Genomic DNA, 72,089 nt, shown 5'->3' on the forward strand with positions numbered 1-72,089 from the left:
CATCTCTCTCTCGTCCTCACTGTCTCCCTCTCTCGCGCTCACTGTCTCTCCCTCACATCTCTCTCTCGTGCTCACTGTCTCCCCGCCTCTCCCCGCCACTGCCTCCACGATGCCTCTCCGCCTCTCGACCCAAACCCTATCTCCCCGCCTCTCCGTAATTTGGTTTTTTGGTGCTTCCCCTGTGCAATTGAAGGGAAATAGAGAGACACAGCGCCTTCAATTTCATGCTTCCTGACTCGCAATCCGTGGTACTTTTCTCAAATTCATCTCTGATTCGTTTGATTTTTGTACTTTAGTTTTTGTTCTCTATTGTTTTGAACCTTTTTTCTAGAACGAACGAAAAACACAGTAGGTATTACCACCTGTATAATTAAAATCTCAGTAATTTGGTTGAAAGTTTTGAAACTTTTTTTTTCCAAATTGATTAATTTAACTACGTTCTTTCATGGGTAGTTTGGTTTTAGGGTTTTAAATTTCAGTTTAGTTAGTTTTGGTTAGTAGAGTTCACTTTTGTAGAACAAAGGTTTCTCTATTGCTTACATTGTGGACATTAAAGTGGGATCTGTTTAGGCATAATCTATGGTTTTTGAAAATAAGCCCTAATTTTGTGTCCCTAATGTGAAGTGTGATTTCTTCAGGCATAATCAGTGTTTTATGAAAATCCATGATTTGTAAAGGGTTTGCGATTTGCTTCTCTGGTGCTCGGAGGTGCTATTTTCTGTGGTATGCTGGCTGAATTTTCTAATGGCCGGAGATGATCGAGGCGAGCACCTTGGTGCCAGCCGACTCTTGCTGCCATTTTTGCATTAGGAGCCTTTCTCGGGTAATTTCAAGCATCTCCCTTTTTCTTGATTGATTGTTGCTCGAGATGTGATAAATTGTGAGTGTTGTGATGAATTGGGTTATTGATCGATTGAGTGCGGGTTGTTGATTTTCCCGGTTGATTATGGGACGAATTTGGAAATTTCAAGAATGTGCATTTGATTGTCATGGTGCAAGGCACCTTTGCTGTTTTTCCCTTCTGTCTTCTTGCATAGAATAAAATCATGATATCAACAATTTCATTGATGCTTCTTATCTATGACAATATAATTTACTTGTTGTTGTACCAGATGTAGTTTTTTTTTTTTTTGTTTCTTTTCATCTTATTACCCTTTATTTTGAAACCCAAGTGACAGTATACTTGTTACTTGTTTTGTTATTATTATCCTTTGCTATATTTACTTACTTTCAAATTTATTTTGCAGCCCAACGAACTACTATCAACTTCTTGTGGTTCACCAAGCTATGTTGCATCAGAGGTTGTATACAATGACATTGTCAGAACTATTCTTTGTTTTCTTATATCTTTATTGCATTTTCAGCTTTTCTGTCGTTTGCAGCAGCTGCTTGGGAATCTTGTTAGTAAGAGACATTATAAAATTCCTTTCCCTAATTTCATATGATTTGAGTCTCTATCTACTTGAATTAGTTTTTTGTTTGTCTAATTCTTACACATGCATACATTGTTTCCCTATCTATATATATATATCACCTTGAATATATATATATTTTTTACTTGTTGATAATGTGCAGAGGTCTTCTTTAATTCTTGAGAAGGTAATTATTTTACTTGTCACTATAATATAATTTTGAAGTCCCTTTTTTGGTCTTTCACTTTAACTTCCTCACTTCTAAAATTTTGGGTTTTTAGACATTCGCAGGGGATGCAGAGGATGTATGTAACATTATACAATATAATTAAACCTTTTAATATGCATAGTACTCTGAGATAGCATACCATTGGTATTGTACCAGTACTGGATTTGTCCCATTATGGTATTAATGCTATCTTTAGAGGTTGTACTAATGATTATTTCTTTTCTTTTGTCAACTTTTAATAATTATGTCTTTGCTATTTTAGGAGAAGGTTGTATCTGACAAAGAAGATGAGGTTGTATCTGACAAAGAAGAGGTTGTTCCTGACAAGGAACAAGAGAATGAAGATTGATTGATAAGTTTTAGAGTGAGTCTATGGTACTATGCATATTACGATTTGGCACCGTGCTACGGCTCTATATTCGAGTTTTCAAATCCTAACGGTCGATCCGAACCGTTCATCTTGTTCTCCATATTAATATGTGTTTGGAGACCAAATTTTACATTTTTTGAAACTTTTTTACTATTTTTTTAGATTTATTGAAAATCACTGTTTTTGGATGGTTCAGAATTTTCAGATCAAGTGATTTTTTAAATATCTAAAAAAATAGTAAAAAAATTTCAAAAAATGTAAAATTTGGTCTCCAAACACATATTAATATGGAGAACAAGATGAACGGTTCGGATCGACCGTTATGATTTGAAAACTCGAATATAGAGCCGTAGCACGGTAACAACCCGTGATATGCATAGTACCATAGACTCACTCTAAGTTTTATTACTAACTAGGTGTTTTCTTGTTATAGTGATGATTGTCTTTCTACTTGTAATTGTGGTAGTTGTTAGGGTTGGTGGTATTTGGATTTAAACCCTTGTTTGTGTTTGAATTTAAACCCTACTTCAATTATATCTAGATTCACAAAAAAAAACCTGCTTCAATTATTTTCTTGTCATAGTTCAGCAGCAAAAAAAAAAAAAAAAAAAAAAGAGGAATCAAGATCGGTTGTTTTAAACAACTGATCCTGACAGGGTTCTGCAAATAAAAGCAAAAAAAAAAAAAAAAGGAATCAGGATCGGTTGTTTTAAACAACCGATCCTAATGTATATTTTAAAAAAAACTGAAAAAATAACTATTTAGATCGGTTCTTGTATACAGCCGATCCAGATTATATACTATCAAGATCGATTATTTATAAACAACCGATCCTGATACCACTATTTGGATCGGTTCTTTAACCGATCCAGATTATTGGGGTATTAGTATCGCCTTGATCAGGATCGGTTATATTCCGATACTAATATGATTATATAACCGATCCTGATTCTATTTTTTCCACTAGTGAGATGAATTAAAGGTGCATGAATGCATACTGACAGGGTGCGAATGTTATCCAAGCTTAGTTAAAGGTGCATGATAATAACAGATGCTTAATCAAAAGGTGCGCTAGCCATCCTATCCATCCTTTGACTCATGCGTTATTATCCATCCTGCCGCCTTTATCCATTATGTTCTGTTAAAAACAGAAGAGTAATAAGAAGAGAGAGAGATAAAGTGTTTCTTTATTATTGATTTTCCACCTCGATTACATGTACATAGGTGGCTTTATATAGCCTTAAGGAAAATGCTTAACTACCTATGCTGTTAATCTTTTCTAACAACTTTTCTTAATAGACTTAGTCTAACAGCTTTGCCTAACAGAATCACTAACAACCTTTGACTTTGGTCAAAGCTGTATTATCTTTATCACCCCCCCCTCAAGTCCTGTGTAGCTGAAAGGACACAGAGCTTGGTGCGCAAGCTGGTAAAACGAGAAGTACCCATTTTTTTTGTTAGAGCATCAGCAATTTGGTCTTGAGAAGATAAGAAACGCACAGAGAGGCGACGAGATGCCACTAAGTCCCGAATAAAGTGAATGTCAACCTCAATATGTTTAGTGCGGGCATGGTGAATTGGGTTGGCAGCAAGGAATGTTGCACCGAGGTTATCACACCATAGGACCGGTGGAGCAATATGATCAGGAATAAGTTCGGTGAGAAGAGATTGAAGCCAAACAACCTCGGCAGCAGCAGCAGCAAGTGCGCGGTATTCAGCCTCTGTGGAAGACCGAGCAACTGTGGGTTGCTTTTTGGAAGACCAAGAGACCAATGAGTTACCAAGAAACACACAGTAGCCAGTTGTTGATCGGGGATCATCAGGATTGCCCGCCCAAACTGAGTTGCTGCTCATGCAACCACTTCTTCAACACTTTACCCTAAATGATAATTTAGAGGACAAATTGATATGGAGATGGACTAATAACAACATCTTTTTGGTAAGTTATTTTTATAAATGGCTTCAATATGGATGTATTCTCAAGAAAGAATATATTACCATTTGGAAGTCTAAATTACCCTTTGAGATAAAGATCTTTCTTTGGCTGGTTGGAAGAAATAAAATCCATACAAAAGATAACCTTGCTAAGAAAGGTTAGCAAGGAGACCCCAAGTGTGTGTTTTGTTCTCATCCATAGAGTGTTGATCATTTATTTACTACATGTTCTTAATGGATTTTTTTTTTTCTTATACTACTTTCGAAGAATTGTGGTTTTTGGATGCTATAATTCCATTAAAAGATTCTCCTATTGGAATTAATCAGAGTAGCTATTCTTTGGGTAATATGGTTATAAAGAAATTGTGAATGTTTTAATGATACCAGACCTATCTCAGCTATGGCTTTGGGGACAAAAATCCTTTCTTAACATCTTTTTGGTGCCAATCAAGTAGTGATAACTCTTTTTTTAAATTATCACTTATTCTTTCCCTTGATGTCATGGGTCTACCAGATCAGATCCTGGCAAAGGAGGAGGAAGCCGTGTCCATGTTCCTGTCCATGGTGGCAATGGAGGAAGAGGGTCAGGCATTTGCTGCTGTCACACAGAAGCTTGCTGGGGGGGATGGCAATACAGGTCCAACGTCTGGAAGCGCCCTAAGCAGTGAAGATGCTCACTCTGCGGACTGGAGTGATTTAGATAACTAGTTTCTAAGTGTTTTGGTTATGCGCTTTTGTGGTTTGGATGATATATAGTTTATCTTGTGTTTTTGTTAATCTGGCTTTTTGTGTAGGTATTGTTGTAAGAAAAAAGATGTAAGAACGTGTACTTGTTTTTAGGTATCCTCTTTGGGTATCTTGGCAGGTACTGTCATAATTTCAGTAATGAAATCGGTGGAAAAATTCACTTTTCTTCAAAAAAAAAAAAAAAATTATCTAAAATTTGAGGGGCATTTATTAGATTTGAGGGATTTGAGGGGTTTTTATGCGAAGTTTTGGGTCCTAGGATAAATTTTGAGATTTCCTATGGCAGAATCGGTAACTTTTCCACGCTGCAAAGGGCTTGTTTGTGACTTCAGAAAACCGTCAGAGTATTTATTTTCAAGGACCTCCTTGGAACTTGAATTTTTTCTGAAGGTTCTCTGGGCTTGTAAGTCTTATGGGTTCTCTTGTTCTTTGGGTTTCATGAAGGATCCAGGCATATCCTGAGCCTAGTAAATGCTTCCTTGGGTTAAAAGAAGTTCCTTCTTCCATTCATGGGCTTCTTTTCATATTTCAGCTCGTTTTAGATACATGGTGGACCCCAGGGGTCAGTCTATCTTCCCTTCTGCTGATGTTGAAATTGCAAACCCCGTTAAAAGCTGTTCGGGATCTGTAAGATTGTGCCACGTTACTCTAGCTAACGGATTCAATTCTAACTGGTTCTATTTTCTATAAGGGTCCAGACCCAACAAGAACTGGACATGTTTGGTTTTCAACTGAAAGGGATTGTAGACAAATCTGAGCACATTTTTTATGGTACATTTTGGCAGTACGTCTGGTACCGATCCTTATTTACAGTACATGTGACAACACTTAAAATATCAAAGATGCATCATAGAACAATAACTCCGGAAAATTGGAGATATCAATGAACCATATATATCTACAAAGTGACAACTGAGGAAGTACAGAGAAAATAGAGAACAGTTATATTATTTGCTCAATTAAATTCTACACATATATAACTAAACAAAACAGAAAAATAAATTTTACATAATAATCCATCCATTTTTGGAAACAATAACCATATTTGAAATCTTATCATATCATAATATAGCACAATAAATTTATTACAATATGACATAACTCACATTACAGATAGCAATACATATTTTTTATGAATGCCAAATTTTATGCATATTAAAATAGAGATCCTTAGGTAGGAGATATGTAGGAGATAACACACATTACACACAGCAATACATATCTTATACATAATTTTTTTTTTTCCTTTTACCTTAGGCAGGAGATCCTTCTTTAGTATCTTTATTGCATTTGCAGGACAACAAGCATGCATGGTTAAATTGGAATGGCACGTAGAACGATAGTTTCTACTGTCATTCCTGGCCCAAACGCCAAAAGCACTCCCCACTCAAGCCCCTCTCCAGTTGTCGCATTTTGTGCCTTGGCAGACTGCTTCCTCATCTCATCTAGAACAATCATTGCTGTAGCACTCTGCACATTCCCATAGTTGGCCAACACATTCCTTGATGCTACTAGCTTTTGCTTGTTTAGCTTGATCTTAGCTTCAATTCTGTTTAATATAGCTACACCGCCCGGATGCACAACCCAAAAAATGGAATTCCAGTCTGAAATACCCAATGGTGTAAATGCTTGTTCAAGACAACTCTCCACAATTTCAGATGCGTATTTTGGTACATCGATGGATAAATGCACCATGAAACCTGCCTCATCCAGGTCCGAAACAATTGCATGATTGGTGTTAGGAACCAATGTTTGGTTTGCAGAGATGATCTCAAAGATGGGACGTTCTGCTACTGGGTCTGGGTTTGCACCGACAACCACGGCACTAGCGGCATCACCAAATATGGCCAACGACACGAGATTGTCGAGATGCTCCTCAGATGGGCTGTGAAAACCATGTAGACTTATTTCTACACAAACCGCAAGAACACGAGTACGGGGGTTGTTCTCAGCAAGATCCTTTGCCAAGCGGAGTGTAGTTCCTCCACCATGGCATCCTTGGTGATAAAACATGAAACGGTTTATCGTTGAGGGCAGATCGAGGAGGTGTGCTAGTTTACAGTCAAAACCAGGCATAGCAAAGCCGCTAGTAGTGCAAAAAATAAGATGGGTGAGTTTTGATACGGGTTGGCCCCACTCCTGGATGGCCCGTTCAGCCGCCAATTTTCCCAGCTTCGGCACCTCATCTATTAAAATGTTCTGGCGAGCACCGAGAGATGGTGCATTTGGTATCGCAATGCTTGGATTTTGATGCACAACTTCTTCCGTCAAAAACATGTGTCGTTTTTTAATCGCTGAAGCATTACCTATAGTTGGTTTCAGATTAATGTTAAGAAAGTTTGACTTCTAAAGGAATAAAATTGTACAATTTAGTACGAGGTAAAGAAGTTGTTTACTTTGGCTTTTATTTATAATTATGTACGAAATGGTTGAATTTAAGTTTTGTGATTAAGCAGCTAGAACAGTCACGGTAAGGCCTACGGGCATTCTATGAATAGAAAAGAAAAAAGGATGTTTACTGAAATGACTACTCCATTCTCATTTAATTCATACTGTTCATCCATTCTCTTTCTTCTCCCTTTTGTTTTTCCTCCTCTCTCTTCTCCCTTCAACGCACTCTTCACCCATTCTCTTTCTTATGACTCAGCTGCAGTCTTTCTTATGTTAATTAATTTTAAAAGGGTAAAAGTGAGCATCTGTCTATTCTTAAAATTCTGAAATTTTAATTTATATTAGACCTGAAATTTTGTAGACACCCTACATATATATTTGCTTACTCAGCAATAAAAAAAGAACTGAAATTTTGTAGACACCCTACACCCTACATAATTGACTGTTTTATTGTTTATTGTATATAAATGTCGGATATTGAGGGCCCATACACTCGAGCGAGCTGTCTGTTGGTTCCAAGCAAGAATGTGAGATGTTGCATTATTTTTACTTTCTTGCACAATATTTATTTTTAATAACATATTTTATCTTTTAGTGGATCATTTTGTCATTTCAAGAATCGGAGAACATCCATGTAGACTTCGACTCGTCTCACTAAAGAGAAATGGATTATTCAACAACTCAGGCCAAGTAAGACAAACAGATTGAACTCCACATGTGAGTAATCTCTGATTTTTTTTTCCCCCAGCTCTGAATTCAATGCATGACAATCTTGATCCATGGAAGTCTTAAAATGATAAATCGACCACCAAATGATAAAACATATTTTTTTTAAATTAAAACATGCAAGGTTGCAATTTTGAGGATGTAATAGTCTTCTATATGTTTTAGAATTGTCATGTAGCAGTGCCTGAAATGTCATGTGTCAAGTTTTAACGCGTACATGTCCCTCCAATGCGGTCCTTTGAAATATGTGGTTTACAAAAGGAATTAAGCAATAACTTGGGGACATGTATTTGTCAAAACACACCACAAGATCATTGGTACAATACCATATTACCATTCATACATTGTCAAGTGTTGTCTTTAGCTAATAATTGGGTTGTTGAATTATGTCTAATATTTTCTTGTACATGTGTATTTGTATGTTTAATATTGTATATATGTTTAATATATTTTGTGCAATATTGTATGTTTAATATTGTGTTCTGTATGTGTAATTTTGTATATTTAGTGACTTGCAAATATGGATTTTAGCCTATTAAAACTAGCAATAAATATATATATATAGAGAGAGAGAGAGAGAGAGCTAGGCTACGGTGAGTTGCGAAGTAAAGCGACTATTTTACTTCACGCTCATATTTTGTGATTTTCAAGTTCAAAACGTCGATCCGAACCGTTCATCTTGTTCTCCATATTGAAATGTGCTTGGAGACCAAATTTTATAATTTTCTGAATTTTTTTACTATTTATTAAGCCACTTGGAAAATCGCTAATCCAACGGTTTTACTGTTTTGTGCAGCCACCGTTGGATCAACAATTTTGTAAAATACTTAATAAATAGTAAAAAAATTCAGAAAAATGTAAAATTTGGTCTCCAAGCAGATATTAATATGGAGAATAAGATGAACGGCTCGGATCGACCGTTTGGATTTTGAAAACTCGAATATTGAGCCGTAGCATAGAGGCCACTATGCTATCCATAGCACCCCAGCCTAACTCCGTATACATATATATGTAGATATCTATACATACATACATATATATACATACATACATATATATACATACATACATATACATACATACATACATATATATATATATATATATATATAAATCACACGTTCTTTCACATGAGCCACGTACAAATATCATCATACATCGATTTCCTACAGAACCGTGTATGATTTCCACGAATTATACACTGTTCTTGTAGATAAACCGTGTAAATATCCAATATGTATACGTATACATATAGATGTATACGTATACATGTATACGTATACGTATACGTATATATATAAAAGACATGGTGTGCATTGGACCATAAATCACCGATTCAAAGTCCAAATGACCGATCCAAACCGTTCATCTTGTTCTCCATATTAATATGTGCTTGGAGACCAAATTTTATATTTTTTGGAATTTTTTTACTATTTATTAAGCCACTTTGAAAATCGCTGATCCAACGGTGGCTTCTGATTTTACTGTTCCAAACATTCACCGTTGGATCAGCGATTTTCAAAGTGGCTTAATAAATAGTAAAAAAATTCCAAAAAATATAAAATTTGGTCTCCAAGCACATATTAGTATGGAGAACAAGATGAACGGTTTGGATCGGTCATTTGGACTTTGAATCGGTGATTTATGGTCCAATGCACACCATGGCCTATGCATTGCAATGCACCATAGCCCATCTCTATATATATATATAGAGAGAGAGAGAGAGAGAGAGAGTAGAACTAGGGTGCTCTTAAGCTTACCAAAGTTTTGGTGAACTTAACTCTAAAACTCATCAAATCAATTTCAAATGACGAATCCGAATCGTTGAAACCCGTCTACTTTACGTGTGATGCATCTACATGTGAAATTTTTAAACATTCGAATTAATTTAGTATAAAGTCAAGCGGTCAAAATTAGAAGGTCAATAAATTAATTTTAGTGCATTCATTTTTGAACGTTTTTTGACCGCTTGACTTTATACTAAATTAATTCGAATGTTTAAAAATTTCACATGCAGATGCATCACACGTAAGGTAGGCGGGTTTCAACGGTTCGGATTCGTCATTTGAAATCGATTTGACAAGTTTTAGAGTTAAGCTTACCAAAACTTTGGTGAGCTTAAGAGCACCCTAGTTCTACTCATATATATATATATATATATATAAATCACACGTTCTTTCACATGAGCCACGTACAAATATCATCATACATCGATTTCCTACAGAACCGTGTATGATTTCCACGAATTATACACTGTTCTTGTAGATAAACAGTGTAAATATATCCGAAGAGAACATCACCTTTTTTTGGAGAACATTGTTCCATTAAAGTAACCGTGTATATAAGGGCTATCTAAACAGGGTTCTAAAACCGTGTACAATTTATCGATACTTTCAAACATTATGAGCTCATACACGGTTGCATAACCGTGTGTCATTAGTGTTTTAAACCATGGATAGTCGCCTATTATGTAGTAGTGAGAGAATGGACATGAGAAACAAAGATTTCTTACATATTCTGGTAAATTTCATTTTGAGCTCAGCCAGGTGATCCCTGTTAGTACCCTTGAAAACACGGTCAGGTACTTCTGCCTGAATGACAATGTCCGATGGGGCTGCGGTGCCGATTGCGAGCACGGTTGCAATGCCTTGAGGGCGATGTGTGCTCCTTGCATGCTCCATTTTTGTGGTAATTTTTTTGATTGTTTTGTTACTTTATCTGAAAAAAAATAGAATTTGACAAGTGCGGGCTGCCTTTGGAGCTGTACATTGAGTCGCACAATATAAAGTGATATTTATACTGCATGGTAGCTAGTTAATTTCCATGTAGGCTAACATGTGCATTGTAATTGACTTTTGACGATTCAATGACAAGGAAAGCTTCAAATGGATATATTGGATTACTTTATACATTCTTAATTACGGACAGTTGGGAATGCATAGCCACAACGGCCTGTTGAAATTAATACAACATATTACACAAGAAATATATATAATATTTATATAAGAAATCTTGGTCTTTTATCATTATTCATTTCTCATAATTTTATTTAGGATGATTATGGTATCCAAATTCTTTGAATAATAAATTCACTTGATAATTATAATATACTGACCAAATTAGAACAAAATAAATTTATTCAATTATTTACACAAGAACACCAACAAATTTGTATCAATCTAAAATTTGGTGGATTACAAAGTAGACACTTTTCGCGAGAGAAAAAAAGCATTTATGACGGAACTCCGTCGCGAATAGAAAAAACACGTTTATGACAGTACTCCGTCGTGAAAAATCACTTTTTATCCTCACGAAAAGTGCATATCTTTTGTAGATCTGCTTGCATCATTTTGTCATTAAGGAAGTGAAAAACACTTCCATATACAATTTATTTCTTTTGAATTTAAACAATATAAACCTTTCAAGATATAAAACTAAGGGGGAATTTCATGTATACCCCTCAAAAACTTCAATATTACATATTTCCTCCTCTAAATTTTGAAATTACGTATTTACCCCTCTAAACTTCAAAAACTCACATATTTGCCCATTTTATTGTCTTTTATATTAAAACTAATTATAAATTTATAAAATACATATTTTACCCTTCATTAAAAGTATGAAATGCCCCATTGAACTCAAATTTGAATCTGAAGTGTTCATATATATACTATTCAATCCGCACGCATGGCAATAAGATTATTGCGTGTTTGCTTCAAGATTCGTGCTAATCTAGTCTGCACAGATCTCAAAGCAATTTTGATCCACATGCATCACATTAAAATATGTGCACATTGCTTCAATATATGTGTGTTCTCTTCAAGATTTGTGTTGATCTAGCATGCACGGATCTTAAAGCAATTCAGACGGTAGAGGAACCTTCAGATTCAAATTGGAGTCAGATGGGCATGTTATGCATTTTAATAAAATGGTAAAATAGGTATTTTATAAATTTAGAATGTGTTTTAATATAAAATACAATAAAATAGGTAAATGTGTGAGTTTTTGGAGTTTAGAGGGGGGAATATGTAATTTCAAAATTTAGAGGGGGAAATACGTAATATTGAAGTTTTTGAAGGGTATACGTGAAATTCCCCCTAATACTAGGGATATGGTTAGATATACGCTAGAATTGCCTTTGAAGTTTGACCTAATATTTTTCTCGGGACCTTATGGCATTTAACATTTCTTACAATGATATGATCGGTGTGTCGATAGGCATCACGGTAACCAATAATCTGGAGAAGAGATGTCGGATGAGAATTTATTGGATTACTAATCTCGTAGGATATAATTGAATTTTGAGTTTTTTATTTGTTTAGTATTCATTTTGTTTGCAAATTAGCTTTTGATGTGGTACTATTTTTACTTGTATGCTTTTATGTCTGTTGATGTTGACCTGCTGTAAGACTTTTCATATTTGATTTTGGTATCTATTTTGAGTACCAAATCAAATATGCTTGATTTTTATAAAATCGGTGGAAATACCACTATTTTTCAAAAAAAAAATATATATTTGTTAACGGTGTGCGTTGGCAGGCATTGTTGCTCAACATTAGAACTAATCAGTTTTACACTGAACAAGACGACAGTGTGTTAGTTCTCCCCTGTGCGATCGTCATGACTCATGAACACCCCCAATGATCTCCCAAACTGATTGTTTCAAAAATAAATCAAAACCGTTGGCGCGCTGCATTAAATGGCCAACTAATTTAATCAGAGTCGTGCTCTGTTGATGGGACCACTGTGCGATCCACTTGCTTCTTTTAGTTTGACTACTGTGGATTACTTACCAACAATTAAATTTAGTGTTCTTCAAATAAAAAATTAACAATATTTTGAAAAAAAATAGTTATTCCATTTAAGCCCTTTAGTGCGCATTCAAATATATAATTTTTTTTTATTCACTACTAGAAAAACGTAATTATACATAGTATATCATACACAGATGCGGAAATGTTTTTCATTAAATCTGTGTGTAAAGTTAGAAAGCTTTCGTCCGAAAATGAGCTCCAACATTCATAGACGGTTAGTAAAATAGAGCCGTGTATAAATATTGTGCTTTAGCATTCATATACATTCGCTTATTAAGCGACCGTATACGATTTGAAACTATTCATCAATGTGTTTTAACCTATCCATGTATAAATGAGCTCCAAAAATTATACACAGTTTATTTATATCAATTGTATAATCATACGCTGTTTTGCTTTTTACCAACCATGTATGAATGTTTGGAAGAATTTTTCGAAACAATTCCTGCTTGTTTTAATTTCATGCGCAGTTTTATTGTATGATTCTTGATGAAAAAATACAAAAATTTTCACATTATTGATCTACGCCTTTCTGTTATAATGCATATCTATCTAACTTTCTAAGGCATCTTTATCATTCCAAAAGCACCTCTTCACTGTAAGACCTCTTTTAAACAAGTGATACTAGGGCGATGGGTATGGCAATCGAAGGTGATAGCTTCACAGAGAAAGTGACCGAAGGCGAAGAAACTCAAACGGGCGTAAGTTTTTGCTCGAGTGTTTGATTTCGGTGTATGACCCCAATTCGAAAAGCTCGTGATGAGATCAATAGGATTTTCTCAGGTTACTCAGAATTGTGTTTTCCATGGCCAACAAAGAAAGGAAGGACTTCAAAACTTGAGTTGAAGCTTCCAGTTATATTTTTTATTTTTTAGTTCTTTACCAAAAATTTTCATAGTCATTGTTAATGTAAATATATGTAAAGTCTGAGATCTAAGGCTTTTTGGTTATATTTTCATTTTTTATAGTTAGTAAAATTGTTGTAATGAGTTCATACTTTATTTTTGTAAGGTAATTGTGTATGTTGTTTATATTGGTAAATAAATGTAGTATTTTGTTGTATTTAAATTAATGGCATTTGTAAATTTAGTGTTGTGGTATCAATTCAGATGCAGGGTGACCTTATTTTAAGAAAAAACAAGCATTTATATACATTTTTATATTAAAACTGTGGTTGAAAAGTATTTTTCATCTACGGTTTTAAAAAATAAAAGTGTGCATAAATGTTTTGCCGAAAAAAATTGGTGCTATTATTGAAGAAACATATATACATAGTTCTACAACCAATGGCGGAACCAGAAATAATCGGTAGGAGGGGTCTAACTAGTTTTCTGTGCATAATCAAGAAACCCACGGCACAGAGAAAGACAGAGTCTGAGACGCCTGTCGCTTTGGTGTGGCGCAGAGAGAAAGACAGAGGTGCCAAGGGCCCATAAATAAAGAGCCAGGGCCCTAGCCATTCAGTTGCTATTATACCAATATATAAGACATTATGCAACAAGCTGTGCATGATATATTAACTATAGATAGCTCCAAGACAAGAAAGGTGCAAGATACAACTGAATCATGCTCGGCTAAATAAGTTCAATTTCACTTTTTTTATCTTTCCTTGTAATAGGACGGAAATGGCTACCAAGATGTTCATCCAAATGAAGAAAAACTTTTAATAGTGAAAAATAGTGGATGAGTGCAGAAGTACTAAATATAGATAATCCAGTAAGTACGTAGTACCAAATTTCGGACTATGTAAAACTGTACCTGAAAATTGCACATCCACATCAAGGCCTTGTTCCTGGTTATAGCCAAACCCGAGGAGTGATTGACCAGCTGAATGGCCAGGTGCCAAGGGCAACTCTCTGTATATTTTTCTGGGCTAAGGGGGCCAGGGCCCAGGCCTTGGTTCCGTCCTTGTCTACAACTGTGTATAATTTATTGTTGTATTGATTCCTTCAATTGTGCAGCCAGATCACATTAGTATAATTTAATTCCGACTCTGAATCCTCTGCTCTCCTGGGTGCAGGAATTTCCTGTCTACTCAGTCACTGCGTGTGGGGCCAGCCACTTTTAATTTTTGAACTGGGAGTCCACCTCGGACCCACATGCAGTGGCTCTGGGGGCAGAAAATTCCTTCCCTAGGGTGGCAGAGGATTCGATTCCTTTAGTTCCGTTTGAATATACTTTGAATTTGAATTCAGTAACCATGGTGGAAAATATGGAATCAGGATCGGTTATATACGCATATTAGTATCGGAATACAACCGATCCTGATGAAGGCGATACTGATACTACACTAATCTCGATCGATTTGAAACAAATGATCCTAATAACTATCAGGATCAGTTGTTTGCAACAACTGATCCTGATAGTTACTATCAAGATCGGTTGTTTCAAATAACAGATCCCGATGTTATATTGTATCTAAAAAAAATATTTTTTTTATTTGGCCAGCTTCCATATATATCTTTGCTGGCCAGCATAAATTTTTTTTTTATTTACCATTAATTTATTGGAGCTCAAAACCAATTAAGAACACAAAATAAAATTCATGAAATACAAAAAGAAGTACAATAGTTGAAGAAATTTGGTGCAATAGCAAAATAAAATTCAGCCACATGTATAGCACTCCCTCTTTTATCGTCTCCACCAGTGCAAACTTCAAAATCTGAACAAATATTTATATCTTTAATTGCTTGCTTGTGCATCTTCGATACATGTATTATTTAAATTGAAAGACAAGAAAAACCTAGCTAGCATACCTCAAAGTGTACCTCTTCACCGCCGATGGAATAATCTCAAAAAGTCTTGCTCAAATGAAAAAAAAAATTGAAACCATGAACTGTAATACTGCAATTTAGTATAAATTAAAAATACAAAAGATGCTCAAATATACATAAGAGATTTGAGGAAATAAACAGTATGTACCTTAAGTATAATTTAAGGGCATAAGCTGGGGCATCATCATTTATCTCATTCCATGAACTTGGAAGAGATGGATGGCACATCCTTGTCAATTTTTGTCTTCTTCGCCTTTTTTTGACATGATCAAGAAAGAGAGACGGATGAGTTGAGAGGCGGGTTTGATTTTTGCTAAATTGAAAATGAGAGGTGCGAAATGAAAATAAGAACCCTAGAAGAGGAAGAGACTGAAACAGAGACAGAGGAGTTGAGAGGCGGGTTTGATTTTTGCTAAGTTGAAAATAAGAGACGGGGAATGAAAATAAGAGCCCTAAGGAGTTATCAAGATCGGTTATTTCGAAATAACCGATCCTGATAGTAACTATCTGGATCGGTCCTAATAGTTATACTATCAGGATCAGTTGTTTCAAACAACCGATCCTGATAGTATCACACAAAACTTCAAACGAAAAAATACTCCTGCTTGATGCCAGTTTCAGCCAATAACCTTGCTTTAGCCCTTTGAAACTCCCTAACATATTCGTCTACATTCCCCTCTTGTTTGACCTTTTTAAATTGGATGACTGGATTGACATTGTTTATCAGTTTAAATCGTTCAAACATAGCCTCAACTAGCACTACCCAAGAGTGATCTGGGTTTTCTTCTCTAAAACACTCATACCATTCTTCAGCATCACCAGTGAAATTGAGTGATGCCAATCTGGTCTTATACTGTTCAGGGGTCTGGTTAACCTCAAAATATAGCTTACATCTTTCTAACCAGCTAGGAGCTTTGTTGCCATCAAAAGTGGAATAATGTCTACCCTTGGCATGTAGATATTTTGATTGTACTAATCATGAAACGGATGTGGCCAATGATCACTCCCTCCTCCCATGGACCCGTCAGATCTATGAGTGGTATGGCTACTCTAGCCTTTGTCACTTTGCTTCTCATGTAAACAAGCAGCTAGATCTCTCAGGAGTGTTTGAATGCCATCAACTGAAGTTCTCAGCATCTCAGACTGATTTCTGAGGTCATGGAGACCCGCCTCAGCACCTTGAAAATGGTGCTCTAGAGCAATGACATGCTTGTCGCGCGATTGAGACAATTGTTGAGTTTATCAAATCACTTGATTGAGCCTGTCATTCATAGCCAATTAACAGATCGAAGGCGCCATCATCAGGTTGCTCGGGGACTCACTTTGGTGGCATCGTGCAGTAGCTTCTCCCAGTAGTGATTTGTTGGCTTTGATACCAATTGCAACGAGCTTAGATCTCATTTATGCATAAAATCACAGAAAGAATCAAACTTGAGACAAGAGAAAGAGTAATTTGGGATAAAAACGAAGGTGCTAACAAGTAACCAACGTACAAATGCTCAAAGCAATTCGCTTATTTCATTATCAAAATTCCCAATACAACTCCACAGGCAGCAGTTGCCTTATATAGGCGATGAAATGCGTAAAAGAAAGTAAAGGAAATAAGTAAAATCTCAGCTGAATTGACCTACGGGTTGCCATGTCGGAAACAAGAGCTAACGACTTCTAACAAATTTTGAACACTGTCGCTAAACAGTTCATTACTTTTCATCTCCTGTCTTCTCTCCTATATCGTCTTTGTTCCCTCTTTGTTGCTGCGCTAGCTTGTGAGACCCAATTGTCAAAGGTAATGCTTGTCACCGCTTGGGTTCTCTTATTAATTGGGTTCTCTTGTCACCCAATTGTCAAAGGTAATGCTTGTCATAAGGCCCCTTTGACATGCAGTCACTTCTTCCTGCCCCAACTCTTTGACCGTGCTACCCACAATTGCTTCTCCTTTAGGTCTTGTTCGGCAGTAATTTCGAAAATACTGTTCACGTGGGAAAAAAAAAATTTACTCAAACTAAATTTTTTTTTCCCATGTGAACAGTAAAATTCAATTCAAAATTTTCAATTCCTATACTCATTCCTATTCTCTACTGGGCTGCCGAACAGGCCCTTAATCAAATTACCGACTCCAACGGTCACACCCCAAATCACAGGTGCTTCATTGCAAACTAAGGCTCCAGTCACAGACAAAACTGGAGATGACAGAACACCACTGGAGACCGGGAAAGAGCAACGCACTCTTCCAAAACTTTGATGAACAGGAATTGAAGAAAAGGGGGTCAAATGGCTTGGAATTTGAATTAGTCCCTCAAAGTGACAAAGTAAAAATTTTAAACAGTTCAAAAAACCTGATGAGTGTCATACAACCGAGCCCTACTAAGAAAATTCAGTAATTCTTTAATCGCACAACTAGATCTTCTGTGACGAATACCTCAATTAGATGAAGCCCACTTATCAGATTACTGAAGTAACCTCCAAATGCTGGATCACAATTTGGGCGAAGCGGGCCTTCTCAAATCAGCCGCAGAAGAAATCTAATAGGAAGAAAAAAAAACTGAAACTGATTCAGTTAAGCTATGAAGAAATTCAACATCATGCCTGGGTGGACATTTCCCCTTAAATTTTTAAATATACCATGAGAAATAAGGGAAACCAAAATTATAAGATTGACATTGTACCACTGAGTTAAAGGGAATTTATTATTGTTTACAAACTTAAAAGTGCTTAATTGTGTCTGTATCCTCTGCTTTGAACATCAAATGTCATTCAATTTTTGTTTGAGCTATCAAATATATGAACTGATTGCGTTCTGATTTTCAAAATAAAGCTAGAAGCTAGCCCATTGTATTCAAAAGACATGCGCAAAATTCAGCATCCTTAATTTCTTTTTGAAGCTTCATTTTCTTTGCAGTTTGCTTGAATTTCAAAATCTGATCAGCTTTGGCTCAGGTCCAATTCAGGAACTTAATCAGCTTTCATGAGCGATAGATCAAGTGACCAATTGCCAAGGGAAAAAAAAAACAAAAGAAATCACCAATTATGTGTTGCTGATAGTAGACAAATTTCGAACTGAGGTACAAGAATTTGATGATAATTCAATTTCTTGAAAACATTTCTGATTATTACATACAAGTAATATATATATAAATCCTAAGTGGTTCCTTACCTCCTCACAAGAATGAGCTTGCCGCTCGAGAAAATGAAATGAAAAAAGAATGTGTTAATATCCTTGAAGGAATGCACATTGCATAACTAAATAAACAAAAAAAAAATTCAGAAAGATAAAAAGTAAAAAATCACAGAATCAATTTCTTATAGATTGTCGCACACAGCTTTGGTGAAGTCAGAAGTGGTTGAGGTACCGCCTAGGTCACCGGTACGGTATTTTCCATCTGAAATAGTTTTTAGAATTGCACTATGGATTTGGTCAGCTTGGCTATTCAGATTTAAATGCCGGAGCATCATGACTCCACTAAGGAGAACCGCAGTTGGGTTTGCAAGGTTCTGAAAAATGAAAACAATAATTAAATAATAATGTTTACTTACAATAGTAAACAAGATGATCATTTCTGGAAATTTAATAAAACAATTTTAGTCGATCTAAACCGTTCAAATGATCTCCATATATGGAACTGCAAACAAAATTTTATACTTTCTAGACTTTTTTTTACTATTTTTTTAGATAGGCAGAAAAGACTCAAGACCAATCAAATTAGTGATTTTGTACATATCTAAAAAAATAATAAAAATAATAAAAATATTCTAGACTATGGTGATCATGTTGAATGGTTCAGATTTACTGTTTGAACTTTAAAATTGGAGATATTGATCCATAGTATGGACCAATCCATGCTATACATAGTACCAAAGCCTCACTCATAAAACCCTTTTAAGGAAAAAAAAAATTGTTTTTTTATTTATTTTTTAATTTAGGGCAACTAACCTTTCCAGCAATATCAGGTGCAGATCCATGTACTGCCTCAGCCAAGCAGATACCATCTTCACCAATATTGCAACTAAGAAGTTTCCAAAGGAAAACGAACATATTCATATAAATGTATAGTGAAAAAGGAAGACAGCATAAAATATAACTACTATTTGGATTATACGGAATATAGTATCACCATACAACACAGATTTGTCTTATTAGTAATAACCAGTATGAATGGCTCTAGCATGAATTGTTAGCGCAATGTCAAACCCAGTAAGGTTAGGCCATTTCAAATGCCCCCAATTTGTTCCTTTCAAAATTAATCAGATTTTGAGTACAATCCAGAGTGAATAAATGTGTAAAAGAAATTGTACCTGGGAGTGAGACCTAACCCACCAATGAGACCGGCACAGAGATCACTGATGATGTCACCATACAGGTTAGGCATGACCAAAACATCAAATAAAGCTGGGTTCTTCACCAACTGCAGCAAATTGTATAAATATGAGAGAGAAATGTTAGCTTATCATGAAAAAAGCTATTAAAAAATTATAGACGAATAATGCACATATACATACCATCATACAGCAGTTGTCAATGATGACCTCTTCATATTCTATCTCTGGGTATTTCTCAGCAACCTCTCTGCAACACTATACCATAGTAAAGTTAAATAACAACTTGTATCTGATTTACACGATATTAGAATCTAGCACAGGTTCAATGCCTAGAGTTTAGATTTACAAAACTTGAGCAGCTCTAAAACATCTGCCAAAATCTGAAGGGAACCCGACTCATCTTAAAAAAGTCAAATAGAAAAAAAAAAAATGAAGCAATACCTGCTTGAAATTTTAAAAGCCAATTAACAAAAACTTTTCGACCACAAACTTAAGCAACATGAAAACGAAATGACTATTAAGACCAGTATGACCCAAATCTGAGCTAAACAAATCCTGCCCACTTAACACCTCTACCCGTACCAGCAATTAACTAATAAAGTATGCTGCTTTTGAGTTATTCTTCAGGAATTGAACCAGCATATACAGATAAATTGAGTGATACCTTGAGGAAAAGGCCGTCAGTTTTGCGCATGATGTTGGCCTTGTGAATTGCAGAGACTCTCTGACGGCCGTTCGCCTTGGCATAGTGAAAGGCATATTCTGCCACTCTCATACTTGCCTGCCGTGTAATGATTTTCAAGCTTTCCACAACTCCTCTCACCACCTACAACCAAAAAAAAAAAACTTTATTCATCTCAAATTCTCAGTAATTATAATAGCATTGATGAGTGATGGTACCAGATCACACTAAGAATCCTATTGTATTATAGAAAATGCCCCTCCATATAAAATAGTAAGTGTTAACAGACAAGTATAAAGCACGGCTGCTTTTCTACAAATATAACCAGCCATTATTGGGACTTATTGTTCATGTAAGAAATATGGGTGTTTTAAAATTTGACTTCTAATTATGTAATAAATAGTAGTTTTTATATTATAATGGTTCTGTTAAAAGTATCAGTAATAATGTTCAGAAAGTACCAATTGATTGTTTTACCTGGTGCTCAAGACCACTGTACTCGCCTTCAGTGTTCTCCCTAATAGTAACAAGATTCACATTATCATACCGGGTCTTATAACCTGGCAAGCTGATGCAGGGCCGCACATTTGCAAAAAGACCCAATTCTTTTCTCAGTGTTAAGTTCAAGGACCTGTGCCCCTTTCCAATAGGGGTAGCCATGGGCCCCTTTAGGCCCACCTTGTTTCTTCGTACCGAGTCAAGGCTCTCCGATGTCAGAAAGCTCTGGGTCCTTGGGTCCACTTCTGTACCAACATAGTGATCCTCCCATTCAATTGGTACTTCGGCAGCATTAAAAATCTACAATTAAAAACATATGAATGTTTCTATAAAATAGGAAGAAAAAAAAAATTTGGTAATCATCCGGCACCTGATTTGTATCATTTAAGGATATACGACCAGGTTGGGTACTTTGGTAAAAATAAATTGGATTAGTTTTCAAAAAGGAAGGTCAAAGAGGTTAGGAGCTCATATCCTTTCTCTACTTCTGTTTCAATGACAGTTGGGAAGTGGGAACCAGCGAGCAGTACCAGATCATGTGGAGAACATAATTGAAAGAGTGAGGCTATGGTACTATGCACAGCGCACTTAGGTCCGTACTATGGATCCTTATCTTCATTTTCAAAGTCTAAATAGTCAATCTGAACCGTTCATCAGATCCCCATATGAAAATGTACTTGCAGAATTTGCCCAACACAACATTCACTATCACGGGGGAGGGAACTTTGAGAGTAAATGGGATTTGTTGCAGCCAAATATTCTGAGGAAGGAGGTACCGACAACTAATAGGATTTGGGTGGCAGTTGCTTGGGCTTTGTGGCGCGAGAGAAATAGAAGATTTTTCTCCAACAAGAGTAAACCGGTGCATTTGTTGATTAATGATACAACAATCGAAATTATGTTTTGGGAACAATTGGGATAGGCGTCCAACGGGAGCGGGGGTTGGGCATGGGGGTTTACACTATAATTTACTGCAATCTATTTTTGATAGTTAAGTGATCAATTTTAATGTAAGTTGGACTAGGTAGTCCAATGTAAATAACTTTTCTTATTAATATATCTGTTGGTGGTACTTCACCACCAACCTTCAAAAAAAAGAAAATGTACTTGCTGACCAATTTTTATATTTTTTAGATTTTTTTTTACTATTTGTTTAGATAGGTAGAAAATCACTACATTCAAATGGTCTAGAATCTTTAGATCAAGTGATTTTGTATATATGGGTATCACTATCAAGGTATTTTGTCTCTACAGGTGAGGATTATAGGGGTAAAACGGTTGGTATGGGTCAACATTAAGACTGTTTCGAGTCAGGTTGCGAATTACCAGTTTATTCTGAATTCAAATAACCTAAAAAGTCCATTACCAGTAGCAGAAAAAAAAAAGAGTCCAAAAGAAGGTACATTACCAGTACCATAGTGCACCATTGTACTGTACCTGTTTTACTGAATCGGCAATCTCAGGCCCAATACCATCACCAGGGAAGAAAGTTGCTGTAATAGGTGTGGCTGAGGTTGAAAAAAGAGATTGTGTTAACGGGGCAAAGGCGCGACTTATGGTAGAATTCCCTCTGAGAAACCGTGCCAGTGCCATTGCTTACTATTGATAATAATTCCCTCTCTGCAATTGGGATAAAAACATCAATATGCACTTAAAATCAGATATAAAATGTTCAGTATTCTGAACTGTTCTCTGTCTAACTCTACTTACAAGAACAGTAAAGATAACATAGTGGGACCCACAATTTATTTCTTAGCAAACAAATTACAGGAAACAAATTATTAATTTGATCGGTAAAAACCCAATTAATTTTTCAAAATTAGGTTGACAATTGACCAGCCACAAACCCATCAAAGAGAGAAAAATAGATGAAAAGTACCAAAATAAACGAAATTGAGTCTATAATGAAAAGACTTCGTTTTAAGGGTTAGATCAAGTATCGTGAATTCAACTCGGCAAAAATAGATTTTAGTCTTGCTCAATTGTAAGATCCTAATAATAGATAAGCGTAAAGATCGGATCTTTCGAATGTAGAATCAAAACGAAAACCCATGAAATTAAGAATCCATTGAACTCACCTCTTTCGCGACAAAGAGAAAGAAGATGAGACCTTTACAGGGATGCTCTTCTTCTTTTATTTCCTTTGGAAAATTTGTTTATTCTTCTATTTATATTTGGAGTATTTTGAGGAAAAACAATGAAATAAAATATGGGTTTTGAAGAAAAGTTGGACTTGCCTAATTGATATTTTTATTTCCTTTCCTATCGGACAATTTTACTTTTTGCACCTCAGTATTTTCACTATTTCCGAACCGACCATATCATTGTTCACCTTTTGACGAAGTGGAAAAAACATACCGTGCCATGACCAATGTTGTAAACAACAACTATTTAGCCCGATTAATCGGCCGATTAGTCATTGGTGGTGATCAATATGTTACATATTTTTCTGACTAATTGGTTGATTATTTTCAATTATGACTGATTATTATCGACTAATTGTTTGACGGTACCTTGTCCGTCCAACGAGCTCATACTATTATTTACAACACTGGTTATGACTAACGCGTTGTGCTTTGGTCTCATGCCGTGTCGTACTGTAATCAAGTCAATTTTTCATGTGCCGTGACAAAAATGTCGAGAGATGATCACAACACGTAAATAGTCACGCCACGTGAATCGCACCGTAATCAAATATGCCGTGTCCAAACGTGACAAGTCACGTTTGATCACATTATCTATTTTTTTTTCACTTTAGATCAAAAACTAATGATTTGAATTCACATGATTTATATGATGATATGTCGTACTGTGATCAAATCTTTCGTGTCAAGTAACTGACATGCGTAATGTGAGGAAACCGATTTGGTTGTGCTATTTTTCCCACTATACCTTTCGGATATGAATCTGCTGCTATTCTTCTAAGAAATAGCAGCTTGCTACTCTTTTAATATGTGCCTACCTCTCTCTTTAAAAGAGGAGGAGAGAGAGGGGGAAGAAAAAAGGTAGAGAGATAGAGAGAATAGCACGGAGAGCACCGAATTTCAATAACAGCAGATTTCGTTCCATACCTTTTGCCTCAACGATCTTTGCATTTGCCCCAAAAGATTGTAATTATTTGGTACTAGTCACTTTTTAGTTGATTCGGTAAATAGACCGTAAGATATTTTAAATGCACCAACTATTATGATATTTTTTTAATTCTTGAAAACAAAATTTTTAAAATAACAAAAGTAATTTATCAAATATAATATATATTTACTCCCTCTAAGCACATCATAAAAATATTATACCATTTCAATTTTATTTTTATAAAACTCAAGGATTCGAAAAATCAACATCCACAACTTGTCCCAAATGATGATTTTTTTATTCTTGATACTAATTAATACTTCAAAAAAATGGCTAAGCGTCTAGTATTTTAGTCATTAAAATCAACCATAATTATTTTTAATTTAATCGTATGGTGAAAATTATCTAAATTTACTAATAAATCTTCATCCATATGAAGAATATACGTAATTTAATATGGAAAATTAATTATTTTATTATGTTTCTATTAAAAAATATGTTTATATTTTTGACATTCCATCATGTCTAAAGGTTTTATTAATATTTAATTTTAGTTTTGAATTACTAAATTAAAAAAATACACCAAAAATGAAAGAAAAGAGCATATACACTCAAGTCCGATCTGATTTAGCACGAATATTAAAGAGAGGTCATGCCTTTCACCTCAAGTCAGATTGATTCAAATTGTAATCAAACGGTTAGGATCTAAACTAAAAATTTTGGTTACTTGAGGGATCCACCCGTTAGTTTTTGTTTCCATATCGTTGTTTCTGGATTATGGAAATCGGATCCAATTCGATACCAATTGCACGGTATGTAACTAAGAGTGGAAAAAATAGCACGGTGGAGCCGGTTCCGTTATGAAACGGCATGGTATGTATGACTATTACATGTTGTGACTCGCGTATCGCGTACTATGACTATTTGCGTGTCGTGAACATCTTTTGAAAATTTAACACGGCACGCGAAAGATGATTTGGTCACGCAAATCACATATAATTAGAACCATTAGATCTTGATTAAGTAGTGAATCTTGAATAAACTAACATAAATTATCAAAAAATAGTTAAACATGATCAAACGTTACAAACGTGACCAGTCACGTTTGGACACAACATATTGGAGCGCGGTGTGATTCGCATTTCATGACCACCTTTGACATTTTAGTCACGGCACAGTACGTGTGATTGTTCAGTTGATCATGACACGTCACATTTTTACAGTGTAACTTGGTGTGGTACAGGGAGGATACGGATTCCGAATTATGACCTTTAATGATAAAGAATATGAAAAAATATGTCATTTTTCAGTTTTAAATTGGTGAAAATTTTTAATAAGTTAAAATTGAATTCGGAGAAAGTCACTTTGGTAATGTAATTATATAACCCCGCTTATGTCATAGAGCTTTTGACTTGTCTCTTTTTGAATGAATCAATTGCATTTAGCAAACTTGAACTCAACTTAAGAAAACCCATAATGTATAAAGAACTATAAATTAAAAAAAAACACCAAATGAATTAACAGAATACTTAGGCTTGCCATTTGAAGTTCTGACACCGGAAAAGGCAGTTTACATAACAATTTCATTTCAAAATAATCAAAAATTCAAAATTCAAGATTTGCTTCAAGTAATTCAGACTCTAATTGACTCAGTTGACAGTTTCTAGTCGAAGGTCAGAAATTCAGTTCCAAAATTTTGTTTGTCAATTTGAGCCATGACAAGTGACTAAAGGGGTATGGTACCAGTCTGGTATCAGGTTTTGGATGCAGTACTGGTACAGAACTCAGCTCTATTAGGACTTGGTTTGGAATTTAATAAATGGTCAGGGTTATGGAAGTACAATATCAAATAATGGATTCTCCAAAATTAATTAGATTAATTATGTGATGAACAGTACATCGCTTTATGTTCTGTGTCCATTGATGTAGCGGGTCAAAAAGGTCAGAAGAAATCAAATGGAAACACGATTAGATGCACGGGAATTAGTGCAGAAAGGGAAATGTAGTGTGGTCCCATAATTTTTGAGTTTTTATCTGGACCGTCTGATCAGAAATTTGTGTTAAACCAGCTCGGACGGTCCGATCAAAACTAAAAAAATGAGTTACCTTAGAGGATCCGAATTCATAACGGATAAAACGAAAAACAAAAAATTTAGTTATATTATATAGAAGCCTTTTTATTCTTGTATTGGAATTCTGAAATTAGTTATTTGATACTAATGAAATTGCTCATAGAAGAAATGATATTTATTTCTAAAATGAAAATAAACTATCTCACTATGCTAGATTATTGATAATTCTGTAGTATGATAAAGATACTTTCCATCTATTCGCGATTTATTTTCTAAATTTGAAAATATCACACTTTCAATCTATTTCACTTTGTAAGTTTTCAAACGAGAATAAAATAATAAAAAGCCCGACCAACAAATACACTATTAATAATATATTTTTGCTTTCAACTTTAACAAATGGTTAGACGAGAGCGCTATTTCCATTAATGAAATTTCATTTACAAATCTTCTTATAAAGTTTGTAAATATCTTAAAAATTATAGTACACAAAGCCATAAATTTCTTTGATTTCTTATTACACGAATATTATAATTAGTTATAGCTCATCTGCCTGACTTGGTTTGATTCAGACTGAATGAATCCACTTTATTTTATTTCAAATACAATTTAAAAATATCATGTCTTCCTCAGATTTCTTTCTTAAGAATCTGAATGCCAAATAGAGGAAATAATTTCACAGTTTCTAAATCAGTGATTAATGTCATAGTTTTTTTAGTTTGCCTCTAATATCTTATAGATTTAATGCAAACCAAATAGCAAATATTTTTGTGGACTGTTTCTAAGGTAGATATTTAGAGTCTAAATATAAATGGTTGTTTTTTATATTGTTCAACTAAGGCTCAATTCGTTCCATTGTCATGGCTGCAGCATAAAACGCATGAAGAACATCTAAAAAAAGTTTTATATTTATATATATTTTTTTATTAAATATGGTTACAAAAATCACATCAAACATATGTGGCTAAATAGTTGAAGAGGTGATATGTTCAAAATTCAGTATTTATATTAAGGCCCAAGGACTTAAAAGGGTTGAAAGTTCTTCTTCAGCCCAACATTAGTAATAGGCTTAGATGAAATAAAATACCAGTATTGATTTTCAGAAAGAGCAAATGAGTATGATTGCTGTCTCATTTTAGTCGCCTTTGAGAGATTGAAATATTTTTTTTTTTTTTGAAAAACTGAGTGGCTATCAGCTATTACATTATCCTAACAGCAAATTGTGCCTCCTGTACCGCTGTATGAGATTGAAATATTAGTACATTCCTTTCTGACGTTTATTAGATGGCGTTAGTCTCTGTTTCCATATCGCTAGATCCGAATTCTGACTTTCTTAGTTCTAAATTGGAGGAGGTTTTTAAGTCAAAATTGAAACAAATTTACTGTTTCTATACTGTATCAGAAAAATCATTCTGGCACAACCAGTACAGTATCAGAACTTGTCATTTGAAGTTATAGTTCTGATACTGGCCAAAGCTGTTCACATAATTTCATTTTCAGATCAATCAAAATTCAAGAATTGCTTCAAGTAATTGAGACTCTTAATCATCTCAGTCTACCATTTATAATTGAAGATCAGGAATTCAGTTCATTTATGTAGATTTTGATTTGTCAATTTGAACCATATAACTATTTTGCAGCTTTTCTAGGTGCTATTGATTCAAGTTTATTGTGATATCAACCTTTCTTATTTCTCAAGTTGACATTAATCTAGTTCAGTAAACCAAGTTGAACCTAAGTGCCTTCATAAAGGTTAATAACTAGAAAGAGAGGGAGAAAGAGAGAGAGCACTATTTTCAGACAAAATTCAAATACCAGTATCTCTCACTGCACCACCAAGCAATAATTATTCAACTCCTTTAATTCTACAACAACCACAAGTCAACAACACAGAATGGCGCTGAAATCGGTAGCTCATCATTTCCATGTAATCTAAACCTTATAAATATAATAAGCTATTTTGTCAAATCCATCAAGCGCCACTATATAATTTACCTCCACCACTATCCAACAGCAAAACCTACAATGCACAAAAAGAAATAAAATATGGGCGCTTTACTTGTGCATATAGTTAATAGTTCTACTGATTTTCCAGAAAAAAAAAGTGGGCTTTGGCACGAGCTAGGTACCAGTAAGTTATGTGCCTGAAATCAAACAGTATACATTTATAGCTTGCATTTACAAAGGAAATCAGAGGCATAAAGTACAATTAGGTCACTATCTTACCAAACTAAGGGTAAGGAGATATGCTTCGAACACGACCTCCATAAGGTGGCGATCGGCCACGAGGAGAAATGCTGTACCGGCGCCTAGGAGGTGACTGGTATCGCGGACTGTAACTCCTGTTTTGAAGGGGAAAACAGATGTGAGAACAATACTAAATAAAAGAGTTTACTGGTCATCCTCAAAACTATTATGTATTCCAATCAAGTACTATAATAGGAGGAGTCAACCTGGCAAATAATTTTGTTATGTAAAATCAGGGTATTTTACAACAAAATCAATTTTAATGAAATGCACATATTCCCTAGCAAAAAAATCAATATTTCATGCAGCCCTGACAAATCACAGTTCTATCTGACCTGCTCTGTATAAACGAGCAGATTCTTTTTTTATATAGAAAGTTTTAATAATTTACATGAATGGTCCTTGAAGTATCTTCATTTTTCATATTGGTCCTTGAGGTTTCAAAGTTCCCAATTTGCTCAGTTTACAACTCACCAAACTAGTGATAACATTAACTTCCCTAGGAAAAATGAATGTAATTCATTTTGGTAGCCATGTAAGCATGAATCATGATGATGTCAAGTAGTCAACATGATGATGTGGCATCATGAGTTCTTGAAGGGAATTCTCTTGTCAACAATGACAAGGACAAATAGCTAATCGGAGATTTCCTTGTCATCCATAGGATCGATAAAAAAAAATGCTTGCGGTAAATTTTTAGAAATCATGATGCCACAACATCAAGTCAACTAGTTAACATGATGGTAATGTGGTTATTGAAATAGAATTCCATCCATTCTTCTAACAGAAGAATGTGACCAAATCTTTACAAACTGGATTTAAGCAGTAAATTCGGAACTTTGAAACTTTGATGACCAAAATGGTATTAGGGTTGCAGTTTAAAAACCATTCAAGCAACTTACTCCGAGTTTTAATTAACCACAGTTTTAAGGTGGAATAGTTGGACTAAGGTACTTGCTCCAGTTCCAAAGGGCATGCATGTTTCAAAATACACCTCAGAAGATAATATTTCTTTATTTTTCAACCTTAATTCTGATTCAGTCGAACAAAAACACAATAAATCGAACAAATTCCAATATAACAATTCCAAAATAACAGGTTGGTCATAACCCATTAGCCCGCTCTGTTCTTTGGTGAAAATGGGTAAATCTGCCAAATAAACCAGTTCCAAACTTTACAATATGGAATCAGACATTCAAATATACCTCATAATTCAATCTTGCTCCACGAGAGAAGCACACAATCAATTATACAACACTGAACTATACTATACCAGTGTCAAACTACACAATGAACTATAGCTCATCTGAAAAATTTAGGAGTGAGGCTATGGTACATAGCGCACTTTGGTCCGTACTAAAAATGTATATTTCAATTTTCAAAGTCTGAAGCACTCAGCATGATCTTCATTTGAAAATGTGCTTGGAGGCAAAATTTTACATGTTTTAGAAATTTTTTATTATTTTTTCGATAGATAGAAAATCACTACATTCAAATGGTCCAGAATCTTTAGATCAAGTGATTTTGTACCTATTTAAAAAAATAGTAAAAAAATTCTAAAAAATGTAAAATTTGGCCTCCAAGTATAATTTCATATGGAGATCATGACAGACAGTTCGAATCGACTGTGTTGAACTTTGAAAATAGAATTATTCATCTATAGTAAAGACCAAAGTGTGCTATGCATAGTACATAGCCTCACTCTAAATTTAGACTCGCTACACAGAAGTAAGTTGGTAAATTACCTTCTGCCATAACTAGGGCTGCGGCGGTACCGAGGGCTAGGGCTCCTGTACCTGCCGGACCCACCACCACCACCCCCACCCCTCATGCTGCGGTGACAATCACGAGCAAAGTGTCCTGGTTCACCACACTCGTAACATTTTGCTGCTGAGATTGAGTCGCTGTACCGGTCACGGGGCCGACCGCCGCCACCACCACCTGCACCACCCCCTGCACCTGGGTTTTGTTTTGATAGTTCCACTCTCCATCCATGCTTACCTGTCAAAAATAAATCAAACATATATCACCAATTACTTTAACAGCTTAAAGCAATGGTTTATATAGTACTTTTTGTCTGTGTTTACATAATAGAACAGGGTTCAAATGTCTCGTGTCTTTCAAGCCTCATAACCTTATCTCCTTTTTCAAAGTCCAAACAGTCGATTTGAACCACTCAACACGATCTCCATAATAAATTTGCTTGGAGACCAAATTTTATATTTTTGGGAAATTTTACTATTGTTATAGGTACAAATTTTACTATTTTTGGGAAATTTTACAGACAAAATCACTGCTTTTCAGAAGATTCCATACCATCCAAAAGCAGTGATTTTGTACCTATCTAAAAAAAATAGTAAAGAAGTCCCAAAAAATATTAAATTTGGTCTGCAAGCACATTTTAAGATGAGATCATATTGTGCGGTTCATATCAACTTTTGGACTTTGAAAAAGAGAAAGATGTGAGGCACAATTAAGGCATGAAAGACACAATGCATTTCAACCCTGCTCTATTTTTCAATGCCTTACCGGTCAGAATTTGAATGTGCTTTGTTTTCCATGAGTATGGAGCCTAATGCTCAGATTTTGCACATATAACCCTCAAATGTTAAAAATATATAGTACCAAAAAAAATTGGTCTTTACATAACCAGTACTCATGGTACAGTAATGCATGATAAAAGGTGTAAAAGTAAGCATAAGAATTATCCAAGGAGTTCATTGCATAAAAAATATGGGAGTTTTCATATTTGCTTGCAAGACATACCATCCAAGTCACGGATAGCATCCATGGCATCTCTCCTATCATCAAATTCAATAAATGCAAATCCCGGGGGCTTTCTCGCAACCCAAACACTACAAAGAAAAAAATTTCCATTAAATTAACAGAAAGTATACGAACATCTATATAATACAATAACAGAATGTCATAGTTGGGTTCGATTTTTTTTTTTGAACAAAATCGAGTTAATAGCCTTTACCTCCTTAAGACACCAAAGACCCGAAACTCATCTTCCAGATCCCTTGCGCTCACCCGATCGTCTAGATTTCCAACATAAACACGCGCCATGCAGATGTGGGTCCGCTGACCTGCCAACCCAAACCTGATTAATTATAATTATTAATAAATGCCATCTAATAAAGATACAAGAAATGGAATAGCAAAAGTGCAAAAGGAACATCTGATTCTCAAGAACACCAATTTAGCCCTTTGCATAATTGATATAATCTTATCTGATGTGATTAAATTATATTCGTACATTAATTATGCTCGTGTTCCATTTGCAAAACCACCTCTCTTAATTAAAATAGTACTAAGTACCTTTAATTTTAGACTAAATGGCTACAATCAATGCTATCATCACCAATAAAAACTACAAATTTTATCAATAGCTGGGGAAAAGCATGTAACTTTAACTGATCCACCTACCTGCCAAACCCAAGGCATTTGAACTTGCCCCATTTCCTTGCAAACCCATGCTTTATTTTGTTCATATGAATGAAATTTAACCCTTATAAGGTTAATTTAATATCAGTCTCTGAGCTCAAATTTCTTGGAACCGTTACTAACTCAAAATTTTCTAGATAACCCAGAAGATAAATCAAAATATTATTTACAAAAAAGAACATAAATTTTGCTGAATTGTATAATTCTTTATGAATGTCGAATTGCACAGTAGTGAGAACTACCGTGTGGCGATCCATGTGGTAGATCACTGCATTACCTGGATTTACATCCACGAATTAGCGAGAGAGAGAGAGAGAGAGAGAGAGGAAGAGATGTGTACCTGATAAAAAGGAGAGGATAAATTAATTTCCTTTTTCCTTTTTTTTTCTTGATATTTGAAAAGAGTTCAAGAAGCTTCAGTGGCGATATAGACGGAGAGAGCGAGAGAGGTGAGGTGAGGTGAGAGAGAGAGAGAGAGTCTAGGGTTTTAGCCTTTAGGGGTCCAACTGTTATTGGACCACACGCGTCGCTCTAATCCGAATTCATATAACCTGAGGTAACACAAAATTTAAGTTTAGATTTATACCGTTAGATCTGTATAGATCATGGCACGAATTCTGATCAGACGGTATGGATATAAAGTGAGATATTATGTTACCTCAGAGGATATGGACTCTAATCCAGTCCGGATCAACTGTTTAATCTTTCATATCTCAACTGTAGAACAACATGTGGTGTGAGCATAGTCACAAAATTCACGAATTATTCGCGAATTATTTGCAAATAATTCATTTCTCTTGGCGAACCGAATATCGAATTATTCGTGAATAATTGATAAATTTTTCTAATTTTTCTCACATTTTACAAATTATTCTCAAATTTTCTGAATTTTTTCCAGAATTTTTTTTTTTGTTTTCTTTTTTTGCTCCCTGGTAGGATTATAAATTTGAATTATTCTCAAATTATACATTAATTATTTCTCAATCACGAATTTTTAATCTTATTGAACAGAACTCAAATAATTCATTCGTCACTATGGATACAAGGGAACATATTTGGAGAAAAGACCCATTACATAAAGAACTTCATTTTGGGGTTAAGATAAAAGTTAGTGATTTTTACCCAATTCTGATGTTAGGCTGGTTGGTTTAGACCGGCTTAGTCTGAACCGGACCGAATCAAACCAATATCCCGTTGAGGAATTTAGGTAACGGAAAGTGAGCATTTTCTTGTCAATTTGTCAGCAAAAAATTATGACCGAGATACACTCAAAACATGACAGATTTTGTTAGTATTAATTATTGATGTGTAAACAAATAATGCTAAAGAAACTTCTTTTTTTCCTTTAGAATTGTCTTATTAATAAAAATATTATTTTGGCATTCTTGAAAACTGGGGCGGATCCACATAGAGCCACGGAGGCCAACTGCTCCTGGATTTTGCATTTTTATAGAGATCTAATTGTTTGGACCAACTTTGTTCTCTCTTTCTGAAATTTTGATTTGTAATTTGAATTAAAGTTAAGATGTAAAATTAGATTAAATTCTTTGAATTTTGATTGGTAATTAGAATTAAAAGTTAGAGTATTATTTTTTTTTTAATTTATTTAGTACCCAATAGCTAATGAGTTTGAATTTAATTCGCTATTTTCTTGCCCCCGTTGATGAAAATTTTGAATCCATCCTTACTTGAAAAACTAAATTGACCTCATGTATTAATACAATTTCAGGAAATTAAACTAAATTTACCTCATGTATTAATACAATTTCAGGCTTAAAATTTCGGTCTTTTAACTTTTGATTATTGATTTAACAAATATAATCTATTAATTTAAGTGTTTTTAGGAATGTATCTATCATAATCCAATAGATTTAGCATAATAGTTTTTTAATTCAAGATTGTACCTATTTTTTCTACGACTTTCTACATCCGCCACTGGCAACTTCCCTAGGAGCAACTCTTTTTAAGGTATTACCAAGTAGAGAAAAAATAAAATTTATGAATAACATGAGTAAAGCAAAATCCTTTCAAAAACAATAACAAGTACAAATATTACATAACTTTTCAAGATCAGATGTCTAATGACAATGAAGGGAAAAAAAAGAATTAGTTGTATTTCTCAATTAAAATTGTCAAATCTCAATATGTAGTTTCGTCCGATTAGTTCATGAATATACCCGCGAAAGCAGCCAAGTATCCAGCAATCTGAAATTTTAAGGAAAAAAGATGTGAAATTTTGAGCATACAATGTATTTCAAATGTATCATTTTTTCCCAATTGGACCAAATTAAGGTTAATACCGCCATTAATCTACTAATCCCTAGTTAAATCAATTTTATTCAGCTCAGATTATACCAGTTTAGCTGAAATACCAAACAACCCAGTACAAATTCTGTAACAGCTGATTCATTCTGGCACCAAACCGTTGCCTGAACAGTATGATAACTTAAATAGTGTGACAATGAACAGAATTTTACATAGAAACTGTACAAGAAAAAGAATAAAAAGCGGTTGTGAGAAATTTTACCTGCCCTAAAATACCCTTCCCAGTTTGGCCTTCGATCACCAATCCAGCCGTTAGGCCAACCATAGCTAAGGCGCCATTAATTGCCTCTCCTTGTCGTCTCCTCTTAAATCAAAACATGCATTAAATTTACATCCCAAGAAGTAATAAATTTTCATTCCATTTTATATGATTTTGTATGACATTCTTGGTTCAGTGGCAAGCATGACATTTTCTATTAAAAAAAAGAGTATTAAGAGCATACCATTAATTTTTCTTTCGCCTTAATTTCGGACATCTGTTTCTCGGCCAACCGTTTCGCCTCAAGTGGGTCCACCATTATGATGTCATCACCAGAGCTTCTCTTTCCGGGTGATACCTAACTCATTTGTATTATAATTTCCCAAATTAGTGGTATGAAACTGCTAAAAATACACTAAATATTACATACTTGATCCTGGTTCTTTTCACCACAACATAAAAGCATGTGGCAGTTCCAGCAAATAATTTCAACTCGCAAGTACCAGAAAGGGTAAATTCGTAACTTCAATTGCACAATTTGCTCAAAATGTTATTACCATCAGGCCAAAATTGGAAACTTACATTTGTTGTGGTTGCAAGAGCTAGAACTACTCTTTTCTTGTTTTGCCTAAAGACCGAATTTGTCAGCCGCTCATTTTGCAATTGTGAGCTGTCAAAATAAGAATCAAGACATAATTTATTACCAATAATTTAAATTTTGTGAATTCTTGTAAGATTTTTGCACAGATTTTTGTGAGAAATTTAAAAAAAAATTGAGGAATACCAGACAGCAATAAACAAACTGGTATAGAACCTGACTAGAACAGTACCAAGTCCATGGTACCAGTATAAATCTAGAATATGCTTTTTTTAGAACCCTATGAGTAACTAATGTTTAACACTAAATCAAAAATTAGTTATCTCTGAGTTAAACAATAAAGCAAGCATATTAATCAAATTAGGTACAAGGGAAAATGGTAACTGCACAAACTGAAACCATGAATGCTTTTGGGTACCATTTTACCAGTATCAGAGGTAAGAGGATCATGAAGCTTATAGGCATAGAGTAAGCTTAAATTGACCTGAATTAATGTGCCACTGACAAGTGGTACCGTCTAGATAAGGTAGGGACCACTTAAGAACACGCAAAGGGACACCAAAAGAGGCAAGAAAAATGAACTAAAAAGAGAAGAAAAGTAAATAATCTTCGAACCAAACAAATAACCCATAATTCTTCTAACCCAATTCGCCTGAACTAGAGCAAAAGGAACTGAATTGGGAACTGTGAAAAACCAAATAATTGAATCAGAAATGGAGAAATAGAAGGATACCTCAGCATGCAGGGAGAGTAATATGAGAGAGAACCCATCTCTCACTTGTCCCTTTTTTTTTTTTTTTTTTCTGGATATTTGTTTCCTTTTTTTTTTATGGATTTTTTTGCTATTTTATGGTCAATATTTGTTGAGGCTTCAGAGACATAATATCACACCGCTGCGCCAGCAGCGCAAGGGAAGTAGTCAAGTAGGTAACAGTCACTGTGTGGATAATTAAATATCAAAGACTTATAATATTAAAGATAATATAAGGGGTATAAGGGGATATTGGCTAAAAAAAATAGTGTTTGGTAAGAAGGTGTTTGAAATAAGGGGTATATTCGTCAATTTAAAATTTAAGATAATTAAATAAATAATTCAATTAATAAAAGGAAATATTAGATAAAATATTAAGTTCGACCGAGAATATTCGAAATTATGATGTTTTTACGGAGATATTGACTATTTTAGATTTTACATACTCATACTAGAAAATTTTCCTAGTTAATTTTAGAGAGAATTTAAAGTGTATTCTTCAAAATAATCAAAATTACATATTTTTTCTCTCTAAACTTAATAATATCATATTTAACCTTCTACATTTCATAAACTCACAAATTTATCCATTTTATTGATTTTTCTACATAAAATATAAAATATGTAATATGTTTAAAAAAATGGTCAATTTTACAATTTGTCAGCTACCGAGGGCAAATGATTAATTTCTACTTCTGAAGTATACACAAGCATATATATATCTAATATTGGTGTTTATACATAAAAAGTAGAGAAATAACCAATATGCCTCGAAAACCAACTAATTAGAAGACAAACATTTTATCTCAAAGATGTTACATATTTTATATTCTTATAACACAAAAGGTTAAATTTGTATTTTATATTTCAAATGAGTTTTAATAAAAAAAATAAAAATGGGTAAATTTATGAGTATTTGAAATTTAAAATGGTAAATATGATATTATGAACTTTAGAGGGGGAACTAATTTGTAATTTCGATGTTTTTGAGGGATACATATGAAATTACCTCTTAGTTTTAACTCCTTTTTTCAATTTTATAAATGAATGGTTCCTATTTCACTTACAATTTTTTTTCAGAAGTAAGAACTCGTTAATTCAATATTTTTTTTTTCAAGAATTAAACCAATGGCCTTCCCTAAAAAAAGAATAATATCCATTATCATCACTGCTAGCCTAAATAGGACTATTTTTATTTATTTTAATTTTACAAAACTACAGGACATGAGAACAAAGTTAGCCTTTTTGAGGATATTATTGCTCCTTTTATTTTCAAAAGTATTCATCTACATAAGTAATTTTAGGATATTTTAGGTCAGGTAAAATTTCAAACATTGAAATTAAAGCACAAGTATACTCAAAATTGGTCAACTGATCACACATTAAAAAAAAATTAATTTTTCTATCAAAATTTCAAAATATCTTCTTTCTCCATTAAAACATTATTAATTTTATTTTCAGTGCTCCCGCTAAAAGTTCAATATATCTTATTTTACCATCTAAATTTCAAATTCTTACATATTTTCCTTTTTTCCATTTAATATCAACAAAATACTATTTTTCTAACACCTAAGTTCGGAGATAAGGGGGGAACATGTTATAATTGTGTTTCTAAAAACAATTGTCAATCAAGTAACATGTATTGAGAAAGTAATTTCCAACAAATCAAGCAAGCCCGTTCTCTTGATTTTATCAAAAAAAAAAAAAAAAAAAAATCAAACCAAATCAACTAGGAATGCAAACGAATCAAACCAAATCAAATTTATTCTAGTTTGAGTTCGAGTTCGTGTAATTTCGAATCAAATTGATTCAAAACTGAAGTAGGGTTTCACACTGAAAAGAAAAGAAGAGTCTGAATTTGATTCGATACAGTTCAAACTAGGTCGGTTTGATTCATTAATAGTTCAAATTAACCATTGAATTGAATTGCTTCCGATCTATGCATAATATATACAGGCTGCATACGCATATGTGGTGAGAAACTACATAAAAAACCATTTATATGGACCGCATACTACAAATGCAATCCATTCAAAAAAAATTTAATTAGATAAAATATATCGGATCAGAATAACCGAAACGGGTTGGATCAAATAATTTTATTAATAGAAATGGGTCGGATTTCCGGAAATAACAGAAATCGAATTCAAATTCCCATCCGGACAGGGAAGTCCAGTTGAGTTATAATTCAAATTCCCTTTATTTTCTTAATTTGTTCTCTCTCCAACAAGAGACATAACATATAACAGCAAATTCCCTTTATTTTCTTAATTTATTCTGAAGTTGATGTTATATAGACTGAAATAACACTGATACCGATCATACTAGTGAGACTCGTTACAATAACATTCATGGATAGAGCTCCATAACACAGTCGGCACCTAACTGAGTAGGATGTATTTTGTAACCAGAATAGCCTGCGGCTAAAATAAGATCATGCCATTCCTGCTTCTTACGTTCCTTCGCACCATGACAACACATCATAAGAATATCAAATAAAAAGCCTGTCTCAGTTGCTTTTGCGTTATTATTTTCGAAGTCTTGAATAATATCCACGATGATAACCTTGCTACCATCTTTTCTTGGTTCAATTGCTTCTTTGCATCCCTTTAGTATTCGAACACAATCCTCATCACACCAATCGTGGAGAACATTCTGACATAACATGATGCAAATAAATATATTAGCTCAGGAAAGGAATAACTAATAGGGAAGTAATTATGAGACAAAGAGAAGTTTAATTACCTTAAGAAGAAATGCATCAGCTGGAGGTAGTTTTTTCAACATATCTCCTGCAACCACATTGAACGAGTCATCTTTGGAAGCCTTTGCAACAACATGAGGAAGGTCAAGCACTGTGCATCTCAACATTGGAAAGGCGTTTGCTATTATTTTCACCGCAGTTCCAGTGCCGCCGCCAACATCTACCAGACTATTCAAATCAGCAAACATATGTGGATAGCTTTTAACAAAGACTCCCATCTGCTGCTTACAACGGCTGGCCATCGCCTCGTTGAACAAGTTACCTGGTTTAGAAAGTTTAGATACCTGATGTAAATATATTAGACTGAAAATCGATCGATAAATTTATGCTCTATGTTTTTCCATAGAGATGTTTCTTCATTGTTAGTTGTACATAAATACATGAAATTGTTATGATCAAAATTATATGATGAATCAAATATCAAAAGTATATATATGCAATTCTATTCTAAATTATATGTCTTTGTTGATCAATTATGCAAAAGAAGGACAATGATAGGTGGTTCTTTCTTATTTTTTAGTTACCAAGCTCATGATTTTCCCTGAAAAGGTCCCAGATGTCCTTCCCATTATTTGCCGCCATGCAGACAGTGCTTCCAGCCTCGCCGTCCTTGAACCATTCGCTCATAGCACACATATGTTTTGTGAATGCTGGCTCTGTAATAAAACATGTAAAGGCACCCATGTTTGAGCGTTCAGTTAAAAGGAGGTTGGAAAAGGGCGTTAGCATGTAACAACCGGCTTCATCTTGTGCGAAGACTTCTTTCTGAACAAGAAGTGCCATGAGGCGGCCAAGCATCATGTCCTTCTCCGGTGAGATCGGAATGGAACGTGCGAGTTCGTTTAATGGCATGGGATGGCCATATGCTTGTATGTGGCCAGAGATGTTGAGGCCAACAGCGCACCTAAGAGCGAAACTATTGATATAAGTTAGGCTTTGGTTTAGAACACTGGTGAGCTCCATTGTTATATGAAATGAGAAATGTAAGTGGTACTAATTATTGGTTCAGAAGATGAGATAGCCAGTGATCTATTTATAGAGATGTAACGCCACTTAAAATTTCAGTATAAATTAATTAAGGTACAGTACAAAATTAATTTAAGACCCATCTAAAATGTTATCCATACTATAAAATGTTTATGGATGAAATTTTATAATTTTTAAATTTTTCTTTACTATTGTTAAAATAGGTATAAAATCATAATTTTTAGGTTGTTAAAAAAGATGATTTTGTACCTATCTAAAAAATAATTAAAATTTTCTAAAAATTATAAAATTTGATTTACAAATATATTTTAATATGAATGAGACATTGAGACATGATGAGGAATGAAAATTATAAGATATTGAAATCCTCTATTTAAAAGTAGTAGGACACAAATAAAATTATTTCCAAACCAAAAGAGTTTCAAATAGGTGTGTAAACGGAGCTGGATTATCAGGCGGATATCCGCATATAATCCGAGGATTCGGATAATTATCGGATATCTATAGGAGATCCGGATTCAAAGCCCTAAATGGAGCGGATATCCGGATCATCCGAACCCAATAGTTTGACCGGGCACATATAAAAGAGAAAGTAATATTTGCTATAGGTGAGATTTGAACCCATGTACTCCCATATTAAGGGCTTTAGACTAAACTGCAAGCTACTAGACCACAACATCTTTTGAATAGATTATCTCTCATCTCTTATAAGTTAATTAATATTTATATTTAATGTTTTAATTAATATTTGTATCTTAGAAGTACATATATCTTAATTATCCGATAATTATTCGTTTTATATCCGTATTCAAATCTGTATATGTGAACTATCTGTTCCGTATCCGTATCCGTTTAAGGCGGATTTGATATTGAATTTTGATATCCGTTTACTATACGTATCAGTATTCATATCCGCTCATTATCCGACGGATGCGGATATGATATCAGCATTATCCGCTCCATTTTCACCCCTAGTTTCAAATCAATTTTAATTAAAATCCAGCCCATATTTCCTTTCTCAAATTTAATTAGTTTTCATCCCAAACTTTCCTCCTGTACACGAGTTCGGATCTCCTAAAGTAATTCAATTTTTAGCTTAGATCCAAACCGTCAAATTTGAATCGAACCGTCAGAATAAAAGAGCTCCGTCAAATTTGAATTTGAAACGAGTTCGGGCTAGATTGGCCTGGATTCGAATTGGACAGTCCAAATCTAAACTAAAAAATTAAGTAAAATTAAGTTACTTCAAGAAATCCGGACCCTCCTGTCATATCCCTCCTCTCTATCCCTACGTTAATTTATCTATCAAAAATAAAAACCATATATTAACTCATTCAACTACTATTATCCTTTTAGTCAACATAGCTCTATACACTCACCATCTATTCTATCATGTACAATAACATAATTTTCATCAACCGCATATAATCACATCTACTCTAAATTTTGGTATTTCGTTTATAAAATTGCATCCATGAATTTCATTGATTTAGATATAATAAATAGATCTATGTTGATTATAAATAAAATTCATTCATTAAAATAATCTTAAATGTTCGTAGGAATCAATTTTGAAAATAATAAAATCTGGAATTTTTATTTTAGTTATTAAAAACCGAAAATTTTCTTTAGTAATAAGTATTCTCTTTAAATATATTAAAATCTGAAATTTTAATCTATTAGTAAGTATTTCCTAAAGTATAGGAAGACCTGAAAATTTTCATTATTATTATGATGTATCTTTAATTATGTTAGAATTATATTCCTAATGAAAGTTTTATGAAGAAAAACCAATCAAATGGCAATGTTCAGATTGTTTTTTTGTTATAATAAATTTCGAATTTAATATTTTTAATGAATTGACACTACTAGAATTTCCAGTAATGGCAACGGTAGGATTGGGCTTGTTGCAACGGCTTACCCTTGCTATAGGTCCCAAAAACGCCATTTGCAAGCGCTACGCTTGCAATAACTACCGTTGCTTTAAACCTCCATGCAAATACTCAATTTCTGAATTTTTGCAAGCGCTTACGCTTGCTAAAACATTTCCCTAGACTTTCCGCAAGGGCAGTCGTTGCAAAAAGGCACGCTTGCAAAAACTTTGTCCCGCGTGGGCAACTGAGTATTAGCAAGCATATGTATCGTAGGCCCCACTTAGTATTTGCAAGGATGTCCCTCGTGGGTCCCACCTAGTTATTAGCAAGGATATCATTTGTGGGTCCCACTTATTATTTGCAAGGATGTCATGCATGGGTTCCACTAGATTATTAGCAAGGTTAACAAACGTGGGCCCCACCTGACTATTTGCAAAGACATCATTAATACTTTTTGCATGCTCTAATTCTATAATCTTCCATCATTGTACCAATCTGGTACCACCCCGATACCAACCCAGTACCAACCCAACAAGCTGTTACAATTCCATTGAACCAAATTTACATAAACACATTGAAATATAGAGATAACATTTAATAAACATTAATCAACATAGTACAATTATCATACATTGTACCAATCTAAATTACAACAACGGTACTAAATGAACTTTTAAATATGCAAAAAATACATCGACCACTGTTCACACAAAAGCGTGTACACAAAGTCTCAGGTACAGCTAGCTGTACCCTTTTAAACCGTGATTGAGCTTTCGTATTAGGTTGCAAGTGCACAACCTTTGTCCGATGGTACAATCAGGTATCGATCCTCAGGGACGGTACAATTCGAGTCTAGATCACTACTTATCCTAGTTAGGTACTAGAAGTGAAGAGTTTGGTTTGAGTTCGTTTCAAATTTCTAAATTCAATAACAGAAGATAAAAGAAAGATAAAAGTTGGTTCAAATCGATTTAAAATGAAGTTTCCAGGGTTTCAGATTTCATCCTCAACCTTGCCTCTCTGGACCTTCACGCGACTCGCATGCTCTCGCATGCGACCTTTGTGACGTGACCCGCATGGTCTCCCATGCGACCCGCGTGGTCCTCGAGTGAATGCAGCATAGAACCCGTTTCTGAGTTATTTACTTGTGTAAGGATCTATTGACCGTACCTAAAGTCCCTGGACCTCAACTCTCGTTTATTGGCTTAGTGAACCTAGTAAGGAATTGCAATTTCACCTTCTTAGATCTACAACCTCAAACTTTCGTTTACAAGTGTTCAATCTAAGTCATTTGATCGGTTTGCTAAAGGTATCCACTATCTCTCAATAAATGGAAATCTCACCTCTCGGCTCAATTGATCTATCTTTTCAGATTTCTAACCTACCTCAAGTGCTTGATCAAATTGCAAGAAGGATCAAGGTCTCAATATTAGAATAGATGCAAGAAACATTCAACAATAGACAACAAGATTCAATCAAACAATCACAATCAAGCAATGGAAGAATAATACTCAATCAAATGAACACAAGAATAACTCAAATTCGAATTCAATGCATCACAATCAAGGTTTTAGATTACATCAACCCTAGAAACAAGAAAGATCTACTCAAGCATCATGAGAGAAAGAGATAAGAGAAGAAATCATGATAAAACCGAAGGTGGAGATGGATCTATGAATGATCTTCCAAAATCTTCCCTCCTCAACTTCCTTTCTTGATCCCTACTCCACAAGGGAGTAGAAGCGTGTGGAAGAATCCCCTCCCTTTGTTTGTGGCAGGGAATGGCCTTTTATAGCCTTTCCAAACGACCTTTCTTTCATTGGACCTTCATTGGGCCTTCATTGGGCCTCCGTCTTCTGTTTCTGGAAAAGTCCGACGCTACCAGCGTCAGGTCTGATGCTACCCGCGTCAGGTCTGATGCTACCTGCATCAACTCTGATGCTACCCGCATCGACTCTGATGAGGGTCGCATCAGATGTGATGAGGGTCGCGTCATATGTGATGAGGGTCGCGTGCAGAGTCTCAGAATTCAGTAACTTCCCTGATTTCGCCCGTTTTCTGCAAAATAAGAATGAAATCGCAGCAGTATCACATTCTATGGATATTCAATGTAAAATACACGATTTGGTGGTTTAAAACGCAGATTTTGGTACAGGAATTGGTCGGAACAATAGATCAAATATGGAGATATCAACCACCCATTAACAATTTTTACAAAATAAATTACAGTCAAGAAATTAGTTGCATAATTCTGAAATTTTCCATTAGCACCAATCATCAGAAGCAGCATTTAAGAACGCTCAAGATAGTCTTTGCAATTAGATACCTAATGAAATAAACAATCAAAATATTAAATACAGATCAAACAAATTCATATAGCAAAAAAAATCAATTTTAATTGGGTATTTGTATAAAACAGATCAAACAATGTTCTTGGTGCATTTGTAATTTTAAACAATTTTAGCATAAAACAGATTAAATAGATGAACAGATCAATCTTCAATTTTATTCCTATATATGAAACATAGTGAAGCCTGTGACATTGCAATTTCAATTTATCCCCTATTATGACATGTCTAAAAAAAAGTACTCGTTGATTTTATATCAACCTAGTTATGACATTTTGAATAGTAGTAATAATGAATGTATTGTACATAACTGAAACATTGCAATTTCAGAGCGTATGAGCCTGTGTAGGGATAAATTTACATACTAGCCAATATGAAGCATGCTCTTGGGTTAATTTTGCAGCAAAACTCCGAAAGCCTCCTTGATATGTATATATATGAGTTGTTTGTCCTTTCTCTGAAAATAATGATGGACAATCCAATATCACTGATTTATCTCTAAACTTTTAGAATTGGATTCTAAGTGCTAAAAGTGACATCACTGATATATATCTTTTATAAGATAAAATTTTCAATTGAACCTTATTAAATGAACAAAGACAACATATTTTCTTCTTTTACCTTCTATTGTGACAGAAGCAAGCATGTGATTGTCATGGTTCAATGAATCATCAAGGGTACCAACTTCATTTCCTTCTTTTGTAGCACTTTCCATATAAATCACATAAACCTTGTGTTTCAAGAAAAATAATGAATGTTAATTAAGTAGAGAAATGATAAAGATCTGAGTAATTCTGAATACAAAAATCATCACAGACACTTGGGTACCAAATTAGCATATTATGTACTTGGTAATGAATATACTAAAGAAAACAAATAATTGAAGTAAGTCAATAATTGCTCTCTTCAATAAGCAAATATGTACCTGACCTTCCGCGTACCTAAATCTTTCCTGTCAAATTAAAAAATATGTAGCATCAACCAACATGCATATTAGTCAGTACGTTAAATTGTTTTTGGGGATTAGTTTAAGTGCAAAAGATGTGCACTGATTTTAATAAAAATTAATACTAGTAATGCACTTATGATGAAATGATATAGACCCAAATTAACTATCATAATATTAACCGAAGCACACTAATTAATCAACATCTAGTAAAACTAATGAAATCATGCATGCCACAGGGCTTAGATTATTTTGGACTTAGATTAACAGTAATGAGCAAATGAAACAAAAGACAGTATACACTGCGTGCCTTTACTCAGTTCATGACTTGCAAGTAATAACCAACCAAAAACACAAAGTTTCACACCCTTTTCATACTTTCACCAACAATTTCGAAACCTATATGAACAAAAACCTAAATTACAAAACCCTAAATTACAAAACCTAAGTGAACAAAACTACATACCTATCCCTCCGATGGGTACGATCTCCGACCGATTGAGCCTTCAATCTCTAACAGATTGAGTGGTCGATAGAGCGGCGGGACAGGTTAGAGACGGAGGTCCGAGCGGCGGTAGAGATAGAGTGGTTTGAGATGGAGGTCGATCGGTTGGATTTGCTTAGAGAGAGAGAAGAGAGGGTGGTGAGGTTAGTGGCGGCTGCGTCTGAGGAAGAAATCGTAGCAGCTGAGGGAGAGGGGTTTTTCTTAGAGAGGGAGAAGAAGGGTTTCTAGGGTTTTTCGTATTTGGACTTTCAAAAAACGCTAAGTCCTACACAGAAGGCTCTCTGTAACTCATTCTACCCTTTACTCCCCTCCGTTTTTTGCCTGAGTTAATATACAATTAGCGGTACTGAGTATAGCCGCCTGATCAATGTTGCACGAATCCTGAAAGATAGATAGCCTTCCCGATGGGGCAGATTTCTACTTGATGGATGGTATTACCTAAGAGAAAATGTCCCCAAGTAATTGATCTACTAAAATGGAGTCCTCCTTTTAAATTTGAACACTTAATCACACATCAGAGGGCTCTCGTTAACTCAGTAGCAAATTAGATAATAATTGCACACCAAATTATATGCACAAAATTCCAAAAAATGAAAAACTAAATTTTACCATATTATGTGAACAAAATATACATACACATATAAAATTTATACAATTTCATTATTATTTGGCTTTTGTCTTAGTGTCATTAAATATGGACCGTGCATTTTCACGTGCCAAATCCACGATTGATTTTTCTTGAAATGATTCAAAGTTAACTTTTAAATGATCAAGGGAGAACCCTTAACAAACACAATATAAATGATTTTGAATTTGGTTAGGTCTAAGCTTCGATCCGTCGTGATTTGATTATGGCCATTCGATGGCATGATGTTCCGTAAGCTTGATGGATGTGAAAATCAACGTAAATTTTGACAAAATTTTTACACAGACAAATTAAGCTAGTAATCTTTAATTGTAACGGTTCTGATCGGCCAATTTCATAGGTGTTTGTTTCTTTCTTCATTAGCTTGCACGATTGTTGTTGTTGTTGCATGACAAGTGTAGAGCATATGAGTTGCTAACACAATATGCATGTACTAACATACTAATTTACGTGTCTAAATCACTTATTAAGACGTAAAAACACGATTTAACATTCACTATCCTGTAAATTTGACTAATAATATTTTTCAACACACAGATTTCCAATTTTCTTCATTAATTAGAAAATTTCATATCTCATGCAAATAACCAATAATAAATAATGATCAAATAGTCATGGCATGTACAACTATAATTAAAATCACAAAATATAATTATTACATCTTTTACTAAATTAATATCACATGTACAAATATATATATTCTTACAAATGCACATGTAATTATACTAAACTCCACTTATTATTATTCTGGAGCATATCTCACTGATCCAGGGGCCCCAGAAATTATTGGCCAGTAGGCACCAGACACGTGTCATGCAAAAATAATAACCAAATTTGATGTTCCCGGGCGCTGTATTTCAATTCCCTCTCAAATTGGGGGGTTCTTAATAACAGAGCACTTTTGATTTAACGCATCACCTTACATTTATAATTTATATATACAAATCATTGCTGACAAACTAAAGGAAGAAAGAAACTCGCTGTCAATAACATAACTTAGCAAAAAAAAATTCCCCCCTTCGTAGCCAGCGAAATCTCTCCGAGGGTTTGTTCCTCTCAGGTATTGCTCGTTCCACCCTTAACTTCACGATTTGAGATTAAATCTCCAACGGATTTGAGATTTGGGCTAGCGCGGGGATCCTCCATTAAAGGGCTTTGAGATTCTTGAAGTGGAAAAAAGAAGGTCCTGATATACTAATTTGGGAAATAAGGTATTATCAGGTCATGTAGAGGTTGTGAATTCCGAAATCCTTCCCCTCATTTTCTTGATATACTAATTTGTAGTACTTTAGCCGCCTCCATCTCATTTCGACTAAAATCCACCTCTTTTCCTCTTTTCTTTAGGTCACGACTTAGCCGTCTCTAAATCACTCTCGCCAATAAATTGACCGCAAACAAGGAGGTAGATTCTGTCAGGCCTAAAAGTGCGATTTTTTCTTCTTCTTGTAGGGGAATAAACTCGATAGAGGTAAAATTTTCTCTTTTCGGTTCTTATTTTGGTGTTCTAGTTGTGTATTTGTGTGAATTTTGATAAAACCCGAGGCTTGAGTATATTGAGTTGGTAATTTGAGATAAACGCCTTGATGGTTGATTTTCTTGTACAATTAGGACCTAAGAGAGGAGGAACAATAGAGTCCAGTAGGTGGGTGTGAGATCAGATGAAGAGAGAACGGTAAGATCAAGGCCCAGTAGATTATGTTTTATGTTGTCTGTGAAATTAGTTGGTTTTTTTGTGCTGAAGTTGTTTGTGAAAATGAGTGAACAAAATAAAATAAAAAAATAATCGGTTTGTTTGCTTTCATGCTTACCACACTTGACTCATGTAGGAAATAGCCAACCATACACCAATAACTTATCAAGTATAATTCAGTGACCAAAATTTGGCAATTCAATTTCATCAATCTAGGCTAACAATGTGTTGCACATAAGGTATTTGTGAAAATGCCTAAATGGGAAGAAGTGTTATGTATACATTTAAAACTAAAAACAGGTTGAAGCTAACATTTTTTCTTAGTGTTTGTATAGCTAGTTTTGGTTATCTAGTCTAAGTTTCTTCTTCATTTGTTAGTGTTGGGAATTTTCTGTGTTACCGGTACCATTCTTCAATAGTGATATGGGTTAGATAGTGTATATGTTTCATATATGCAGGTCCTTTGTTGTTTCGTAATTCATAATCTAGACTTTTCAATATCAAAAGGAAGATTGCATTTCTCTGTATTTACAGATAGTTAAGCCATGCTGCCGCATTAATTCTTGCATGGCAGTTGGTAAATATAATCTTTACTTGTATGGAGGCACAGTGGAGTTTAAAGATAGAAAGATTACACTAAAGATCAAACTATCATCTACAATGTAAGGGTCTATTATGATAATATACATTTTTTAGGACAAATTCTATTATTTTAAGTGAAAACTAGACCTAATTTTGAAATGGTTTTTAGGCTGTGCTTCAGGCCCATAAAAATATCATATCTTCCCTGCGCCCAGGGTTAAATTGTCTAACGGAGCCTTGGTATCTGCTTAGTAAGGTAACTTGAGATTTATGTCAAATTGATTTTTGTTGAAACGTTTTTGTAGTAGTCACAGTAAAGTAGATCACATTTGAAGCTTGTTGGTTTAATTGACATTATTTTTTATACAGGATATTGAATGATCAGTATTTCAGAAACAATCACTTGAGGTGATTCCAAGTAGGTATGCCCTTATTTGTCTTCAAAATATATTTTACTTTGTTGAATTTATAATTCTTCATACATATCATTGTTGTATATTCATAGTCATTTAAGTGGGTATATGCCTCTAGAGTTGTTATTTGTTGCAAGCAGAGAACTATGGGTTTAATAGGAAGTTTGCACTAGAAATTTTTGTTCTAAAAACCAGCTTTCACATATGCTCCAAAATTACAAAAACTATTGAACTTTTAAGTTATTGTATGCTGCTCTAAGCTTATGGTTAAATGAAATTTTTGGCCTGACCGGTACCTCTGTGGTAAGTAATTAGATGGTAATTAGATGGGTCATGAGGCTATTGATGGAGCAAGTAGTCATGATGAATAATTTTACTAAAAATAAAAATTAATGTATATAGTAGTTACTAAATGGAAATTAGAAATTTATCTAGTAACATTAAAACTTTACTGTTTTGAAATTATTGTTTCTTTCTATACAATTTAAGTCACTTTTATTTTCTTGTATGTTTGCGGTTTGAGAGCACATGGAAAAAGCAGTCTCTTGCACCATTTATATGGTTGTTTATTCTATTTTTTTTAAAGTTACTAATTTCTTTTGTTTGATATTTTTGTTTGATAAAAAAATATCAATATATATGTATCTTTTGTGATATAAATTTGTATTATAATTTCTTCTCTGAAAAAAATAATTAAAGTTTCTGTTGCTGTGATTTATATTTATATTTACCATTCAAATAATAAAGTCTCTCTATCTAGAAATTAAAAGTATTTATACTTCTACAATAGAATAATATAAAATAATCTTAAAAACATTTGCAAGGGTAGCTCATGCAAATAGTTAGAACCTTTACAATAAAATAATATAAACAAATTCAAAAAAACATTTGCAACGATGCCGCTTGCAAATAGATAGGACATTCACAATAAAATATTATAAACAACATCTTAAAAACTTTTGCAACGGTGACTCTTGCAAATAATAAGGTCTTTTCGAATATAATAATATAAAAATTTACACTAAAAACATTTGCAACGGTGCCGCTTTCAAATAGTAACAGCCTTCACAATAAAATAATATAAACATAATTCTTAAAATTATTTGCAACGGTGGCCCTTGCAACTAATGTGTTTGGGGTGGGTCTTATTAATTGCAAAGGGGAATAGGAGACATTAGCAAGCGTGATTATTTGCAAGGGAATACCGTTGCAACTTTATTAATTTAATCATAAAAAATCAGAAACTCAATTTCTATTGCAAGGGCCATTCATACGCTTGCTAATACCACTTAGTACCGTTGCCATTACTGGGAATTCTAATAGTGTGAAATTTAGGTTAAATAAAGATTAAATATACTAAAAATATTAATTATTTAGAAAATATACTAATTAAAGTTAGTAATTAAATAACTTAGGTTCAAGTCTAGAGGTTGAGGAACGCGATGAACGTGTGAATAGTGCACTCAGGAACTTATGAAATTTCAGGTGTAGTGTAGTTATCACGGATAGTTGTTAAATTACTTTACCGTAATCGTTAGGTATCTATGTTTATTATTTTGTTAGACGAATTGTACATAGAGTACTCGTTATACCAAGTGAGTTTTTGTGATTTTAAAGTGCGAATAGTCTATGAAATATTGAAACGTGCTCTTCATATTAAAATGTGCATAGAAATTTTTATTTTTGAAATTTTTTTACTACTTTTTTGGATTTTTAAAAATTATATATTGATAAAAAGATAATATTTTTTTAACACCGTGATTTTGAAAAATCACATACAAATTAATAGTAAAACAATGCCAAAATATATTCAGTTACCAATCCAATATTTCAAAATTTTCCAATTACCATATATTTTTCCAAAATTCAAAAGTTATCATAAGCTAGCGTAGACTGATTTGCGAATCAATTTGAACTGGTGCGCAGATCAGTAAATATGGTGTTTTTTGTACTGTTATGTTCTCCCATACAGGCGTACTAAAATATATAATTATTTGCTGTGTAATGTTATGTTCTTGTAAATTTTTAGGAGAAATGCGTAATTTTAAGATTTTTTGAGAGATATGATAGGAGTGAAATAAGTCATTATTTTTCCTATCACTTAGTCTAAATTATTATCATTTATCGAGTTACAATTACTTATTTTATAGAGAATCAGATTCATTTTTGTTATTTTACTTGATTTTAGAGAATTGCAGATTTTCAATGATATTGGAGCTAAAATTAAACAACCATAAAACGATGCAATTCTGACATTCAGCCTTAGCTATACGGATGCCTTCATCCGCATGCGACCCAGAAGTGCTACCGCAGACCGTTATGCTATCCGTGCGGTTTACATGCAAACCGCATGCGACTCAGGCATCCGTATGCAGAAACTGCCAGAACAACGATTACATATATAACTTCCCAATAACTATTCCTTTTGCATCCTTATGCATTGATTTCATTTGTCTACAATAACTATTCCTTTTTATGCAGATGCTCCAGGACTCTATTGTGAAAGGTGCGACCATATTCTGTTTACCATTCCCTTTATGTTCTTTATAGTTCTGTCTTTGTGTATGTATTGGAAGCTGAACCAAAGCAATTTAAGGAGCAAATCAATTTAAAGCAATTTAAGATTTGGGTTGTAATGGGAACTGAAATTAGTACCAGTAACGAAGGCCTTGTCAGACTCATCAGAAATTAGTACCAGTAATGAAACCTTTATTTCCCTTGCTAAAGATCTGAAATCAGTTCCCACAAATGTGATAGATAGTTGCATTTTGTCAAATTGATTCAAATTCTGATCGGACTGTCTATATCTAAACATAAATTATGTTGGATTGACTTTTCCTTTATTTTCAACTAGTACTTGATGTAATTAAACAATGCACTGATTTGATATGTAAAATGGAAGCCCAAGGGCATTTGTTGGCAAAAAAAAAAAAAAAATTTTTTTTTTTAATATTTTCATTACTTTTGGCGGCATTTTTTAAGCGCCGGGAAAACACGTTTTTTTTTAATATTTCAAAGCTTTTAGCGGCATTTGCCAAGCGCCGTTAAAGGTCTTATAAACGCCGGTAAAAATAACCAAACGCCGGGAAAAGTCCATTTCGGACGGCGTTTGTCAAGCGCCGGTAAAGGCTTCCTAAACGCCGGCAAAATAATTGCAGGCGCCTTCAAACGCCGGGAATGGTGATTTCGGGCGGCGTTTGCCAAACGCTGGTAAAGACACCTGGAAGCGCCGGTATAGGTCTTTGCCGACGGAGATATTCCTGGCACTTGCACAAGCGCCGGCAAAAGCATTTAGTGGCGTTTTGCATACTATTTAGCGGCATTTGTAAGCGCCGGAAAAGGGTAGTTTTCTTGTAGTGCTAGGTACATGCATGACAATGCAATGCATGGAAAATGGGATAGGTGGCTGCGAGAACGTGCTCTCTTCCAAAATCATAAGTCAATTTCTTTAGAAGCTCCAATCAAGGACTTTCTATTCGGAAATAAAGCTAATTCTCTTAAATCATATTACAATACCTAAGTATAACAATTTTTGAATAGATGAGATGCTCAAGTATAACAAGTGTGAAAGTGATGAATTTAGTCAATTTACTTAAATAGTTATATCATGTATATGTCTGTATCCCACTCGACACAACAATACACATAATTCAACCTAGAATATTTGTTTCCACAATTAACTAAAATTGACTAAACTGTGACTAAACTGTGAATATTTGTTTCCCCGATTAACTAAAATTATGTGCCAATATCCGTATCAATTTCAACAATACACATAATTCAACTGTGACTAAACTGTGAATATTTGTTTCCCCAATTAACTAAAATTAATTATGTGCCAATATCTGTGTCAATTTCAACAATACACGTACATAATTAAACTATGACTAAACTGTGACTAAACTGTGAATATTTGTTTCCCTAATTAACTAAAATTATGTGCCAATATCCGTGTCAATTTCAACAATACACATAATTCAACTGTGACTAAACTGTGAATATTTGTTTCCCCAATTAACTAAAATTATGTGCCAATATCCGTGTCAATTTCAACAATACACATAATTCAACTATGACTAAACTGTGAATATTTGTTTCCCCAATTAACTAAAATTATGTGCTAATATCCGTGTTAGTTTCAACAATACACATAATTCAATTGTGACTAAACTGTGAATATTTGTTTCCCCAATTAACTAAAATTAATTATGTGCCAATATCTGTGTCAATTTCAACAATACACGTACATAATTAAACTATGACTAAACTGTGACTAAACTGTGACTAAACTGTGAATATTTGTTTCCCTAATTAACTAAAATTATGTGCCAATATCCGTGTCAATTTCAACAATACACATAATTCAACTGTGACTAAACTGTGAATATTTGTTTCACCAATTAACTAAAATTATGTGCCAATATCCGTGTCAATTTCAACAATACACATAATTTAACTATGACTAAACTTTGACTAAACTGTGAATATTTGTTTCCCCAATTAACTAAAATTATGTGCTAATATCCGTGTTAGTTTCAACAATACACATAATTCAACTGTGACTAAACTTTTCAACGGTGACTAAACTGTGAATATTTGTTTCCCCAATTAACTAAAATTATGATTAAAACTGTGATGTTGATTCAGCTAACAATATAACGGGTTGAATTCAAACTTTCAATAAATGTTTACCTGTATTCCTTTTACTGCAATGGAAGTTTTGTTTTTGTAATTACGTACATGCCTTGCATTAAGACCTTTTTTTTGAAATAGTTGACAGCGGCTGTCAAGCTTAAGACCTAATCTTTATTTACCCTAATTAATAGAGCAAATAAAGAAACACCAAATTGATTTTAAGTGTGGAATTCAAGTGCAGCAAGAAAGAGTGATGAATATCAGCAGTCTCTCTGGAGGACATCAACTTGAGGGAGAGGTAGGGGTGTCAATGACACCCTTTTATCTGTTTATCCGACTCGTATCGTATTTGAAAACACGGATAAATGTAAGATAATTTAAATAAAATAAAATTATATATATATATATAGAGAGAGAGAGAGAGAGAGAGAGAGCGCGCGCGCGCGCGGGGGGGGGGGGGGGGAGGGGTTGGCTAAACTCAAAACGTTTTTCCTAGCTCCCAGAACAAACGACTCGGTTTTGAGATTTCCAAAGTCCAAAAACTCGATCCAAGCCGTTAGATGTTCAATCTATATTAAAATGTGCTTGGAGACCAAATTTTATATTTTTTGTAATTTTTTTTACTATTTATTAAGATGGTTTGAAAATCGATGTTTTTCAATGGTGTAAAAATTTAATAAAACATAGCAATTTTCAAGTCATCTTAATAAATAGTAACAAAATTTCAAAAAATATAAAATTTGGTCTCCAAGCACATTTTAATATAGATTGAACATCTAACGGTTTGGATTTTAAAAATTTCAAAACCAAATTGTTTGTTTCAAAGGCTAGAAAAAAAACTTTTTGAGCTTAGCCAACCCCTCTCTCTCTCTGTATGTATATATATATATTTGTATGAAGATGATACAATAAAGTTTTTGTATTTTATTAAATTTTCATAATACAAATTAGTTGTATTCATTATTATTTTTTCTTTTTTTCTTATTTTGAAAAATATTATATCGAAAACACAAATTAAGATGTCAATGACATTTTTTTTATCCATTTACCCGATCCGTACAGTATTCAAAAACACGGATAAGGGTAAAGATTTTTTTTTCGATATCATCGATCCACCCAATCCGTATTGTACCCGTTGACACCTCTAGAGAGAGGGAGTAAAGATCACTCAATCTCTCTATACCAACATCAACTTGAGAGAGAAAATGAACTAGAAGTGCTAGATCAAGAATGTCATCAACTACGTACATGACTAGTGGAAATAAATCTGCGACGATCCTGAGGGATTGTAGGGTCCTACAATTCTAAATCCAACCGTTCATTTGTTTTGAGATTCGTGCATAAAAATTAAAGGTTGGATTTAGAATCGTTGGACCCTACAACTCCTTTTAGGATCGTAGCAGATTTATTTCCCATGAAGGGTATATATCTGTTGGATTTAGGGGCACCGCTAATTAGCACAAAAAACTGAAAATAAATTGCAATTGAAAGTAAAAGAGATGAGTTTAGAGAAATTGACACGCGGGATGATAACGAAGTTCGGCAAAACAAAGGCCTATGTCTCCTGGGCGTCGCAACCTCTTTCTAGGTGCGCCTTTCTATTACCCAATATGAAAGGATTACAATTGTGAACCGTGAGCCCTTACAAAACGGGATGTCACGACCAACGAGAGATGAGCGCCGGCGAGCCCTTACAACCAAGAGAAATCACACGAGCAACTCGAGGTTTGAGCCGGCGAGCCCTTACAAACAAGGGAAGTCACACAAGCTACTCAAGAACAAGAGAAACACTCAATAGATCACTCTAACCTAATCTAATTAGAGATTAGTGAAGTGGGTTTGAGGTTGTTTGAGATTGATTGAGAGATATTGAAGTTTTAAGCTCAATCAACAATGGTGGAACCAAGCTCTCAGAAAATCGCCTCTTTTGAAGTTTAGGGACGGCTAGGTTAAGTGGGGAAGAGACCCCATTGCTCTATTTATAGAGACAGCTCAAAAATGAGCAAATTTAGCTAAAACGTTACAACGTTTTCTGAAAACGTTACAACGTTTTATATTATAATGCGATTTTAGGTTTTCAATTTCCTGACAGCTCAGCTAATCATTTAAAACGTTACAACGTTTATAAAACGTTACATAACGTTTTGCTCTGTAAAATCTTGATCAAAAACATAAATTTTTGAAGCTCAAATTTAATTAAAACGTTACAATGTTTTAAATTTGAATTTAGCATTGATACAAACGATCCTAAAACGTTATAACGTTTTATAAAAACGTTATAACGTTTAAGTTGTTCTGTACACCTGTGCTTTAGCTGTTTTAACACTCCTAAAACGTTACAACGTTTTAAGTTGTTTCTGAGTTTAATCAAGCTTTTACTTCAGTGTTTTTAACAGAATTAAAACGTTACAACGTTTTATAAATGTTACTAACGTTTTACCTCTGTAAAAACAGCCTCAAACTTACTTTACCAAGCTTCTGATTTTACAATTTATATTCTTGATAAAAGTCTTCGTGATTTCTTCAGTCCAAGCATATTACATTGCAATTCCAACTCTTATTGAACCAACATAATCTTAAAACAGAAGAAATCGTAAAAATTCAATAATTGTATGTTTTTGCAAATTAGTCAAATAGACGTAAAAGATTATTGTACGAACAACAATATCTTGGTCGAAGCCGACAAAACTCCAACCTCATTGTCCCTTTCACGAGGGAATAATTGTTTCCCCAATTAACTAAAATTAACTAAAATTATGTGCCAATATCCGTGTCAATTTCAACAATACACATAATTCAACTATGACTAAACTTTGACTAAACTGTGAATATTTGTTTCCCCAATTAACTAAAATTATGTGCTAATATCCGTGTTAGTTTCAACAATACACATAATTCAACTGTGACTAAACTGTGAATATTTGTTTCCCCAATTAACTAAAATTAATTATGTGCCAATATCTGTGTCAATTTCAACAATACACGTACATAATTAAACTATGACTAAACTGTGACTAAACTGTGAATATTTGTTTCCCTAATTAACTAAAATTATGTGCCAATATCCGTGTCAATTTCAACAATACACATAATTCAACTGTGACTAAACTGTGAATATTTGTTTCCCTAATTAACTAAAATTATGTGCCAATATCCGTGTCAATTTCAACAATACACATAATTCAACTGTGACTAAACTGTGACTAAACTAGTTAGTTAGTTCATATTTTTCCAACAAGAGGTTCTTTAGAAATGATAGAGATGTCTTAGAAAGGAAGATAGAGATGCATTATAACAGAATGATGCAGATCGATGACGTGAAATTTTTTAATTTCTTTCATCACACACGGATCATAAAATAAAATTTGTATGCAATATACTAGTGCTCGCTGCATTTTACATAAATAAAAAAAAATCTATCATAATATGCAAAAATTATACTAAAATGAATTATACAATTAAATTAGTAACAGTCCACTCACTCCAAACAATACGGTGCGAAAATATAATCTTTATACTGTTGAGCTAACTAACTAGTTTTAAATATGAATATTGATCAATAAATAAATAACAATTATATTAAAAAATATAATTAAGAATGTAATTAAAATTTATTACCCCGAGCTGCATCATTCTGTTATATAGCTATTTGAATTGTTCCTAAGAGCAGGAATAATCGGTTAAGCTTGTCCCAAGTTATGCTGGTATTGCTCTACCTGCGAGCGCAATCGTGGTAGAGATTGATGTATCTTCATTCAACAATGATAGCAGAATAATATGTTTTCTATAAAGCAATAAATTTGTTTGTAGGAGAATAAAAATTAATTGAATTTACGAATTATAGAGCTAAGAGAAGAGTAATAGAGTATGTGTATTGTTCAGTGTTCTAAATAGCGCGCTATAGCGTTTTTGGACACAAAACGCTAAGCTATACAATTAAAACACGCTATTTGAGCTACAGACGCTATAGCGGTAATAGCGGTCCGCTATAGCGCATAGCGTGTAGCGCAAATAGCGCCCGCTATGCAACATGCTGTTTTTTTTTTTTTTTCAATTTATATGGGCTTTAAATAAAGGCTCAGATTGGATTTTAACTGTGATTTTTTTTTATAATTGACATACTAAGCTTTATATTAAATTATTAATTATTATTTTAATAAAAAAAATTATTAATTATTAAATGAGATCAAATAAGGAAGCTACAGCGCGCTATGCAACATGAGCTGTTTTTTTTTCTTTTTTTAATTTATATGGGCTTTAAATAAAGGCTCAAATTAAATATATTAAGATATTTCTTGAAGTAACAAAATGATACTTACTATATGGTAGTTTGAATATTTTGAATAGATTAAGATAATTAATTATGCCATGATGTCTAGGTTATTTTGAAATTTAAATAGAAAAAAGATAGATTATGTCATGATGCTGAATATATTTTGAATAGAAAAAGATCGATAGTTTATGATATTAGTAATACTATGGATATTTTGAGTCGCAATTTGGACTTTGTATTGGTTCAATATGAATACTATAATTTTTTAATCAATTTGATGTTATTTATTATTCTATGAGACTTATATAATGTTGATATTTAGTACAAATATATGATATAATTTTTATAAAAAAAAAAAAAACGCTATGTGGCATAGCTTTCGCTATAGCGACGCTATTCGCTATAGCTTTTTTTTTCGGCTTCCCGCTATGACGCGATAAACGCTATTTAGAACCTTGGTATTGTTAGATAGATTGGATAACTTGCTCTCTAAATATTGTGTGTTATTTATAGAGAAATAACATATACACAATTAAATCTGTGAATTTATAACAATTAAAATACCCATTTATTCTCTATAAATAACGGTACAAATAGCTATTCATTATACTTCAAAATATGTAGGTCAAAGACAACTAATCAACGGATCAATAATAAAATAATATAGATATTCATGGCAACCATAGAAATGAACGTTTTACCATTTCTATTAATGACAATTAGGAGAATGAATGTCATTTTATTGAGTATCAATGAATCAAAGAAATTAATAGCTACATATTTCATAAAATTTAAAAGCGTTAATATTAAAAATAAGTACTTATTTAAATAAATTTTTTGTTTTCAAAATATATTTCTAACACCTCTTCCTTGTACATATATTTCTCTAAGGCACCTATTCTAAACAGGCCAGGTTAGAACAAGGGATAAGGCAAGGAAAGCGATATATGTACAAGGAAGAGGTGTTAGAAATATATTTTGAAAACACAAAATTTATTGGTTGCAAGGAAAGCAATATATGTACAAGGGATAAACTAACAAAAGATTTTTTCGGGCAACCAATAAAATTGGTTGCAATAGAATTAATGGGTTGCAATAAATAATATTTATTACAACCGATTAATTTTGTAGCAATATCTTTAATCTAATGCATCAAATATTTGTTCAGTTGCAATAATTTGTTGCAAAAAGTCTATTTTGGTGTAGATATCGATATCTACATTGAGATGACGATAGGAGCTGAAGAAAGTTTAAACGGATGTAACTTTTCGCTCGAGTGTCCGATTTTAGTTTATAATCTAAATTTGAAAAACTTGCAAGAAGATATACGGGACTTCCTAAGTTTACATGTGGTTTTTTTGATATATTATTTTTTTAGTAATTGTTTTCTTTTTTTAAAGTACATAACAAGCTTTTGGAAAAAAAAAATCGAGTTTTCAATCTTTGAACGACTCAACAGATTCTTATTCCATATTGTCAATTAAGTGACTCATTATGATTCAGATTTTCCAAAGCATGATACTAATATTGGCACAAAGTATTCTCCTATCGAGTTTCGAACCTGATATATTTCACACATAGAGTATTGTTTTTTGGCAGTATATCAAGGTTTGGTTCTTGTGGAAAAAAAAATTTATTAAACAAACGTATCTTAGTGCCAGATATAGTTAATGTCAATATTAATGTTATGAGCACATGGTTGAAAAGCATGATTATTTTATTTTAATGGTTGTTGGCAATTGTCGACAACAAATATATTGATAAAAAAGTTTATTTACAAGTCCTAATTATAAAAATTAATTACCAACTCCTATACCTATACCTATACCAGGAGTTAGTAGGATCCCCATCTCGGCCACTTGTCAAGATCTCACGTGTTAATTAACGGATATAACTTACAAAATACTCCGTTAATCTTCGTGCGGAAGCGGATCTTGCAAGCGTAGCAGTATCACTGGTTCTGGAAGGAATCACAAACTGAAGCCGGAAGCCCTGCATTTTCCACGATCTAAAACCTTCAATCCTTAATAGAGTGCTTCTTGGTGCTCTCTATCTTTTCTCTCTAATTTTGGCTGTTACTATTCACACGTTTTTCTGATTATTAGTGAGAGAGAGAGACAGGTATGGATGGTTTATATAAAACCAATGCACCTTTTCATAATGGGTTCGCATCTATTCATAACGGGTCGGGTTTTTAGTTTCCCATAATGGGCGTACCCTTTATTAAATCCAACATCTCCCACTCGCACAAAATGGGATACCCACTATAAACTAAGAGAACGTAATCTCTAATCTCTGTTAAAATTCATACAAGGAAATAGGCCGTGACCAGCATATCTTAATTTGAGAGTCTATGTTGTTATCCAACTGTTAGGTATGTATAACAACATCTAAGTAGAGTAAATATGCAGTACCCCAGATCATCAAGTTACATTTTTTAAGTATTACATGATCTCTTTTAATTATTGATACAACCATACTTATATATTCACAATTATGTTACATAAACATAATTGGTGCACCAGTGAATATAACCTAATGTAACACTCAAATGATATTTTTCTTTTATCTAGAATCTCTTCATTCCAAATCAATTGCTATTCAGTTTTTTTCTAATGATCGCATCATACATGATCATTAGTAACATTCCAAAATAACTAATTGAAAAGAAACTTCAAGTATTTAGTAAAAAATCAAAGAGTACTCTGAGATCCTTTTGATCTCGCGGGTCTCACACAACAAAGAAGAAGAGATCATATCTTTTGTTACCCTGTTGGTCAATTGCACATATGGTATGAAACATATGTTACGGTATTATTCTTCATTTCCTATGGAGCGTATGTCTAAAATAAAATCCAATACCGTACAAGTGATAGTTCAGATATACATAATATCTAACTTGAGTCCACAACTCTACTTATCATATAAATTCAATAACAGGACTCCCACTTGGCATAAGACAGTTAAGGTGAATAGTGGGTATTTCACCTTCGGTCATAATAATATATTCATATGACCTCATCTTGATTCTCTATCAAGGCAATGTATATTTTAAGCACTTGCTCTCACATTTTGTATCATGTCTAGCTTAAAATCAATCTTATTTCTATGTCCTACCAAGACATAGAAGCGATTGCCTGTGTAAGAAGGCCAATCAACTGTCTGACATACCTTTCATTTTATATCTCATGTGTTATGCTAAATATAATAATATTAAATAATTTGTAACAATTATAACATAAATGTATAAGTAAATAGCATTCATTGCATTTATCCCACAAATACAAATATACATAATATATACTGTTCAATCAAAATATATATATAACTACTATCTACGTAACCCTAGAGATTTCACATTGTCACACCCCGAGGCCCACGAGGCATGACAGATGCTCCTGCCGTAGGCATACGGTTGCCCGTATACCTACTAGGCAATTACGATATGATAGAAAGTAAAACATAACGCGCAAACAAAACCAATAAATAACATAAACAGATCACAAATCCCAGCTGGTCAGGTTACAGTATACAAAACCCGTATCTCGATGGATACGCATCACAAAATGACATAGATAATATATATATATAACCAAAACATAACTATATACATAATCTCTAATGTCACAATACCAGACAAGCTAGGCAGCGGTGAAACCAGGGCCTACCGACCTCGTGCCTCTCCCGGATCAGCCGAACCAGCACCTGAAAAATTTACCCAAAAGAGGGGATGAGAAATAAATTCTCAGTGCGATAAATTGCCACAAATCGTTCCTGGACTTGCAATCACAGATTATATTCAAAAATAAAACACAAATAAAGCTCCTATCAGTTTATAACCATATATAAACAAGAATGCATAAATCCAACAACATACATCCAAATGAAATCACAATTCAGAATTGTCAAGATGAAATTCAATCACACAATATTTGGTTTAACTCGGTTTCAGAATATCTGGTAGTAACTACAAATGTTCCACCAATCTGGACCCCAATTTGTTCCCTCTCATCTGTAGGGTTACAGACACCTACAGACGGCTGCGCCAGGTAAAACCTTTTCTCATGACACTCATCTGTAGTTACAGGCCTAACCGTTTAATTAAAAGTCTGGTTTCAATTCACATCCAGAAAATCCATATAAAGCAAATTGACCATCCAAATGCATTACCCCCTGGGTAATGCCTCTGATGCACAAGTCACATATAACCACAATCATAATACAAAGTCACTTACCCCTCGTCCCAACCGGTACTGGGAACTGCCGAGGGCCAGACGATCTAAAGCTTTAGAACACTGGGCATCAAAGTCTCTGCAGAGACTTTGACAAATCCGATTTCACCCCCTGGGTAACGTCATCACGGTGGATAACAATAATACCATATCCACCAACCAATGGTGATATGAAGCACGGTGACTTTAATTCCAAAATCAGATCATTCAGATCAACACAATTAATAACCATACCAGCATGCAAATCAATCAGATAAAACAATTCAAGTTTCACTTTATTTGGGCAATGCAATGCATATGCAACACAATCCGATAATGCAATTCAATCAATAATCAACATGTCAATCGAAACACAGTTTAATTCTGAATATAAAATATCAAACAAGTCCAGAAACCCCGCACCTGATTATGAAAAGCGTATCTCGCACTTATAGTTCGGACGTCTCGAAAGATCCCGCAAAATCTTGCTCAACCGAGCCTACACCTATATTAACATATATACTTAATTCAATATTTGTTCGACGATTGATATGCTTACTTGAGTGATATTATTTTCTATATACTTTCCTTAAGATAATCCATTTTGGAATAAGTGATCAAGCCTTTCTCAATAAATATTAAGCCTTTCGAAGACAATATTAGCACTTCATCAAAATATTATGACTTTGTTTAATTATCACCATACACAATAAATATTAAGCCTTTCGGAGACAATATTAGCACTTCCTCAAAAATATTATGACTTTGTTTAATTATCACCATACTCAATAAATATTAAGCCTTTCAGAGACAATATTAGCACTTCCTCAAAAATATTATGACTTTGTTTAACTATCACCATACACAAAAGAAGGAACAAAGAAAAGAGATCAACACCAAATTAATTTCAGATATTAAGAGAGTGAGAGAAGAACTTACCAATCAACAACTTTGTTTGTTGGATTCGACTAGACAAATCAAAATATTTCTCTAATTTTCGGATTTGAACCAAACCCTAGATAGAAAATCAAGATTAAGATAGAATTGAGAAGAGAATCACTAAATTAACAACCTAGAAGCATAATGGAGATAGATTACTCATCATTTATACAAACATTTCAGATTTGAGCAAAACCCTAGCAATAGAGATAAAATTCAGATTTTTGATGAGAGAGGAGAGAAAGGGAGTACCAATGGGGAAGCTAGATGGCCACTAGAATGAGAGATTCTCAATAATTTCCATTCTTTTCTTCAATTTCTCAAGGTTTCTTGGTGGATTTTTGAGAGAGAAGAGATGATCTCTCCTTCTCTTTCTTTTGGCAGCAAACACACAAGGGAGCAACGAAGGGAGAGAGAGGGTTGAATTGTTTACATGCATTTTGGACATTTTTCAAAATAGACCCTCCACTTGTTTGATATTACTAAAAGAAGAATATACATATATAGATATGTATATAAAAATCTCCATATTTCTTAATAAATCTTTAATTTATGTAAGGTATAAATTTCAAGATTTGATTAAGTCTGACTGTTTCGAAATTTCAGACTAATGTTATGTTATAATTGTTTTAATCTTCAACTCCTAGTTCAACAACAAAATATATATATATATTTTTTATTATGTTTTAAACATTCTCATTATTATTATTATTTTTCTATTATAAAAATTTTCTTAACGTAACACACATGGCCAATAAACACATCTCTAGGTATTGCCTTTGTAAAAGGATCTGCCACCATTTTGTGTGTAGATATGTACTGCATGCAAACTTGCTTTCTCGCCACCATGTCTCTAACGAAGTTATACTTAGTATCAATGTGTTTGGTCTTTGAGTGATACATGGGATCTTTTGTATAAGCGATTGCTGCTTGGCTATCGCTGTATACCAACACTGAGTTAGTTTCATTATCACCGAAACCCAAGTGATTCAAAAATCTTTTAAGCCAAACTGCTTCTTGTACTGCTGCTGAAAATGCTACAAATTCAGCTTCCATTGTGGATAAGGATATGCAACTCTGTTTCTTACCACTCCAAGAGATAGCTTCCTTACTAAGTAAGAAAACATAACCTGAGGTAGATTTTCTTTCATCTAAATCTCCTCCCCAATCAGCATCTGCGTAACCCATGAGTTGCAGATTTTCTCCTTGAAAACACAATGAATAATCTGCAGTACCTTTCAGATATCTAAGTATTCTTTTTACTGCTTTCCAATGGGACTGTCCTGGATTGGCTTGATATCTACTCACCATCCCAACGGCGAAACTGATATCTGGCCTAGTACACATCATAGCATACATGAGGCTGCCAACAACACTTGAGTAAGGAACTTTTTCCATTTGTGCTTTTTCATCTGGAGTCTTTGGACACATTCTTAAACTAAGACCTTCGCCTTTTGCTATAGGAGTATCAATGGGTTTACAGTCTTGCATATGAAATTTTTCAAGTACTTTCTTGATGTAATGCTCTTGTGATAGAGCTAACATCTTCTTGGAACGATCTCTTTCAATCTTCACTCCAAGAATGTATGCTCCTTCACCCATATCCTTCATATCAAAATTGGAGGATAACCATTCCTTAATGATTTGTACATACTCTTTATTGTTACTAGCCAACAGTATGTCATCCACATAAAGCGATAGAATCACAAATTTGTCTTTGGACCTTTTGACATACACACAATGGTCTTCATCAATCATTTCGAAATCAAATGATATGATTGCTTGATGAAACCGAATGTACCATTGTCTGGAAGATTGCTTGAGACCAAAAATGGATCTCAACAATTTGCACACTTTGTGCTCTTGTCCTTCGGCAACAAAACCGACAGGTTGTTCCATATATATCTCTTCTTCTAGATTGTCATTTAGAAATGCAGTTTTAACATCCATTTGATGTAATTCCAAATCTAAACTGGGAACGATAGCTAGTATCAACCATATGGAAGTAAATCTTACAACAGGAGAGAAAGTATCTTCGTAGTCTATCCCTTCTTGCTGTGTATACCCCTTAGCAACAAGTCGTGCCTTATACCTCTCAATTGAGCCGTCAGCTAGACGTTTAATCTTGAGAACCCATTTGTTCCCAATTGCCTTGCGTCCTTCAGGGAGATCAACTAATTCCCAAACACTATTTGATCTCATTGACTCCATTTCTTCTTCCATTGCTTTCATCCATTTCTCTTTAGCAGGACAAGTGAGAGCCTCTCGAATATTTCTTGGCTCTTCTTCATCTTGCATGACAATCATGTAAGATTCATTTTCGATTGGAAAATGACGTTCAGGGACTCTAGCACGATTGCTATGCCTAATTTGTGATTGTACTGAACTTGGCTCAGCATCATCTACAGACTTGCTCCCACTTGGATGAGATACTGTTGGAGGTTTAGGAATATGCACCAAACGATTTGCAACAATCAAATCATCTTGCTCCTCCTCTACTTCATATAGAGAAAATTCCTGACCTATCTCACCCTTTCTTGGAAATTCATTTTCCAAGAAAATGACATCTCGGGACTCAAATTCTGTTACACTCCCACTCGATTGTTCACCAATGAACACATAACCTTTGGAATGTTCGGAGTATCGTATAAATATACTCTTTTTACCTCATGGACCCAATTTACCATGTTGATGAGACGAATCATGAACAAAGGCAGCGCATCCCCAAGGTCTCAGATTACTAAGATCTGGTTTTCTATTAGTCCAAAGTTCGTAAGAAGTTGAAGAAACAGATTTAGAAGGTACACGATTTAGAATATAGGCAGCAGTCAATAATGTATCACCCCAAAAATTAATTGGCAGATTTGATTGAGCCATCATTGACCTAACCATTTCCAAAAGAGTCTGATTTCTCCTTTCAGCCACTCCGTTTTGCTGTGGAGTATATGGCATGGTTAGTTGCCTTAGTATTCCTTTTTCTTCGCACATTTGTTTGAACTCATCAGACAAATATTCGCGACCGCGATCCGTTCTTAAGGCCTTAACCTTTCTGTCTAATTGATTTTCACATAAAGTTATAAATTTCGTGAAACAAGCAAGAGCTTCAGATTTATGAGATATCAAATAGACGTGACCATATCACGTATAATCATCAATGAAGGTGATAAAGTATCTACCTCCATGTCATGCCCTCACATTCATTGGTCCACAAATGTCAGAATGAATTAATTGCAATGGAAATTCAAATCTGGTTCCTGTTCCAAATGGTTTTCTTGCCATTTTTCCTTTTAAACAATTTTCACATGTTGGTAGACTAACCCTTTCAATTTGGCCTAACATGCCTTCCTTGGCTAATCTATCCATCCGTTGTTGTCCAATATGGCCTAATCTCATATGCCATACATTCACATCAACATTTTCATCAGTATATGATGTAAATAAAGAAAAATGGGTATTAGAAGAAGTCATCACATTAATAACATCCAGAATAATAAAACCATTCGATACATATCCATAACCATAACACACATCATCCAGAATAATAAACCATTCGATACATATCCATAACCATAACACACATCATCCAGATACAATTTAATACTAGTACCACACATGTTCAAAGTAAATCCAAATCTAAGAAGAACTATTACAGATACAAGATTTCGTCGAATGTCAGGTGCAAAGAGAACATCATGTAAGAGGAGGGTTCGACCATCACGCATATCCAACTTGAATGTGCCTATACCCTTGACTGGTACACGAGAGTTGTTTCCTACATAAAGCCATTTTGAACCTTGCGGAATTCAACGAAAATCCACAAACAAATCACGGTCTTTGGCTACATGGTCTGTTGCCCCTGAGTCTACAGTCCACAAAGGATGAGAATCAGCAATAAAAACAGAACTGGAAACATATGAAAAATATGAAAGTTTTTCTATAATTTGTACCTTGCGGGGCTCTTTGCATTCACGAGCATAGTGACCCTTCTTGCCACAATTGAAACACTTGATCTTGGCCTTATTATGCTTCTTAAAATTCTGAGAAGCCTTTCCCTTGCCACGATCTTGCCCCTTATGCTTTTTCTCTTGTTTGCCCTTCTGACCATAATTTGACTTACGCTTCTGGCCTTGCCCTCCATGAGAGCTTGAACCAGCCAAATGCACAGCAGATTCAGTTTCTTGAGGCTTGGATGCCTCAATACGATCTTCCTCAAGTTCCAGATGCCTTGCTGCATCGTTGAGAGTTTTAATACTCTCGTTGTGGGTCAGATTCACCTTCATGTGTTCCCAAGTATGAGGAAGTGAACGAATCACTGCTTGAAGTTGTTGCTCATCAGTCAAAACATGGCCAGCGTCCTTCAACTCACTAATCATATTTGACATCTCCCTGAGATGTTGTGATAGGCCTAAATTATATACATATTTGATCTGATTTTTATCACGAAATAACACCAAATATCTTGTATTTTGAATATAAAGTGAATATAATACAACTTGGATCAAGTTACTGCGTTTGTTTGGTTTTAATTTGTAGGAAATGAAGAAAAATGAAGAAAACCGAAGGAAACTGCTCATTGCGGACACACAGTTTGTGATATGGCCAAAATAAGTACTTAGATGGATTTCTGGATGCGCGCCAATTTTAAAAAGATATTATAAGCTATACATCAAAATCCGTGCAGACGCACGGATCTCGATGCAGACGCACTCTGGTCGCACAGGAAAAGTCCGAGCCTAGTGCGGATCTCGATGCATCCGCAGTGCGGGTGGTGAAGACGCAGTGCGGATCCCAGTGCGGATGGTACTGTAGCAGTGCGGGTGGCCTGGTCCGCACTGTAGCAGAACGCATAACTGGAGCCTGATCTTAAAATAGCAATAACTTTTGACTCGTAACTCCGATTTAGGCTTGCGACCACTTTTTGGAAAGCTAGGAAGAAGATCTACAACATGAGAAACTAAAAAAAGGAAATTTGGAGTTAGTTGGACGCACAAAACTCGCAGACAGCCAAAATTACACGTTTTCAACACGGTTTCTATTTTTGGCGCATCATGAACTCGTTTTTACAGCCAAAGGTGGACAAGGCAATCCTGGAGAAACAATCCAAATATAGCACCCACCAACTCCACTTCCTAGGCTCTTAATTGAACATGATCCTTGGCTATAAAAAGGGGGGGTTTATCATCCATCCATCCATCCTCATCTCATTCTCTCCCTCTCCACACACATCTCTTCCTATTTCATTCTCTCTCTATACACACAATACTTAGCAATAAATTCTGGAGAAAAGGAAAGCTTTCAAGCAAGGAGAATAAGGGTTTCCTGAGCAAGAAGTCGGCAAGATAGAGGTTTTTGATTTGTCAAGGGGTGTAATTACTTCCTTTATTTCATTTCTTCTTACTTTGCCAATTTTTGTAATGGATCTCTCCATGAGGGAGTAGTTCTCTCTCTAGGGGTTTAGGTCAATGCATGAACTTGTTTAATTGTATCTTATTCGGTTATTTGTCTTTGTTATGATTGTTTTATGGGATTTGATGTTAATTTCTGTGATTTATCATTTGTGTTAATTACATAATTAGTACTTGAAATCGCAGTAGTCCCGCTTTGGTATCTCTTTGTCAAAGGATCCAAAGAAGTTAGGACGAGAGGAGAGTACCATTTATGAATGCAAATACCCTAGGTTTAGATTAGGATTGTAACCAATTTGTAATCTAAACCGGAACTATAGAAATTAAGGTTAGGAATTTGGTGAAGAACCTAACCGTGAAGGCAAATCCTAATTAGGACATCTCAAATCGAATCGGGTATTGGTATGAAGGACTTAATCGTGAAGTATCAATATTTGAGGAGAGGAGAGACTAACAAGAGCTTATGGTCTAAGTAGCTAGGGTGAAGGACCTAACCGTGAAGTCCGAATTACTTAGACACGTTATTAATTCACGAAAGTGACCCTTAATGACATATTAGGTTAGAAACCTCATCAAATCATACATGAAATTAAACAAATACCGAATAGATATAGTTAGCAAGGGAATGTAGACCAAAGACCCCTAGATCTTCTCATCTAGAAAGCAATCTAATTTTTCTTTTATTCATTTACTCTTATTGTTTTAAAAACTCTCTATTCGGGTATTGAACCCAAATTTAGGAATTGTTAGAACAAACCCCCCCCCCCCCAATTTACTTTTATTGCACTTTACTTTATTATATTTTTCTGAAATTTATTAGTAAAGTTTTAGCATAGTAATTAAACGTACTCCCTGTGGATCGATACCCGACAATATACTACAAAGTAGGATTGTATACTTGCAATTTGAACAAAAAGTGTATTTAGGGTTAAAAGGTACATCTCATTGTACTGAAACTTTGTGAATACGCTTTTGCGAGCATCAAGTTTTTGGCGCCGTTGTCGGGGAGTATAGGTTAAATACTAAGTTTTTACTTTAGAAATAAATTTCAGATTTTCTTTTTGTTTGGTAACTAATCTTGGTTCTTTTTGAAGCATTCTATTAGCACCAAGAACATCGAATCATGGAAAACAACAACAACGGAAATGGCCGTAGCCGTCAACAAGGCCCTCGCTTCGGTTTCATCCCTCATGGCCAAGATCCATGCGACATCAAGCCCTCTCTCATCCACCTACTTGGCCAAAACCAGTTTGGAGGAGCCCTAAATGAAGATCCACATGCTCATTTGGCGGTTTTCGAAGAACATTGTGGCACTTTCGCTCGAGAAGGGGATGATCTAGACAACCTCAAACTCAAATGCTTCCACTTGTCCCTCCGAGACAATGCGAGAACGTGGCTACGAACCGTCAGCCGGGACCATATCGAAACATGGAACGACATGGAGAAGTTATTCTTAGGAAAATACTTTCCTCCATCCAAAACCCAACATTTCCGGACGAAGATCACAACGTTCAAGCAAGCCGAGGGGGAGTCTCTAACCGAGACATGGGATCGATGGGCGGAGCTCCAACGCTTATGCCCTAACCATGGCCTTGACATGTGGTTACTTTTTCAATTTTTTTATGGAGGTTGCACAATAGCTACTAAAACTCATTTAAATTCAGCTGCAGGGGGAAACATGTCACGAATGGATCCGGAACAAGCCATGGCAATGATTGAAGATATGGCGATCAACCAAAGGGAGTGGACGGCCGAGCGAGGGGGACGAGCCCAAGCCACACCAGGCATCATGAAGGTCGACGAGGTTACCGCCTTGAGAGCACAAATGGAGGCTTTACAACACCAACTGGCACAAATGCAAAATGCCAAATCCGTGACGAAAAGGGCCCCATGCGGCATATGTGGAGAGGCGACTCATATCACCGCTGATTGCCAAGTCCTTATGGAAGGCGACGAGATAGAACAAGCGAACGCCATGTTTTATAACCAAGGAGATAAGAGGAATGACCCGATCTATAACAAGGTTAGGCAAACCGACAATTTCAATACAAACTCTTACAACCCAAACAATAGGTGGAACCATCCGAACTTCAAGTGGAAGACCGAGAATGACAACTCCAACTAATTCCAAGGTAATTCTAACCAATACCGGTCGAACCAAAACTCATACCAAGGTCCTTCCTAAAACTCCAAATTAGAAACGATGATTGAAGACCTTGTACTCTCTCAAAAGGAGAGCATTAACAGACAAGACGAGTATATCAATTACCAAAGAAACACCAATGCCAAATTTGAGAAAAACTTTAGGGTGTTGAACCAAAAGTTTGAGTTCATGGATACGAAAACGAGGATGTTGGAGACTCAAATAGCACAACAAGCATCCTCATCCTCTCGCCAACAAAGGACGCTTCCGGGCAAGACCGACATCAACCCGAGGGAGTACGCGAATGCCATAACCTTGATGAGCGGCACGGAATACCAAGAACCGAAGATGCTGAGCATAGAAGAGCAACAACAACCACCAAAGGAGACACAACCACCTTCTGCTCCTCTCAATGCAAACACACCGGCATCAAATCAATCTCAAGAACCGGGTAACCCCAACCCGGCCAAGGTAAAATCTATTGAAACTCCTAAGTATATTCCTCCACTCAGGTTTGTACCCTTTCCCCAAATGTTAGTGAAGCATAAACTGGACCAACAAGAAATTTTGACCAAAAAGCGCACAATAGAGGAAAGCGAACATGTGATATTAGATGAAAAATGTAGCGCAATCTTTTCTACCGATTTACCTCCCAAAATGAAAGATCCGGGTAGTTTCTCAATACCTTGCTCTATAAACACAACTAGAATTGAAAATGCAATGTGTGATTTAGGAGCAAGTGTCAGTCTCATGCCTAAATCGGTTTATGACAAACTTGAGTCAAGCAATTTAGAACCAGCCAATATGACAGTAACTCTTGCTGATGGGACGACACGATCTCCACTTGGTATTTTGAAAAATGTGGTTGTCAAAATTGGTACGATTAAAATTCCTGTCGATTTTGTTGTCATTGAAATGGATGATCATTCGACCGTTCTCTTAGGTCGAGCTTTCTTAGCAACTGCAGGTGCAAACATCAAAGTCAAAGAGGGGGAACTTTCTTTCTCCGTTGGGAAGAAGAAAGAAAATTTTTATTTTCATAAGCCGTTGATACCTCCTAATAAAAATTCAGTTTGCATGATAGAAATTTCACAGGTTAATAGAGAATTTGTGCAAAAGAAGTCGGTGACAACATCTGAAACCGACAAACCTCGAGAAGTCGACAAGACGAAACAAGCTTGGCTCCCAAAAGCAAAATCCATGAAATTGATGGAAATATTCAAAAACAGGAGCAAGAAGAAGAAGTTGAACAAAACGGAGCAAGGGGGAGGTCGCCCTCCCGATCCTCCACCAAAGCATTGAGGCGCACCACCACCACCTTCCGCCAATAGAGTAATCTATGTTTCTTCTCTCTTTTTAGTTTATTTTTACGCATTGGGGACAATGCTTAATTTAAGCTTGGGGGATGGGAAGAAATTGTATCTTGCATTGCATGAAATTTAGATTTATTTTTTCAAAATTTTTAGAATTTATAACCTTGTTTTTACTTGACCATGAATATGATTTGTGATTTTGAACTTAATTGCTTGAAATTGCGAATTTGTCAAGATGTTTTACGAGGTTATGAAAAATAGAGTCTTGCATAATTAGACTTAATTGTTTGAAAATGCATAAAGTATAAAATCATGTTTAAATTTTGTGTTAAAAGTTGGCAAAAATAAAACCTTTGATAAATTTGAGTGATTGATGGAAATTAGAGATTTTGATGCGAATTTTTAATGATTTTTTAGTAATACCCTTGGAATAATTCGAAATAACCCCATATTTTGGCGAAAAACTTTGTGGAAATAAAGATTTATGAAAATGAAAACTTAGGGTTTAAATTTATTTTTTTGAAAATGCAACTTGTTTGTGAAAAATGGATTTAGAAAGATCGGGATATCCATGGGTATGATTTAATGCATAGGGGTATGTGTATTCATGATATATGCAAATGAAAAAAAAAAGAGTGAAACAAAAGAAAAGATGGAGATAAATAAGAGTACTGGCACAATAAATCCTACGGGATGCCTTTGAGCTCATCTCCCAAAGTAATAAAAAAAGAGTACTGGCACAATCCTAAGGGATGCCTTTGAGCTCGAAAAATTTCCAAAACTTTTGCATGTATCAACACACGAAGTCT

The 72,089-nt window shown here is 34.5% G+C and overlaps 6 protein-coding genes and 1 long non-coding RNA gene across 9 annotated transcripts; 2 read left to right on the forward strand and 5 right to left on the reverse strand.

The window, feature by feature from the left end:
- Nucleotides 1–5,762: 5,762 nt before the first annotated feature.
- LOC144560609 (chalcone synthase 2-like) lies at nucleotides 5,763–10,577 on the reverse strand. Its single transcript, XM_078309850.1, has 2 exons — nucleotides 10,323–10,577; nucleotides 5,763–6,999 (listed from the first exon to the last, which is right to left on the reverse strand). Exons 1-2 carry the CDS (start codon nucleotides 10,489–10,491, stop codon nucleotides 6,008–6,010), a joined length of 1,161 nt encoding a protein of 386 aa, XP_078165976.1. The 5' UTR covers nucleotides 10,492–10,577; the 3' UTR covers nucleotides 5,763–6,007.
- A 7,871-nt stretch (nucleotides 10,578–18,448) lies between these two features.
- Nucleotides 18,449–23,124, reverse strand: LOC144560410 (isocitrate dehydrogenase [NAD] catalytic subunit 5, mitochondrial-like). Its single transcript, XM_078309603.1, has 8 exons — nucleotides 22,974–23,124; nucleotides 22,333–22,515; nucleotides 20,875–21,195; nucleotides 20,380–20,541; nucleotides 19,896–19,970; nucleotides 19,692–19,801; nucleotides 19,330–19,402; nucleotides 18,449–18,890 (listed from the first exon to the last, which is right to left on the reverse strand). The coding sequence occupies exons 2-8, from the start codon at nucleotides 22,486–22,488 to the stop codon at nucleotides 18,699–18,701; spliced, it is 1,089 nt and encodes a 362-aa protein (XP_078165729.1). The 5' UTR covers nucleotides 22,489–22,515; nucleotides 22,974–23,124; the 3' UTR covers nucleotides 18,449–18,698.
- Nucleotides 23,125–27,819: 4,695 nt separating this feature from the next.
- LOC144560943 (serine/arginine-rich splicing factor RSZ21A-like) lies at nucleotides 27,820–32,204 on the reverse strand. Of its 3 annotated transcripts, none has more exons than XM_078310160.1 (6): nucleotides 32,074–32,204; nucleotides 31,267–31,375; nucleotides 31,053–31,141; nucleotides 30,032–30,287; nucleotides 28,266–28,381; nucleotides 27,820–28,059 (listed from the first exon to the last, which is right to left on the reverse strand). In XM_078310160.1, the coding sequence occupies exons 2-5, from the start codon at nucleotides 31,353–31,355 to the stop codon at nucleotides 28,270–28,272; spliced, it is 546 nt and encodes a 181-aa protein (XP_078166286.1). In that variant the 5' UTR covers nucleotides 31,356–31,375; nucleotides 32,074–32,204; the 3' UTR covers nucleotides 27,820–28,059; nucleotides 28,266–28,269. The 3 variants fall into 3 exon arrangements, with proteins under 3 accessions (XP_078166286.1, XP_078166288.1, XP_078166287.1); XM_078310162.1 differs by having other exon boundaries at nucleotides 31,267–31,389; nucleotides 32,074–32,193; XM_078310161.1 differs by having other exon boundaries at nucleotides 32,011–32,175.
- Nucleotides 32,205–33,736: 1,532 nt separating this feature from the next.
- Nucleotides 33,737–35,755, reverse strand: LOC144560957 (uncharacterized). The gene is made up of 5 exons (XM_078310177.1): nucleotides 35,589–35,755; nucleotides 34,840–34,927; nucleotides 34,502–34,615; nucleotides 34,261–34,362; nucleotides 33,737–33,938 (listed from the first exon to the last, which is right to left on the reverse strand). Exons 1-5 carry the CDS (start codon nucleotides 35,624–35,626, stop codon nucleotides 33,894–33,896), a joined length of 387 nt encoding a protein of 128 aa, XP_078166303.1. The 5' UTR covers nucleotides 35,627–35,755; the 3' UTR covers nucleotides 33,737–33,893.
- Nucleotides 35,756–37,870: 2,115 nt separating this feature from the next.
- Nucleotides 37,871–39,383, reverse strand: LOC144560619 (trans-resveratrol di-O-methyltransferase-like). Its single transcript, XM_078309855.1, has 3 exons — nucleotides 38,895–39,383; nucleotides 38,352–38,632; nucleotides 37,871–38,261 (listed from the first exon to the last, which is right to left on the reverse strand). Exons 1-3 carry the CDS (start codon nucleotides 39,331–39,333, stop codon nucleotides 37,956–37,958), a joined length of 1,026 nt encoding a protein of 341 aa, XP_078165981.1. The 5' UTR covers nucleotides 39,334–39,383; the 3' UTR covers nucleotides 37,871–37,955.
- An 8,521-nt stretch (nucleotides 39,384–47,904) lies between these two features.
- LOC144560382 (uncharacterized) lies at nucleotides 47,905–48,370 on the forward strand. The gene is made up of 3 exons (XR_013513387.1): nucleotides 47,905–48,028; nucleotides 48,118–48,204; nucleotides 48,318–48,370. It is a non-coding gene; the product is annotated as an uncharacterized LOC144560382 (long non-coding RNA).
- Nucleotides 48,371–68,947: 20,577 nt separating this feature from the next.
- LOC144560238 (uncharacterized) lies at nucleotides 68,948–69,949 on the forward strand. Its single transcript, XM_078309403.1, has one exon. It carries the CDS (start codon nucleotides 68,948–68,950, stop codon nucleotides 69,947–69,949), a length of 1,002 nt encoding a protein of 333 aa, XP_078165529.1.
- The last annotated feature ends 2,140 nt before the right edge of the window (nucleotides 69,950–72,089 follow it).

This window comes from Carex rostrata, chromosome 10 (assembly GCF_964058835.1).
Source record: "Carex rostrata chromosome 10, lpCarRost1.2, whole genome shotgun sequence".
NCBI lineage: Eukaryota > Viridiplantae > Streptophyta > Magnoliopsida > Poales > Cyperaceae > Carex > Carex rostrata.

Excerpts from the sequence above, each read along its gene's own strand:
- LOC144560609 (XM_078309850.1), bottom strand. The coding sequence starts at position 10,491 with ATGGAGCATGCAAGGAGCACACATCGCCCTCAAGGCATTGCAACCGTG. Across the intron at positions 7,000-10,322 it reads AATGAAATTTACCAGAATAT|GTAATGCTTCAGCGATTAAA; the intron begins GTAAGAAATCTT and ends AACCAACTATAG.
- LOC144560410 (XM_078309603.1), bottom strand. The coding sequence starts at position 22,488 with ATGGCACTGGCACGGTTTCTCAGAGGGAATTCTACCATAAGTCGCGCC. Across the intron at positions 19,971-20,379 it reads CTGACGGCCTTTTCCTCAAG|TGTTGCAGAGAGGTTGCTGA; the intron begins GTATCACTCAAT and ends ACTATGGTATAG. Across the intron at positions 19,802-19,895 it reads TTGACAACTGCTGTATGATG|TTGGTGAAGAACCCAGCTTT; the intron begins GTATGTATATGT and ends AATTTGCTGCAG.
- LOC144560943 (XM_078310160.1), bottom strand. The coding sequence starts at position 31,355 with ATGGCGCGTGTTTATGTTGGAAATCTAGACGATCGGGTGAGCGCAAGG. Across the intron at positions 31,142-31,266 it reads GTCTTTGGTGTCTTAAGGAG|TGTTTGGGTTGCGAGAAAGC; the intron begins GTAAAGGCTATT and ends TTTTCTTTGTAG. Across the intron at positions 30,288-31,052 it reads TGCTATCCGTGACTTGGATG|GTAAGCATGGATGGAGAGTG; the intron begins GTATGTCTTGCA and ends TATTTTTGACAG.
- LOC144560957 (XM_078310177.1), bottom strand. The coding sequence starts at position 35,626 with ATGGGTTCTCTCTCATATTACTCTCCCTGCATGCTGAG. Across the intron at positions 34,363-34,501 it reads AGGCGAAAGAAAAATTAATG|AGGAGACGACAAGGAGAGGC; the intron begins GTATGCTCTTAA and ends TTTTGATTTAAG. Across the intron at positions 33,939-34,260 it reads GGAAGGGTATTTTAGGGCAG|ATTGCTGGATACTTGGCTGC; the intron begins GTAAAATTTCTC and ends TTAAAATTTCAG.
- LOC144560619 (XM_078309855.1), bottom strand. The coding sequence starts at position 39,333 with ATGGAGCTCACCAGTGTTCTAAACCAAAGCCTAACTTATATCAATAGT. Across the intron at positions 38,633-38,894 it reads CAGGGAAAATCATGAGCTTG|GTAACTTGTTCAACGAGGCG; the intron begins GTAACTAAAAAA and ends TTTCTAAACCAG. Across the intron at positions 38,262-38,351 it reads CTGATGCATTTCTTCTTAAG|AATGTTCTCCACGATTGGTG; the intron begins GTAATTAAACTT and ends ATGTTATGTCAG.
- LOC144560238 (XM_078309403.1), top strand. The coding sequence starts at position 68,948 with ATGGAAAACAACAACAACGGAAATGGCCGTAGCCGTCAACAAGGCCCT.